At 37.4% G+C, this 72,089-nt stretch overlaps 2 long non-coding RNA genes across 2 annotated transcripts; both read right to left on the bottom strand.

Annotated features, from left to right (window-relative positions):
* Window positions 1-8,425: 8,425 nt before the first annotated feature.
* LOC113700938 (uncharacterized) lies at window positions 8,426-9,526 on the bottom strand. Its single transcript, XR_011815535.1, has 2 exons — window positions 9,431-9,526; window positions 8,426-8,880 (listed from the first exon to the last, which is right to left on the bottom strand). It is a non-coding gene; the product is annotated as an uncharacterized lncRNA (long non-coding RNA).
* A 30,161-nt stretch (window positions 9,527-39,687) lies between these two features.
* On the bottom strand, window positions 39,688-40,805 carry LOC140008133 (uncharacterized). Its single transcript, XR_011815534.1, has 2 exons — window positions 40,710-40,805; window positions 39,688-40,169 (listed from the first exon to the last, which is right to left on the bottom strand). It is a non-coding gene; the product is annotated as an uncharacterized lncRNA (long non-coding RNA).
* Window positions 40,806-72,089: the final 31,284 nt, after the last annotated feature.

Genomic DNA, 72,089 nt, shown 5'->3' with positions numbered 1-72,089 from the left:
GCATAGGAATAGCAATTGAACAAACACCAATATTTGACAATGGCTATTGCTCTATCTACCAAATTGCCAAGATACCAAGAAAATCATAAATCAAGCATCGGCGATAGAAATCAAAGAAACATCACCCCGGTTAGCATCTCAACCACAAATTCCTTCAATTCCACGTTAACTAATCTAAGAAGAAGGAATGGCGCACAACATTTATCAGCAAATGGTCCAAATATCAACCAAAATCTCCATATTAAATCCATAAATCGGCAAGCTGACCTCTGACACACACTAACACAACCTGCACTCTTTTTTTTTCTCACGTCTCCTACTATTTATTCTTTTTTTCTTTTGGTTATTTTTTTTTAGTAATAGCACAAAAGACTTAGTCTCTAGCCATTGAAACCTTTTGACGCGAACTCCGACATTTTTCAGATGAAGGGCCCCAGTTACTCAGCTCCTATCGCTATACGACCTCGTACTCATAGAAAGTATTACTTTTTGACGCGAGAATCGACACTTTTAGGTGCAGATCCCCGGTTACTCAGTAGTAACTAATAGCGGAGTACAGTCAAGTTTATTCACAGCCAAATGATACAATAATGCAAAATAACACCGTTAAAAATAAGAATAGGAGCAGCTAGCCTCATTATTGCCCAACATGGAGTATTAGAGTCAATATTGGACCAATTGACATGAAAATGCCAACAATCATTCCCTCTATCTAGAAAAGTTAACAAAGAAATTAAAAGAGTCAAGCAATCACCGATATTCACCAAAGAGATGTTTTGGGATTCCATCACATTAACTCGATACACTTTTATTATTAAAACTTGGCAAGAGTAGAATTAGAGTCAATAACCCAACATCAAACCTTGGTATTCACCTGAGAGCTAAGCACCAAAAAGAAAGAAAGAAAATGAACGAAAGATAGACAAATAACAAACTAGAAATAAAGGAAAAACACCTAAAAACTAAAAATTACTAAAAACTAGAACCACAACTGATCCCCCCCCACACCTAAACGATACATTGCCCCCAATGTAGCAAATAAACATCAAAAGTAAGAGAGAGGGCAACAAAACTCCCCTGAGATCAGATCAAAGTAGTGGGCGAGGCGGGACTTGGGTGGAAAACCTGTGTGCTGCATGAATGCCGCCAAATTTTTGTGCCATGGCAGCCACATTGTTGTCGATGTTAATCATCCAAGCCTCCAAATATTGATTCAATAATAAAAAAAAATCCAAATCTCCAAAGAAAGTCAACAGAGGACTAAATTACAGTGATTAAGGCAAGCAGAGGAACCCCAGGGGGGAATCCAGTCCACCGAAGTCAATAAACAACCCAGGAAATAAACAAGTCCGTAAATGAGGCAGTAATTTGCACAATTGAGTATACCACAATTACAGACAATGCCCCTCCAAATCAGCAATTCAACTCAATAGCTAGAATGTCCCCAACAAATCAACCGAATACTACCCATCTCAACAAGTAAATCAAGCGACCAGGTTGTCCAATGCAACAGGCAGTTGCAAAAGCAAATCACCCAAATTTCAATAAACAATTGTAGTGTTTCAGCCCACCCAAAATCTCAACAACATGGCTCCAGTTGGCCAGTTAATGTCCTAAGTTAAAACCAGCAATAGCAGTGTAGAAATTGGACAGTAACAACTCAATTACAAACTCTCAACTATCAGTCAGGCAACCAACCCAATAGAAGCAACAAAATCAGGGCAAATTACCCCAACCAGTACCACTGGTGTGCCACACAGCTGTTTCAAAATCTCAAACGGCCGATCCCAAATATGTCACAAATGCTCCAAAGAAATTAACAAGGCAAACAACAAGGCAAATGTGTCCCAACAGTTCAATTAATGGTGCAAATCAAGCAACAAGGCAGCAGGACAATTACCAATCGAGGGCAACTAAATCGATGGCAACAATCAACTTCACAATAATGCAACAAATGAAATTTAAGTAGCCCAACAAATAGTCCTTGTAAGTGATGCTCACTACCCAGGTAAGAGTTGAGGGGTGGAAATACCAAATGGGTATCTGAAGCACGATGATGGAGCAGCTAGCAACGGCAGCGATGTGATGTGCATGGTGAGCGAGCAATGACAGCAGGCTTGATGGCACGTGACAGAGAGGGAGAGCCGGAGAGAAAGGCATCGAGTGGCGGCGGCCGTCATTGTGCGTGGGCAGCAGTGGTCAACGGAGCTGGGTTGCGCGCTAGGTTGGAGATTGAGAGAGGAGAGAGAGAAAGAGAGCTGGTGGCTTGGGTGGAGTATGGATGGAGGAGGCGGTGGCCGCTGCTGGCGGCGAGCAGTCAAGGCTTCGGGTGACACAGAGGAGAACAGGGGAGAAGAAAGAAAGAAGAAGAAGGAAAAGAAAGAAAAAGAAAGAAAACGAAGAAAAAGAAAGAAAGAAAAGAAAAAAAAAGAAAAATAGTTTTTGTTGTTGTTGTTGTTTTTTTTTTTTTCTTGAAGACTTGCTTTTTTTTTCAACGGAAAGACTTTGTTTTGTTCTCTTTACTTTTTTTTTCGTTTTTTTTTTTGAAATATTTTTTTATTTTATCTTATTATTCTGGAAAAAAAATTTATTTCCGAAATTCAAAAGTAGAAATTAACAGAAAATCAATAACCGTTCTTGAGTTTTTTTTTTAATACTTACCTTTCCCGTGAACATGACGCAGGCACGTCAAGAAGGCAAGAACCCTTCTAACCATGAGTTCTTCTGACCGTGAGCGCTCCATACGACTTGACGCGGGTGCATCATGTCAGAGAGATACCTGTAAATCATCAAAAACGAAAATTCAAATAAAAAAATTGGTTAAATCCAAGGAAAAATATATTTAAACTAACGAACAAAAATGAACAAATAACTAAAAGAAATTGGGTTGCCTCCCAATGAGCGTCTTTCTTTAATGTCTTTGACTAGACATTATCATGTTTTGTTCATGGAGGATAAAATCTTGTGCCTCGTCTTAATGTTTCATCCTCTATATAATCCGGATAGCCCTCGTAAATAGAGTAATCCTTTGGCACACGAGTTATGGGCTTCCATGGACTAGTAAATGGCGCTAAACAAGTCAACAATAATTCGCATTCTCCATTCACTCCCCCCTCATGTGCATTTATTGGTCCAAGATATCTTGTCATCGCTACTCTTAATTTATTCCTGTCATGAAATTCAAAATTTTCTGGTATAATAAAGTCAATTTCATTAATAGGAATTAAAGAATAAGAATCAAGAGAATATTGATTAAGGACTAGAGGAGATGTCACCGCATTTGGAGATTGTTCATTGGATTTTTTCACCTGGACGAGTTGATACTGGGGCCTCATTTCTTGCACTTCAGCTCCCTTTTCAACTACATCTTTAGATCCGTTTCCTTGAAACTCTTGCAGTTCCATGTCATTTGGCCGGATAATTGCACTCTCATCTTTTTCAAGGTTGATATTGGTTTGTGAGGGCAATTCTTCAAGGTGAGAAGCTAATCGCATTATCCTGGATGTCAATAGATGTATTTGATCTGCCATCCCGAATATCAATAGTTGTACTTGATTCGTCATCGCTTGTGTCTCCTGCTGAGTTCGATATGTATTAGCAGCTAATAATTCAATCATTTTTTCAAGCGACATACCTGACACAGATGATGGTTATTGAGACTCTTGCTGTTGAAAATCCATTGGCTCGGTCGCATAATTAAAATTGAAATTATCCCACCATCCTTGATCATACCTGTTTGAATAAGGGTCATACCACGTTTGAAATCGAGGTGAAAAATCTCCAAAAGTATCTGTTGGAACACTTAGGTTATCTTGAAATACGAGGCATGTGTCGGTTGAATAACTTGAGGCAAAATAAGTTTCACAATTTGGTTCACAATTTGCAGCAGCTAATTGATCATTAGGAAAAACACGAGTCTCATAACCCCAATCAGGAATAAAGTCCAGTCTATCATCAAAATACGAAATGTTAGTAGCCATAAACTATATAAAAAAATAAGAGAAAAATAAATAAAAAATAAAAACAAGATGAACTCAAAAAGAAACAAATGAATCTGGTACCAGTCCCCGGCAACGGCGCCAAAAATTGACAAGTGTCGAGCCTGTGCAATAATAAAAACCTGCTCAAACTAAAGTTAATTTCTGTAGATAGTGGTAAGCAGGGTCGAATTCATAGGGATTGGGCGTAACTGTTTCTTTTCAAATTCACAGTAACAAAGGGGGAATTTTGTTGCAAAAGGTGACAATCAAAGAAATTCAAATAAAATCTAAGAAGCTACTAAAAACTAAATAACAAATTACTAAAATCAAATGGGTGATAATTAAGGATCTAGTTAAGAAATAACTTTAGCAATGATGCACCTAATCCATCATTAAAACAAAGACAATTCCAATTATTTATCAATAAATAGGTTATAACTACCAAACAAGCGATGGCAGTCAACCCCTCCTTACTGTGTCGGTGATTAAGGTACGCCCGTTAATCACTGCTCTAATTGAAAAATAATCATAGGTACGCCCATAAGATTTAATTTCCCAATTGCCTTACATATTAAAGGAGTCATATTCTAATCAAATAACACACTACCAGGGTTATTTCAGATTACCCGCGTATTCCCCTGACACAAATCTAATTATGCCAGTTGTCATTAAATCAAGGCAATTAAACAATTACGGATTTAATGCCCTAATTGACAATAGATTATCAAGTTAACTAATTATCCGGATCCAAGACAATCAATTAATTTAATAATCATAAGTACTGCAATCAAGGAATATGCAAATACCAATAAATAAAAGAAAAAGGTAAAATTAAATCGATCTCACAATTTTTAGGCGAATCAAAGCCTCCGTTATCCCTTGACTAGAGTGAGAAAATTAGTTTATGTTCGATGCAAAAAGCCCATGTAAAGCTGAAGCAATAGTCGCGGCCATCATGCGGCAGGAGGAATCCACCACAGACCACAAGGAAAAGTCAAAAGTAAAAAACTACAAGGAATCATTCAATTACTCTTATTTGCCTCTGACATACGAGAGGTAAGCTACTAAGAACCAAAAGAAAAGTCAAAGCTATAAACTAAAGGTAAAGGAGAGAAAACCCTTCACTATTTCTAATGCCTATCTAATTGCTATTTAAAAATCGCTCTCCCCTTGCGGCGGCTCCCAGGGGAACAGAACCCCCGCATCTTCGATTCAGCCGTTGCCAAAAGAAAGGGCCAAAGTTTTCTTCTTTTCCAAAACTGCCCCTCGGATAAGCACTGTTACTTGCATTCCTTTTCGGTCAAATTGGCACTTGTTATCATATTTTTATTCTACTCCCTGAAATAATTGTAAATTATGAAAAGTGAGTAGAATCGTCCACATCGAGTCAGGGGAACAGAACCCCCGCATCTTCGATTCAGCCGTTGCCAAAAGAAAGGGCCAAAGTTTTCTTCTTTTCCAAAACTGCCCCTCGGATAAGCACTGTTACTTGCATTCCTTTTCTGTCAAATTGGCACTTGTTATCATATTTTTATTCTACTCCCTGAAATAATTGTAAATTATGAAAAGTGAGTAGAATCCAACAATTAGTCCACATCGAGTCAGGTAATAGGAAAAATTAATAATAAAATAAACAATAAAATTGCAATCTATCACCAATTTTGAGCCTGTATATCTGGACAAAAAATTTTTTTTTTTTTTTAGTCTATATGGCGACATTTAATCCCGATTTGTCGCTCGATGACACTTGACCAGCTATATGACCTTTAGCAGATGAACGGACTTATAATTCCACTAATAACCAACAGCAACCATCTCTTCGATATGCCAAGACACATGCTTACAAAATTTCTACCCGAGTAATTTCAAGAAATGACAAGATTTATTTGTCCGTGTAAGTAACTGGAGAATCAATCAAGTCCAGCGTCAATTGATGGGGTCTCTTTCATTTGCTGGTGACTTGGTCATTGTCATTGGCCGCTCGTCCGTCCCAACTTGGGCAAATTCAACACGGATCAGCTTTACAGAGGTAGGTATGGCTTTGTAGTGGGATTTTTATTATTATTATTATTATTATTATTATTATTATTATTTTTAGAGTGCACATGTTTGATTTTTGACTCAGGGAGTAAGTCCAGAAAATCTTGAGTTGCACAAGCGCGATCAAGTCTTGCTTTAATTGTATTTGGAAATATCGACTATGGCACCATGTATAGTGGGCTTTGTAGTGGAATTTAATTTCTTTTCTTGTTCAGTCAAAAGACTCATTGGGATTTTGTTAATAACATTGACTTATGGCCACCCAAGCAGCAAGTACAACTCAAGAATATCCGTACAACATATGAATAAGTCAGCTATTGTTGTTTTCTCATTACACAAATACAGGATTGAATTCTTTACAAAATTAATTTAGATTTCACGTCATTGATTTTGGTGGAGATTAATTAATTTCATAAGTGTTCTTTTCATTAATTCATAGGTCAGCTATTGTCATTTTCAGGATTTTTTTTCCTTCATTGGATAGGATATGATATCAGCTTAGGTTCAAATGAGGAATTCAGCCTGGCCATAACAATTTCAATAATTTCATAAAGTCCCACATCTACACGGAATATCGGAATATATACGTGGAGAAGATTGAGGAGTAATACCCATTGTTTTCATTATATATATATATATATATATATATATATATATATATATGTGTGTGTGTGTGTGTGTATATAGAAAATGCAAAACCAATGAGTTTGTTTGGATAGTAGGTCATTTGAAATAATTACTGTAACACTTTTTGTGATGTAATGTATGTGAGATAAAAATGTGGTTGAAAATTGTGTTTATGATGTAAGTAGAAAAATTTTGAAATAGTTTTTTCAAATCTTCCTATCCAAACAAGTTATTAATAAGTTAGCTGGAAATCATACAACACAATTTATTTGACAATGTCAGGAGGAATTCCAAAGAGATTCAGTTAGATTGGTAGATTTAGCCTAGTTTGCTAAATTATGTGCAACCTTATTTGCTTATCTAGGAATCCATTGAACATCAATATGAATTTGTTCTAACAAAACCAATTGTACATCCTCAATGCTACCTATTGTTATGAGCTGATATTTACTTGTGATTAGCATATTTTTAGTGAGTATTCAGTATCAAAACTTTATGGGGTCAGTTAAGATGTTTCATCTTTTATTCCCAATATAGAAAATTTTTCCGACAGCATTTTATTGTTTTGGTATTCATGCTTCTTTTAGCCTACACTTGTTTGTATTAAATTTTGCAAAGTTGATCATAGAATGTAATTATAGAGAAAAAATAAGAATCAATTAAAGTTAACTCCTAGGTATATTCAAGATTTTGACCTTTTTGGTTTTTTTTTTTTTTTTAAAAAATCTAAAATCTAGATGTAGAAGAAAATGAGAACAGCCCCTATAACAAAGATAATATAATCTTCAGCAGCCTTCCTCCTTGTATTCTGTCATTTCTTCACTATTAATAAAATCACCGGGGGGACCCCTTTTGTTAAAAAAAATAAAGATAATATAATGTTTTAATTATAGAATAATTATACCTATTTATGGCTTTGATTAATTTTAATTTGTATTTCTTTAGCATGTGGCCGTATTTATTATTCCTTTACATTTTCACAAAATCCAATTTTAAAAAATTTTACACTTGGGTAACTTTAATAGTGGTGTGGTGGATTTAAAGTGGGGGCCCGAGCCCCACCAAAAACTCCTACAAACTCACTCTTGGAAAAATTTTGAATTTTTATAATGTGTTCAACTAGTTTTAAAATTACCTGTTGCCCTATTGATATCAAACAATGCAAAACAAATAAAGTACATGGTCTTCGGTTTTCTATTTACCTAAACTAAAGGAAGCTAAGCCAGAGTCAACGGAAACTTTTTAAAAAATAAAAAATAAAGAGGTAAATAAAATAGTAGTACAATAGTAAAATAATTGAGAAACTATTACTTTTATCCTCCCTCCATCCTTTTCTAGTGCCATGTTTTCACCTTTTGGATAATCCAAACAAATAATCACCTATGCAAAATCAACACAACTTCTTAAGCTGTTCCACTTTACCATTTGAAAAAAATTATTTTTTGCGTGCCATTAGACTCATAGAATTTAAATGTGAGGGCCATGTTTAAGGTTCACTCAAAATCATCACATTCAAATTTAATAATTACATTTTTTTTCTTAAAAAGTTGCTTTTCCAAAAACAAAAAATCTCGAATTATGGCACATAGGGAGTGCAAGATTTTCATGGCCAATTTTTATATTTCAATTACTGTTTATTTTTTGTTTGTCATCGAGAATATTGGTTGTCCTTATGACTTTTTTTTTCATCAGACTTGTTTTTCAGCATCCAATTCTTTAGATGATTTTTTTGGTGTTTATCAGAGTCCAAACATAATAATCACATGTACTCATAACAATTTGAAATCCCAGAATGGCCCTCATACTTCGACAGAGGTAGTCCATTTATATTTAAATGAATACAAGACAGATGGTAACAGACACACATGAATAGACTGATTAAATTATCACTGAGCAGTGATGTTTCAATGATAACACAGACATGACCGTACGTTATTGGCAACTGATGACATAGGAACAACAACTATTGGCGGCACATACGCAATTCTAGTGAATTGTTGGCCTTTATTTCATTACAAAGTACGGTGCAAATTGTAGCAAATAGTAGGCTTTCAACAATTGTAGACACAGTAGCAAGCATAATGACGTTGATGACCCTGGCCAGTCCAAATACATTCTCCGGAGTAAGCATGTTCTTTAGATTTGCAATAACTGTAGCACCGGTTAGGGTAACATGTCCCTGAATAGTGCTCGGCAGGCCTCTTGCAAAATTTAGCTTCAGCCATTGGCATCTCTGCATGAAACAAAGCAAAAGAGAAAGCAAAATATGTAGAGTTAGTCCAAATATATGATGGATCGAGCCAGTCCATATAGGGGATAAGTGTTTGTTAATATTATAGGGTATGGGGGCATGGTTTCTCTATGTTATTTTTTGTGTCAATGTCTATCTCATTTTCTATTTTTATGCCACATGTATTGTTACTTGCAACACTACACATGTATACTTGCAGTATATTCACATGTGACGAGAAATTAAAAAATGCGGGAGAAAATTCGAGAGTAGAATACAGGGCTAAACTTTGAGCAAAAACATTTATTGAAAAGCATATGGCGCATATGTAATACAAATTAATTGGCAAAATTTTGATTGTGAGTGTACATATGCATGATACATACGTATAACTATTCTAATTCATTGCCAGTGACAGCCATTTCTGTTTGAGAGGTAGAGACAAATAATTAAAACTTTGGGAATGTACAAATATACGCCAGTCTGTACATGTGTTCACCATTTAAAACTATAGAAGTGTAAACTCTCTCACTAAAGACTAGCTACAACTTACTATTTGGTACGAGGAGGAGGAAGCAGATGAGCAGGGCAAAGAAGGTTGCGCAGCTAAATTGAGATTTAGCCATCTCCGATATCTTATGTTAGCTATGCTTGTGACAAAACAAGTAAATGATGATAGCTATTTATAGCAAGAGATGGTGCAATTTTCCAAAACCTAATCGGTAGTTGTGTTGAAACTTCTTATCGCTGAATTGTTAAGAGAAAGCGACAAATATCAAAGAATTAAGACAAAGTCTAAGTCAGAATTAGCTTACAGAAGGAGTTTAAAAAAAGCATCAACACTATTACAAGATTTGAAATTTTTAAGTCCAGCAATTTCTAACTTCTTTTACTTGAAAAGGTAACGAGCATTAGCATAATGTCACGAAGCTAAAGTCTTTAGCAGCTATGCTATGTAGAAGTGTAGAACTATAAACTCATCTAGTTGCTGGATTGTTAGTTACATCATTTTCCATGTACAATCGACGGATGCAAAAGCTCACCATTATGTCACCTACAAAATCTGTGCCTTGAGGATTAATAGTAAAAAAAAAAAAAAAAAAACCTGTGCCTTGAGAAGAATAATGCATAAATGAAAGCTCATTGTCTACAAGAAAAATTTTTGTATGATGAATTTTCTGCTTCTTCTTCTTTTCCATTTTTCATTTCGGTACATCAACTTAGAATGTAGAAGCCACAAGGCAGAAAGGATGGCAGCAGTGGAATGCTGATAATCGAGGTATTGTATGCATGATACATATACACTTTGCATATATATATATATATATATATATATATATATACATGGTCCAAATTTTATGCTCAGGATTGATATACTGATACTTTAGCCCTATATCCCTCAAGTTTTCAATGCACATTCTTGTGCTTTATTTTCTGCCAACCAAGACTAGCTTGTAAAGGAAGATGGAGTACAAGTTTTTAGATTTTTCTTTTGAGTTCATCGAGTAATTGTTTACATCTCATAGCATTATTTTCTCATACCTATGATCTATTTACATCTCATATTTTCCTACTGTTTTAATGAGATATATTGATTTAGGATTATTATACGTTAATATGTGAAATCTTCTTGCAAGTGGGCTATGCACAAGCATAGGTTACCTCAAGTTGGAGTGAGGATGTTGATAAATCATTTTCTTCTTCAATTCATGCGTGAAAGAAATCAAGTTATCTCACCTAAAATATTTTACGTCTTGTAGAATGTCAGTTGAGTACAGAAACAAACATTCGTTTTTCTAAAAAACAGTTTGGATAATGGATATTCACTGGCAATTGATAAAAGGGGCTCAGGTGTTAGTTTTTTTGGAAAAGTATAGTTAGTTTGGGAAAGTATCGCAATTTTTTTCTTTTTTATCTGCAAAAATATCTAAAGAGACTTGTGTGGGAGTTACGTGCGTGAAGAATCAAATCAGACAAGTACACCTTGCACTTTCCGAATTTTTTAAAGACAAGAAATGCTATACTTCTTGTGTGATATAGTAAATAGAGTTTGAACTCCTGACCTAGTGCACAAGAGAGTTTTAAAGAGTCTTGTCCTAGCAATTGAAAAGTATCACAATTCAGAGGTGTAATAAATATGAGTGTATGTATTTACATAATAATTTAGGTATGATTTAAATGTTTTAACGAGTGCCTAATGAAAAATTCAATAATCAATTGCTCTGTTTGATGACACAAATATGAAATATTAATGCTGTAACATGAGAGAGTTTTCGAACATACAGCCAAACTTGAAAATAAAGTGGCTGGCTCTTAATTCCCATTAATTTGTCGAACCGAAGGACAACATGGAGCAGAACCAATTTTGGAGCCTTGAGTCTACATAGAGACATTAAATCTCAATTTGTCACTCAAAGACACTTGAGCAGCTATATGACCTTTTAACAGATGAAAGTACTCAAAATTCTACTAATAACCATCTCTTCGATATGCCAAGACACATCCTTACAAAATTTCTACTCGAGTAATTTCAAGAAATGAGAAGATTTATTTGTCCGTGAAATTAACTGGAGAATCAATCAAGTCCGGCATTAATTGATGCTGTCTCTTTCATTTGCTGGTGACTTGGTCATTGTCGTTGGCCGCTCGTCCATCCCAACGCGGGCGCGCAATTCCACACGGATCAGCTTTACAGAGGTAGGTACGGCTTTGTAGTGGGATTTAATTTCTTTTCTTGTTCAGTCAAAAGACCCTTTGGGATTTTGCTAATAACATTGTCATTTGGCCTCTAAAGCAACAAGTACTACTCAAGAATATTCGTACAACGCATGAATAAGTCAGCTATTGTTGCTTTCTCATTACACAAACACAGGATTGAATTCTTTACAAAAATTAATTTAGATTCCACGTCATTAATTTTGGTGGAGATTAATTAATTTCATAAGTGTTCTTTTCATTAGTGCATAAGTCAGCTATTGTCATTTTCAGGATTTTTTTTCCTTCATTGGATAGGATATGATGTCAGCTTAGGTTCAAATTAGGAATTCAAGCTCGCCATAACAATTTCAATAATTTCATAAAGACCCATATCTACACGAAATATATATGTGGGGAAGATTGCGTGTGTGTGTATATATATAGAAAATGGAAAACCAACATTATTAATAAGTTTCTCAAAAATCATACAGCACAATTTATTTGACAAAGTCAGGGGGAATCCCAAAATGATTCAGTTAGATTGGTAGATTTTGCGTAGTTGCTAAAGTATCCTTATTTGCTTCTCTAGGAATCCATTGAACATCAACATGAATTTGTTCTAATAAAACCAATCGCACGTCTTCAATGTTACCTATTGTTATGAGATGATATTCACTTGAGATAAGCATCTTTTTAGTGAGTAATTTAGAATCAAAACTTTATGGAGTCAGTTAGGATGTTCATCTTTTATTCCCAATATAGAAATTTTTTCCGATCGCATTTTATTTTTTTTGGTATTCATGCGTCTTTTAGCCTATTCTTGATTGTTGTAAATTTTGCAAAAACTGATTACAGAATGTAATCATAGAGAAATAAAATCAGAATCAATTACGTTATGTCCTAGGTATATTCTAGATTTTGACCTTTTTCAGTTTAAAAAAAAAATCTAAAATCTAGATGTAAAAGAAAATGAAAACAGTCCCTATAACCAAGATAATACAATCTTTTAATTATAGAATAATTATACCTATTTATGGCTTTGATTTATTTTAATTTTGTATTTGTTTAGCACGCAATCGTATTTATTATTCCCTTACATTTTCACAACTTCCAGTTTGAAAAAAAAATTTACACTTGGGAACCTTTAATGGTGGTGGATTTAAAGTGGGGGCCCGTGCCCCACCAAAAACTACTACAAACTCACTCTTTGAAAAAATTATGAATTTTATAATGTGGCCCACCCTATTGATGTCAATTAATGGAAAACAAATAAAGTACATGGTCTTTGGTTTTCTATTCAACTAAACTAAAGGAAGCAAAGCTAGAGTCAACGGAAACTTTTTAAAAAAATAAAAAGGAAAATAAAACAGTAAAATGGTAAAATAACCATCCTTTTTTAGTGTCATGTTTTCACCTTTTGGATTTTCCAAACAAAGGGTCATCTTTTCAAAATCAACACAACTTCATAAGCTGTTCCATTTTACCATTTGAAAAAATCACTTTTTCCGTGCCACTACACTCCATGTGAGGAGCATGTTTAAGGTTCATCCAAAATCACCACATTCAAACTTAATAATTACATTTTTTTCTTAAAAAGTTTGATTTTCGAAAAACAAAAAACCTCAAATTATGGCACATAGGGAGTGCGAGATTTTCAAGGCCAATTTTTATATTTCAATTAGTGTTTATTTTTTGTTTTTCATGGAGAATATTGGTTGTGCTTATGAATTTCTTTCATTTTTCATTAGACTTGTTTTTTAGCATCCAATTCTTTAGCAGATATTTATTCGTGTTTATCAGAGTCCAATTTGCTACAAAACATATTTCGCCACAAAATACCGTAGAACTAGACGGCCAACAGCAAATACTTACTGAAAAGTTCGTTTGCTACTTATTTTGGACGACCAAACACGTAATCCTGTGGTACTGTGGGAACAAAAATTCTCTAATTAATCACCATCATAATAGATACTTTAAGTTCTGCTCTCTTCAACAAAAGCTAAAGTTCATAATGCAACATGCAGAGAAGAACCAAGATTAACTAACTTAGAGACGCCATATGAATACAATTAATGTAGAAGAGATAAAAATAAAAGTGATTTAAGTGGAAATAGTATTTTTCTGGTTGGATATGGCATTTATCTAATACTGATATAGTCTTAGATGAATAAATGCTAATCAAAGTATCAAACACTTTTGTTTCATGCAGATCACCAATTTCACTTTTGCCCTTTTTGTGTTGAAATGAACTATTTATAACTAGAGTACTGTAGAATAAAAGGTCCTTTTTTTTTCCAACAGAAAAAACCGCTTTATTCAGTCATAGAAAACAATTACATCAACAAGTGTCGAGCTACAAGCACCTTCTCCGAAAGTTAGGGAAACCTAACCTATCCATCCGTATATCATCGCGCACCAAAGGGGGCAACGCTCCAAATGACTCAGACAAAGTATCATTTCCGCGATTCGCACCCATCTTAGCCAGCCTGTCTGAGGGTTTATTTGCCTCTCTATAGCAGTGCGTTACGGACTGGAATAGACTCTGAAACCGCGGCAGATCGTCTAGTTGCACCTGCAATCACCAGGGACACGCATGATCTCCTAATATCATCCGAACCAGGGTTAAGGAATCTAGCTCCAAGTGCAGCTCCATATACCCCCGATCGGCACACTGTTTCACCCCAAACACCAAGGCCTTAACTCCGCATCCAGGCTAGTGGTGACACCAAAGAAACATGAAAAGCCAAGGAGCACTGCCCCCTGGAAGTCACGCAATAGCCCTCCTCCTCCACTGACACTTGGGTTGCCAAGCGAACACCCATTAGTATTAAGATTATAACCTGCAGTCGGGGCCACCCATTTCACCGGCCAAACGCGCCTCTGTTGTGACCAAGCCGTCAAGGCCGTGTACAAGCTCTCCCAAGGGCCATGGGGCCATGAAGCAGAGGAAATTGTATATGCAAAAACTCCCTAATCCGAGTCAAGATTTGGGCCACCACCACTCCCCCCTCTGATCGTCCCACTTGCATTAATGCACGATTTCTCGCTCACGACAATTCCCAACATATTAGAGAGGGAAGGATACGAAAGACAAAGGCCAAATACAGATTCGAAGTAGCTCGCACCCACCACGAGAAAACCATATGACAAGCCGAGCTAATACGAGACGTCGTCGCCTCCTAAATTTCAAACGCCGTCCAAACCTGCAGGCAACTTCACCAGTGCAAAAGACATGATCCCATCATTCCTCCTGGGGAGCGGAGCAGCAGCAACATCTAGAAGGACCTTGTATTCCCAAATGTCGTAACTGCTCAAGTAAGGTTAACCTCTAAGAAAATAGGCGAAGCATGAAAAAAGAGATTGTTATTGGCAAGGCCCTGTGCCAAATACAAGCGACACCGAGCAACCCATTAGAATGAGTGCGAACAAGTGACAGAGCTGAGGTCACCGAGAACTCCCCATCATGGGTTGGCATCCAAACCATCCTGTCCTTCCCCTGGAGCGTCGGAGGCGATGTCTACAGCACCAGCCGCACCAGCTTCAGCTGCAAGACCTGCGAGAGCAATCGAACATCCCATTCCCCTCCAGTAACAACGTCCACCACCCGTTGGGTCTGGAAAATCTCCACTCGGTGACACAGTGGGTCAGACCGTAGCCAGTTATCATGCCAGAAATCCATTGACCCTGACCGAACAATCCAACCGATGTTGTCCTCCACGATACCCTGAACCGAACTCATCCGTCTCCAAGTGTAGGAACTCCCTGTCCTCTCCTCCACAAGGCAAGGGTTCCTCCCTCTACAATGCTTGGACGCCATAAAGGAAGCCCATAGAGAATGACCATATCTGAAATTCCACCATAGCTTTTTGGAAAATGCTTGAAAAACCTCAATTGGCCATCGGATGCCTAACCCCTCTTCGCAATATGGCCGACACAGGTCTGCTCATTTCATCCAATGAAACTGCGGTCCAAGGTCAGACGCATCCCATATAAAACCAGCCATAACTCTCTCCAACTCCCGCAAGACTCCCTTGAGAAGCGACACTGCCGCCAGCAAATGAATCGGCAACGAGGATAGAACATGCTTGAGCAGCACCACTCTTCCCCTAGACGATAGAATCCGCTGCTTGCACGATAAAATTTTGTTGACAATGCCCTTGCAAATATCCCCAAAGTATTCCTTTCTACGTCGGCCTATGAATAGCAGGCATCCCAGGTACCTGACCGGGAACTCCCTCCTTTAAAATCCCGTTAGTTGTCTGATAATCCTGCAACGATGCGGGGCGAGGCGGGGGTGCACCAGGAAACAGCTCTTTTACTCATTAACCTTCTGACCCGAGACTGCACAATACTCCTGTAGGACCCTCCCCAAGACGCGGAAAGTAGACTTCAACCCGCTAGTGAAAATGACCACATCATCTGTAAAAGCCATATGTGTGACAATTGGGCAACCAATCGAAACCTTATACGAGTGGAATTGGCACTGATGTATTAAGGCGTTCAAGTACCTAGAGAGGGCCTCAGCACCAATGACAAACAGGGCAGGAGACAATGGGTCACCCTGCTTCAAACCACATGTGGATCGGAAAAAACCTTTTGGCACCCCATTGATTAGGACCGAGAACCATATGTTGGAGACCAGCAGCCAAATGGCATCTATCCATGTCTCAAAAAACCCGAATCGCCGCAAAACATGTAAAAGAAAGCACCATGACACCCGGTCATAAGCTTTCATCATGTCTAGTTTGATCACAACATTTCCACCGCGATTCGGCTTCCCGATATCCAACACGAGTTTTTGCACCAACAAGAAGTTGTCTGAGATCTGTCGCCCTTTAACAAAGCCACTCTATTGGGCAGATATGAGCCTGGGTAAAATCTGCGCCAACCGATCCGAAAGAATGTATGAAATCACTTTATTAATAAAATTACATAGGCTTATTGGACGATATTGTGTGAAATCCTAGGGGCACTGAACGTTAGGAATCAAGACAATAGTGGTGGCAGTAATGCTGCGTGGCAACTTTGCCTCGCAGAAGAAACTTAAGACAGCCTTATACACATCCTCCGCAACCACCTCCCAAGCAAAAGTAAAGAATTTGCCTGTAAACCCATCTGGGCCCACGACACTCTCTCCATCCATCGAAAAAACCACATTCTTTACTTCAGCCATGGTGGGGGGCTCCATGAGCCGGGTATTATCATCAACCGTAACTAGCTTTGGAATAGTGTCCAAGAACTCAAAAGAGGAGGCGCACGGCTCAGTCGTAAACAACCTTTAGAAAAAGGAAATGGCCTCCCTACTGATGTGCTCCTCATCCTCTATCCAATTGCCACTGGAATCACGGATCCTGTGGATGATCACGTTGCTCCTCCTCTCAGCCACCACTGCATGGAAGTACTTTGAATTTCTATCTCCATCCTTCAACCACCTGCCCTGGCCTTTTGTCGCCAAAAACCCTCCTCAATAGCCAACGTACTCCTAAGCCACTCGCGACCTTCATTTAAATCATGTAAAATAGGGTCAGATGAGTCCTGCTCCTGGGCTACTTCCACCTCCAACATTGTCCGTTCCGCTTCTTTAACAGCCCGGAATATGTTGCCAAAAGACTCCTTAGACCAACCCTTCAGTACTTGCTTAATTGTACGAAGCTTGGCTTCCAAAACACATAAGGGTTGTCTGCTCACTGGACACGACCAGCTATCGCGTATGACATCCAGCAGCCCTGCTTTTGTGGTCCAAACATTTAAGAACCGGAAGGGCTTCGATTTATTGTCCAACCGAGTAGAGGTCGTCATCAAGAGCGGGGCATGGTCCGATGGATCTCTCGCCAAGTGCTGCACCAGAAAGTTAGAGCCCATCTTCAAAGCCTCCAAGTTTAGAAGCACTCTATCGAGGCGCTTTCATACTCGAGCCCACCCTTGCCTATTATTGCACCAAGTGTAATTTGAGACAGAGAAACCCGCGTCAGATACCCTGGCCTCCATCATGAACTGTAAAAATTCTAACCCTTCACTCAGGCAAAATGGCAATCCCCCACGCTTCTCCTCCTCATTAACAATCACATTAAAATCTCCAGCTAAACACCAAGGGAACCCAGACGGCCTGTCCAATAACAATTCTGCCCATAGCGTCTCCCGCTTTTGTATAGTGCACTTGGCATGAACAAAGGAGAGACAAACGGTAGTCGGGAGTGTGACACCCCCACTTCTTCCTAAGGTGAACCAAAGGGTATCTACGGGACGCCTGCCCAACTATTGCCAGGACTCAAGACAATTCAATTCAAACTTAACGATACATACTAAAATATACAACTCTAAAATGAAGAAAAGTCGCTTCCTTAACTGCATATCCAAATCTTACATCATGTTCTCAAAAGATACATCAAGTTCCAAAATACAACCATTAAAAGTCGACTAAACATTTACAACCCAGATGCCAATCAAAAGTATAACCTAGCCAGCTTTTCCAAAATCTTTCAAATCAGCTCCTATTAAGGAAAACAAATCTACGGGGTGAGCGATTGCTCGTGAGGCCAAGAACACACATGCAAGCACGTAGACCAAATAACAATCTCATTTAGCAAGTAAAATAGTAGTATTCAAGTAAACAACAATTTGAGTGAGAAAAATAAACAGAAACAATTCAAAGATATTGTAACTCTCAGGAGCTAAGTTCCACGTGCTTCGCCAGACCTCGATCAAATACTTTCCCGCGATGACACTCCGTCAACCGAGTCAGCATTTTAAGTCCATAGAACTCCACTTACTTCACAGTTCCGTCCACCATACACCGCACCGAGCCCGAACAGCAATAGAGGCGCTACTACACGAGTAGACCAAGCAAGATCTCTCAATAGATCAAGTTTACAGTTTATCTCATGACTCACCAAGGTTCCCGACCAGGCCCATGCCGGCTCGAGTCCAAGGTCGGCCAATGAGTTTGGGCGTCCCCCAATTCAGCTGTATGTCAAGAAAATTCATTCCAACGACATGTACACAGTTCAGTTATGGGTCGAGGAGATTCATTCCAATGACATATGCAACCATAACATATAATTTAGTTCAATTCTGTTCAGGTAATTCAATTCAATTCAGGCAATTCAATTCCAATTCATTTAAATGAGAATGAATGCGATAAAATACACACTCGACTCAGCAGTTATAAGCCATCCATTTCATAATGAACAAATCACATAATTTTCAACTAGTCATGCACTTGACACTCACCAATCAAAATTTATGAGTAGTGCTCAATCAAGTGTTTAGGCATCACCTATGATATCCTCTTGAATGTCCCCTTGAGTGCCTTAGCAAATAATAATTGACTATCACACACCATCGCTTAAAAATCCCTACTTAACAAGGGAGATTGTACACTTGTACAATCGAAAAAATATCATGAAAGAGAGACTTAATTACTCATAAATCGAGACTCAAAAGTGAGGTTTAATGATGTAAGGAAAAACTGTTTTCCTTCAAGAAATCAAGTCTAAAACAGTCTTTCAATATTGAAGGGTAGTGAAGAGTTTCTAAAAACTCAATTCCCTTCAAATTTAAATTTTTTAGTTTTAAGGAGCAATCTTTGAAAAATCATATCTTACACTCTGTAGGTCCAAAATTGGAAAACTTGGCACCGTTGGAAACTAGTTTCAAAGTACAAAGTTCCTAGAAGACACTTTTCCAAGATTCTAAATAAAAAACACTCAAATTTCAGTTTAAAGTGGCTTATTCACACTACAAGACAGTTTAAATCTTGGTTTTCGACAAACTTTGGAAATTCGGCAAAATTCATAGAAAGTGAATTAGCCTCTAAAATTCACGAAACTATTAGAGTTCCAATCAAAGTTTTAAACACAGGAAACGGAACTAGAATCAGAGTTTTGAGCGTCAAGATATAGCAACTCAAAGTTAGCTAAAAATGAGGACTAATTGAACATTTTTCAGATTTGGAAGAACAATTTTGGCACATCATTTGCATATCAAAATGATCTTAGAATGACACCACAATTGGTACAATAAAACTTCCATATAAGTGCTATTCATCTATAAAATTTCATTTGAAAATTCATACGGGAAGGTAGTTAACAAGACCACCAAATTTCAAGAAATTTCCAAGGCAAATCTGTCTCTTTGCTTCCTTTTCTTTTTTCAAACATTTTGACCCAAGAAATCAACTCCAATCTGACTCATTTGTGAAAGCAAGACCCAAGAAACATTTAATATATATTTGGTAGGTAATTGATACCAAAACTTTCAAAACAACATGTCCCAAATCAAGTTAGGCCATTCGGCTAGCCAAAATTAGGGTTTTCCAAATTTGCTACAGTTTGGGAATTGGACTATATCTCACTCAATACAACTTGAAATTGAGCATAGTTGGTGGTGTTGGAAACTACATTGAAAACGCTACATTTCATTAGAATAAATCATTTTAAAATTCAATTTTCAAATGAGAGAAAATAGAGCCACAAGTTACAGTTTCTAACTTCCTCTCGGTTGGACTGACAGAACAGGGTAACCGAATTTGATCAGTCACTACAGATGACTCACTTCAAATTAGAAGGTGCATGATATACCGTTAGAAAACTACGAATGTCTAGTTTCAAATGCCATAAATGGAACTTGATTTTGACGTCTGACCAGAGAGTTATGATCGTTCAAAGATGCTCTATCCAGAACACCTGGACACAGTTTTCCAAATTTCTACAATTTCGAAATTCCAACTTTTACTCAACCAATTCACATGATTTTTGGTGGAAACTTTCCACACGTCCTACACAACATATCTACATCAGATTCAAGGTCAATTGAGCATCAAAAATTTGAGCTAAAGGTACGGCAAGGACAGGGCAGATTTCAGTCAGTTCACTCCTCAACTTCCTTTGGTTTTCCTTTCAATTTTCCAACAAATATCATCTTGTTCATCACTTAACTAATACAAACAACACTTATTATCATCATATCAGTCCTATATCATCAAGGTGGGATTTCATAGAGTCCACTCCAACCATTTAAATCTAACAACAACAATAATAATGAAGCTACAAGCTTCCTAGAAAAGATCAACCTATTAAAGCCAAGATTAAATGGTTGGATGATTACCTCCTACTCCTTTGAGTGAAATCAGAAATTTTGCACCTCTAAAACCCAAGAAAACTGTGAGAAAGATGTCCTCCACCAAGCCAAGGTGAATCTCCAAGTTGTTAGAAGTTGGATGGTGCTTTTGGGTGCAAGATTGGAGCAAAAATGGTGCAAGGTGAAGTTGGATTTCTGCTTCCTCTTCCTTGAGGGTGTCCGGCTATGGAGTAAGGAGAGAGAGTGTGTAATGAGTTGTGTGGCTTCTTGAGGAAGATTGGAGGGAAAATAAAGTGAAAGCTATTCAAAGTTAACTAGGAATAGTGTTTCCCGCGCGCACGTTTCATGTTCGTTTCCTCTCGGGTTTATTTCACTTATGCACCAAACCTCCAAATGTAATTCCTTTAATACTATAATTATTCACTCTTAGTAGTCTAAAATAAATTTCTAAAGTCCTTCAATTAGTCACGTGCGTGAAAACGTGAACTCTCGACTCGCGCGCGATAAAGCGTAATTTCTAAGATATTCTTGTAACGATAATATAACTAACTAATACTAGGGTAATTAAGCATAAAAATAGCTATTTTAGAATAAACCAATAAATAAATCGATAAAATAAGCAATTAAAAATAAAATAAAAATAAAAATATGAGTCCTCACAGGGAGTATAGGGGATTCAACATAGAGCGAGACATGTTGACAGGACTCTCCAACAACAGAGCAAGAGAGAACCGATTTATAAAAAAAACCCAAATGGTACCCTACCGATTGGAGATACTAAAATCCATGCCCAATTTCAGACGCACACTATTAATGTTTCCTAAGGCCACTTTCGGCTCACAAATTGCTACCATTTGTAAAGAGTGTAACTGAACCAGTTTTTTTAACCTTCTCAAGTTGGGCATGCGAGTAACGCCCCTTATATTCAAAAATAGCAGTTTAATCATGGGATAGACTAGCAAAGGAATTAGATGAAGATGACTTACTGGAGCGCAAAGTACGATCGGACGGGAAACGAGCGCGGATGCCTCGTTGTTTCGACTGAGCCGTGCGCAGAGGTCCGTCGCCCGGAGATGAATGCAGCAATGCAACAGTCGTTTTGGCAACCGAATCCAAATGAAGTGTGCCGAAGATCGACGCACTATCCCTCTGGGCTTTGGATTCTGAAGTACCGCGAGGAGATAAACTTCCAAACCGCTCCTGAATATCACGTAGATCCACAATCAACTCCAAATCAGCCCCAGGACCAAGCTGCTGCTGCTGCTGCAAGTCCCTCGCAGTCACCCCGTTGGCACCGCCTGTGCCCTCGATAACCACCACCGCTGCGGGCAACGAGTGCATCAGCTGCCCCCCTTCCGCGTCGTCGACCACCAGCCCGCTACCGCTCCGATGCTCCTCCTCATTGCCCGCTACAGGCAGCGCTACGTTCCCAGCTTGCACTCCCCATGCACAAGTGTTTCCCTCTCTCCTAGCCCGCCAGCAGGTTGTTCCCCACCAACACCGTCCGCCTCTGCTGTCGCCCCCTGCTCAGCAATTGTTGAAGGCATCCCCTCTTGAGCCCCACTCAGAGGCTGCCAACTCTCCGCACCCTGCATCCCTGCTATCTCCAAAACTTGGCTCGCATCTTTAACCCGCTGATGGGGCTTCTCCGCCCTCGAAAGGCGAAGCTCTAGTTTCAGAACATGATAACCCTCAATGTCATCCCCCTGCCAATAACAGTGGAAAAAATATTTGGGAGTGTTCTCAGGTATAAAGCTCTGCCAGAAGCCTTCATACTTTCCATTACCAACCCACACCCGAGATGCCCTGGACTAGAGCAAGTCTATTTCAACACAAACTCTTGCAAGACATGGTCTGGGGGTAGTCAGTGTTGCAGCATCAACGAAAAGAGGAACACCTAGGACCGAAACAATCTGGAAGATTGCTTCTTTGTGGAAGTAATGTAGCGGCAACTTGGGTAGTTGGAACCAAACTGGAACAACAGAGGGTTCTTTGTCTATGTGAAAGGCTGGAGACCATTTGAAGATCCTTATTGGGAAACCCGCCACATACCAAATTCCACGAGCCCAGATGTGAAGGTACCTTTTAGAGGTATGCTCCCGCTATATTGCTATATAATATTTTCACTATTTTGCTATTCCGAAATTGAAGTAACTATTTTCCAATCCCAAAATAGGAGTCACTATTTTGAGATTCACACGTAACAAATCTATACAAATCTATATATTCTTACGTCCTATTTGTGTGCCCTTTTATATATATTGATTTTCTGCATAATATACATATCAACAGAATATTTATTTGTTGGAAAATATATATCGACAAAAATTCTGTGTATCTAATAAATATAACCAATTTTACTGCTTTGTATTAACTTACATTAATACAACTGATTATTTTAAAATTATAACATAATTTCCCTTTGTTTTAAAAATGTTACTTCGGTAATATTTCTTAATCACTGAATTATTAACTTTAAGCTTTTGCATTTTAAGATTGAGTAACATAACATAGATGCGGCGGAATACAAAGTGATCATCAACTTGATGTTTGTTTATAAATGAATAAAAATTCACTGTGCAACTAATAAATATAAACAAGTTCTACCAATTTCTATTAGCTCATGACTAACTGGTTTGAGAACAAAACAGAGTTTCCCTCTATTCAAAAATCTTTATTTATTGAATAATGTTTCTTAATCGCAGAATTACTAATATAGGACTTTTTCATTTTAAAATTAAACAATATGACATAAGTGTTATTGATATGAAGCGATCATAATATAAACATTCCCTTATAAATGAATCGATGTGATATTAGTTGACTTAAAAAAGAGTTGTTTGATCGATAAATAAGTATTTTAGTAGTGTATAACATTGAATTATTAAACATTATTAATTTATCTTATCAATGAACAAGCAAACTATCCAAGAGTATGTTATGTTTAAATCTTCAAATCTTGTTAATTTTAAAAAAAAATAATTCAAATATCATTAGTTTCAGTGACATTTGTTTATGAATGAATCAATCTAACATTTGTTGAATTAAAAGAGGATTACTCAATCAATAAATATACATTTTCCCAATCTATCAATGTTTTTTTTTGTTTAACTAAATAAAAATATTATTGATGCAACCAGTAAAAATACAAAGCTCAGGATCACCCCATCCCCAGGAGCACAAGCTCAAAAACATTGATCACCTCCAGCCAACCCCTACCGCCTGTATCTACGAAAACTTGGAAAACCAGACGCATCTAAGGTAATATCTCCCCTCACCAACCTAGGTAACGCATTATAGGCCTCATAAATTGTGGTACACCTAGCCTCCACCCCAACATTAGACAACCTGTCCGCCAGCTTGTTTGCCTCCAGAAAGCAATGCGACACGGCTTCAAAATACCGTCTATATTGCTGCAGCTCGAGTAACTCCCTCTGCAACCTCCACGGACACCTAACCGTCCCCTGAATAATACGGACCAAAACCAGTGAATTAGACTCCAGATGCAACTTACCTAAGCCACGGGATACCCCTAATCGAACCCCAAAAAAAAGGGCTTTCATCTCCGCTTGAAGGCTTGTAGCCTCCCCAAAATAACACGAAAACCCAAGCAGGAACCTCCCATCACAATCCCTGAACAATCCCCCACCTCCATTCCTCCCCGGATTACCTCTTGAGCACCCGTCAGCATTCAGTTTCACCAACGATTGAGTCAGGCATACCCAACAGACCTCCCTTATGATAACATTGCTTCGCAACCTAGCTATCGTTTCAAAAAAACCAATTCGTGAAGTACAAGGCAGTGATATCTCCCGAAACTGAACACAAAAGCATTCTCTCAACTCCAAGAAAATCCGATCACAAACATGCATCACCGAATCTAGTTTACCCTTGAAAATCCATCTATTTCGCATCTTCCATAAATTCCAGCAAATTAAGGACGGCAACGTGCAGAGAACAAAACCAAGGTATGAATTAATAGTAGGTTTAGCCCACCAACTCATCACCCTATGTCTCACCGTGAAAACCCCACTAAACCCGCCAATGAGATCCTCAAAGCAACCCCAAACCTGCCTTGCCACCTCCCCCCGTACAAAAAGTGTGGTTAATAGATTCTGGGAACGGGTTCAGACTACAACAAAAGCATCTAGAAGGGCCCAAAAACCCAATCTTGTGTAACACATCCATCAACGGCAACCTACCATACATCAATCACAACATAAAGAAGGAAATTTTTGATGACAAAGCCCGATGCCATAAGGAAATAAACATGTTGGAAACATTACCTTCGTTACGCACTATCTGATATGCCGACGAAATGGTAAACTCACCCGAATTAGTGGGAGCCCAAATCATTTCATCCGCCTTCGCCGTAGTAGGGGGAGCCACCCCCAAGTACCTGTTGCACCCATCCCGGCGATAATACCCTGCTTAGACTTTGCAAATCCCACCTGCCTTCCATGACAAAGTCTGCAACCGAATGCTCCTGAAAAGATTCCACCTGCCTACACAGAGGCCCCGTCCCCAACCAATTATCATGCCAAAAGCTTGAAGACCCACTGCCCAGTGACCAACATATGTGCTTCTCCGCTACCACTTGGGTGTGTACCATCCGCTTCCAAGTGTGTGAGTGCCCTGGCAAGAAATTCGAAAAGCAAGGATGCACCTCCGGGCAATACTTCAAGTGCATGAACTCAGCCCATAAAGATCGTCGCAGCCTAAAATTCCACCATAATTTCAAAGAAAAGGCATCAAACACATGTTGCAGAGACCGAATGCCCACACCTCCCTCCTCATAAGGCTTACATAGCTGACTCCACTTAATCCAGTGAAACTGCGGACCAACCTCAGAAGAACCCCACAAGAAATCAGCAAAAATTTGCTCCAACATGACAAATACCCCTCTAGGAGGGTTGGAAGCAGCAAGGATATGGATCGGCATGGATGCCAGGATGCTCCATACCAGCACCAACTTCCCACCCGATGACAAGAGTCTCTCCTTCCACGACAAAACCCTACTTGCCACTGATGTACAAATCGCCGAAAAATAACTCTTCCTCCGTCTTCCCGAATATAGCGGGCAACCTAAATACGTCACCGGGAAGGACTGGAAGCGAAACCCCGTGACTTGTGCTACAATACGCTTCCGCAAATCCGACAGGCTAGCATGGGATAGAAAACCACTCTTCTGATGGTTCACCTTTTGTCCCGAAATCGATGTATAGTTCTCCAATACCTGCATCACCAACTGAAGCGATTTCTTCATGCCGCTCGAAAAGATAATGATATCGTTTGCATAAGCCAAGTGCGTGATAATCGGGCACCCCATCGGGACCCTGAAAGGGATGAACCCCTGCCGCCCACTCAAGGAATTAAGATGACGGGAAAGAACCTCAGCACGCAAAACAAAAAGGCCTGGGGAAAGTGGATCCTCTTGACGAATCCCACGACTAGACTTGAAAAAACCTTGGGGTGCCCCATTAACAACAACTGAGAACCACACATTCGAAATCAGCCTCCAAATCATTTCAATCCAAACTTCACAAAAGCCAAACCGCCTCAGCACCTGAATCAAGAATGGCCATGAAACCCTGTCATGGGCTTTGGCCATGTCAATTTTCAACACCACATTACCCTCTCTACTAGCTTTTCGATTACCTGCTATGAGCTCCTGGGCCAACAACACATTATCAAAAATCTGTCTCCCTTGCACAAAGCCACTTTCCTGAGGTGATATAATGTTTGGTAACACCTTGGCCAAGCGATTCGCTAAAATTTTGGAGATCATTTTATTAAGAAAATTGCACAGGCTGATTGGTCTGAATTGACTAAACTCTTGAGGAGAGCTGACCTTGGGAATAAGTACCACCCATGTTGCCATGAAACTCTTGGGTAACTCCTGCCCACAGAAAAAACTAACCACTGCCTCACATACATCCTCCGCCACCACCTCCCATGCAAAGGTAAAAAATTTCCCAGTGAAATCATCTAGGCCCGCTGCACTCTCCCCATCCATCCCAAACACCACCTCTCTTATCTCCTCCATCTCTAGAACTCTCATTAGGTCCTCATTCTGTGTGTGAGAGATCATGTGGGGAATCACGTCCAATGTATCCCATGACCCTGAAGAAGGCTCAGCCGAAAATAAAGCTTTAAAATACTCAACTGCCTCAGATGCAATCCGATTATCCTCTGCTATCCAATCCCCAACTGCACCTTTGATCCGATGAATAACCGTCTTCGCCCTACGCTCCGCAACTAAAGAGTGGAAATATTTTGAATTCTTATCCCCCTCCCAAATCCATTTAACCCTTGCCTTTTGCCTCCAAAATCCTTCCTCTATCATTAGCGAATTCCTCAATCCCGTCCACGCCTCTTGAAGTGCAAGAAGATTTGGCTCCGAGGGATCCCTATCAAAAAGATCCTCCAGCCTTAGCACCTCTCCTCCCGCCTTCCTTACCCTCTCAAAAATATCCCCAAACGATTCTCTAGACCACAATTGTAACTGCCGTTTTACCTCCTGTAACTTGACAGCCAGTCTCTACAAGGGCGGGCCCAAAAATGAACCACCCCAACATCGTCGAATAACTCCCAATAACTCCGGTTTAGTCGTCCACACATTTAGGAAATGAAAGGACCTTGGCTTATTATCTAGCCTAGTCCTTGCCGTCAAGAGCAAGGGAGCGTGATCCGAGAGGTCCCGCCCCAAATGTTGCACCGTAAAATTGTAATCTAAAGAAGACGCATGCTGATTGTATAATAATCTATCTAGCCTCTTCCAAATACGCGCGCTTCCCCCTCTATTATTACACCATGTGAACTTTGAGCCCGAAAACCTAGCATCTCATATTCTAGCCGTCGCCATGAAGCAGATAAAATCCAAACCCCCCCAGGCGAAAAGACAAACCCTCCCCTCCCTCCCCGCTTTTCCTCCTCACTGACTATGACATTGAAGTCCCCAACCAGAAACCACGGTGCATCAACCAGATTATCAAGCAGGAGCAAAGACCAAAGCGATCTCCTTTCCTGCTCATTACACTTTGCGTGCACCAACGAAAAAACCATAGGGCCATCTACTAGTGGTGACTGTATTTTAAGTGACAAATGTTGACTCGACTCACCCAGGTGATCACATGAAAATGAATTTTGATAGAAAACCCAAATAGAGCCCTCACTATTGGTAATGCATTTATCCATCCTCAACTTTAATCGTATCCAATGAATTTCCCCCATAGACATCTTAGGTTCACATATAGCAACTAACTGAATTGAAGACTTAGCAATTAAACTTTTTAATCTACGAAAATTTGGGGCACGCGAGATACCCCGAATATTCCAAAAAAGGAAATTAATCATCAGACAATGCAGCAAAAGAGTTATTGGACAATTTCGCTTTAGAGCATAAAGATCGATCAGTAGGGAGTGATACACGCATACCTCTACGCTTGGAATGAGCAATCATTTTGCCTCCCTCCTCCCCTTGCACCTTTTCCTGAACTTGTTGTATAATAGGATCCAAGTTAAATATATCCACCACCAAGGATCCAACCTCCCTCGGCACAGCTCCCACGTCACCCCCTGGAGATAGATTTCCAGCGCTTTGTTCCGCAGTAGCAACCTCTTCCTCCCCCACTGCTGCACCAAGCCCCGCTGTGATTTCATACGCCTCTCCTCTGACCTCATGTGCAGCAGTCATGTCCTTCAAGGGAGAAGACGGCAAGCTGACCAATCCTGATGCGCAGCAGGCAGGAAGAGTGATGCCATCAGCGCCATACCCCTGCTGCAACTCCTGACTACGCAGGCCAGCCATTGTAGCAGCAGACCCTGACGACTCCCCTAGAGTTGCACCCAAGCTCTGCCCTGAAAGCCTAGCTGCCTCCTCACTTCCCTGCTTCACCATTGAAGTCATCAATTCCTCACCCACGGCTGCGCCTGTGCATCAGTAAGCTCCATAGCAGGAGCATGCCCTTGCACTTCAGCAGGCACGTCCTTCATCCTAGGCCCTTGCGCTTCAGTAGTCTCCTTCAGTTGCCCCTTATCTGGCCGAGACACTGGGTGGAGCAAACGACAATCCCCCTGATCATGGCCTTGTCGAAAGCAATGGGAACAATACCTGGGGATATTTTCTGGAACTAACAGTTGCCAAAAACCCCCATAATCCCCATTGCCAATCCATATTCTACCCGGAAATGACTTAAGCAAATCAACCTCCACACAAACTGATTCTCAACCTAATTTTGCATCCTATCAACTTTAAAAAATTAATATATATTCCTTTAATTTAAATAATATTTACTTATCACTAAATTATAATAAAAAAAAGACAAATTTTTTTGAAACCAATATTATCCGTTAAATCTTTAGATCATATTAATTTTGAAAAACACAATACAAATCACATCAATTTTACTATATCTATTTATAAATAAATCAATCCAATATATTACTCCTCTATGCACTATTGCAGCAAATCACATCAATTTTACTATGTCTATTTATAAATAAATCAATCCAATATATCGGTCATCTATCCACTATTCCAACTCCATTATCATACAAAGCACTCTAAGCCTACATTATTAAATAAATCTTAAATTACCCTAAAATAGTCAATAATGGACATCCCACGGAAACCGCAGGCACCAAGCCTAGTAGATCAAAAGCCAACATATTTTCCTACTGTTTTAATAAGATATATTGATTTATTTGAGGATTACTGAATATGTGAAATCTTCTAGCAAGTGGGCTATACACGAGCATAGGTTACCTCAAGTTGTAGTGACGATGTTGATAAATCATTTTCTTCTTCAATTCATGCGTGAAAGAAACCAAATAATCTCACCTAAAATATTTTGCGTCTAGTAGAATGTCCATTGAGTGTAGAAACAAATAGTTGTTTTTAACAGTTTGGCTAATGGATACCATTGGCAATCTTTAAGAAGGGTTCAGGCATTCTTTTTTTTCGAAAAAATATAGTTAATTTGAAAAAGTATCACCATTCTTCTTTTTTTTTTTTATCCGCAAAATTATTTAACCTACTTCTACTCCTGCTCTATTAGGGGGAGCATAAAGAGATTTATGTGGGGGTTGGAAGGGTGAAACACTAGACCAAACAAGTGCACTATTGCACTCTCTGAATTTTTTAAGAACAAGAATCACTATACTTCTTATGTGACGTCCTAGACGGGGTTTGAGCTTCCGATGTAGTGCACGAGAGAATTTTAAAGAGGCTTTCCCTGACAATTGAAAAGTATCACAATTCAGAGGTACAATAACAATGAGTGTATGCATTGACATAAAAACTTAAGTGTGATTTAAATGTTTTAATTATTGCCTAATGAAAATTCAATAATCAATTATTCTGTTTGATGACACAAATATGAGATATTAATGTTGTAACATGAGACAGAGTTCTAGAACCTACAGCCAAACTTGAAAATAAAGTGGCTGACTCTTTATTCTCATCAATTTTCTCGAACTGAAGGACAATATTCGCTGAACCAAATGACAGGTGTCGAGCTTGTGCAATAATAAAAACCTGCTCAAACTAAAGTTAATTTCTGTAGATAGTGGTAAGCAGGGTCGAATCCACAGAGACTGGGTGTAACTATTTCTTTTCAAATTCACAGTATCAAAGGAGGTATTTTTGTGTAGAAGGTGACATTCAAAGAAATTCAAATAAAATCTAAGAAGCTACTAAAAATTAAATAACAAATTACTAAAATCAAATGGGTGATAATTAAGGATCTAGTCAAGAAATAATTTTAGCAATGGTGCACCTAATCGATCATTAAAACAAAGACAATTCCAATTATTTATCAATAAATAGGTTATAACTACCAAACAAGCGATGGCAGTCAACCCCTCCTTACTGTGTCGGTGATTAAGGTACGCCCGTTAATCACTGCTCTAATTGAAAAATAATCCTAGGTACGCCCGTAAGATTTAATTTCTCAATTGCCTTACGTATTAAAGGAGTCATATTCTAATCAAATAACACACTACCAGGGTTATTTCAGATTAGCCCGCGTATCCTCCTGACACAAATCTAATTATGCCAGTTGTCACTAAATCAAGACAATTAAACAATTACGGATTTAATGCCCTAATTGACAATAGATTATCAAGTTAACTAATTATCCGGATCCAAGACAATCAATTAATTTAATAATCATAAGTACTGCAATCAAGGAATATGTGAATACTAATAAATAAAAGAAAAAGGTAAAATTAAATCGATCTCACAATTTTTAGGCGAATCAAAGCCTCCGTTATCCCTTGACTAGAGTGAGAAAATTAGTTCATGTTCGATGCAAAAAACCCATGTAAAGCTGAAGCAATAGTCGCGGCCATCATGCGGCAGGAGGAATCCACCACAGACCACAAGGAAAAGTCAAAAGTAAAAAACTACAAGAAATCATTCAATTGCTCTTATTTGCCTCTGACATACGAGAGGTAAGCTACTAAGAATCAAAAGAAAAGTCAAAGCTATAAACTAAAGGTAAAGGAGAGAAAACCCTTCGCTATTTCTAATGCCTATCTAATTGCTATTTAAAAATTGCTCTCCCCTTGCGGCAGCTCCCAGGGGAACAAAACACCCGCATCTTCGGTTCAGCCGTTGCTAAAAGACAGGGCCAAAGTTTTCTTCTTTCCAAAACTGCCCCTCGGATAAGCACTGCTATTTGCATTCCTTTTCTATCAAATTAGCACTTGTTATCATATTTTTATTCTACTCCCTGAAATAATTGTAAATTACGAAAAGTGAGTAGAATCCAACAATTAGTCCACATCGAGTCAGGTAATAGGAAAAATTAATAATAAAATAAACAATAAAATTGCAACCTATCAATTCCCCCCACATCTAAACCATGCTTGCCCTCAAGCATAGGAATAGCAATTGAACAAACACCAATATTTGACAATGGCTATTGTTCTATCTACCAAATTGCCAAGATACCAAGAAAATCATAAATCAAGAATCGGTGATAGAAATCAGAGAAACATCACCCCGGTTAGCATCTCAACCACAAATTCCTTCAATTCCACGTTAACTAATCTAAGAAGAAGGAATGGTGCACAACATTTATCAGCAAATGGTCCAAATATCAACCAAAATCTCCATATTAAATCCATAAATCGGCAAGCTGACCTCTGACACACACTAACACAACCTGCACTCTTTTTTTTTTCTCACGTCTCCTACTATTTATTCTTTTTTTCTTTTGGTTCTTTTTTTAGTAATAGCACAAAAGACTTAGTCTCTAGCCATTGAAACCTTTTGACGCGAACTCCGACATTTTTCAGATGAAGGACCCCGGTTACTCAGCTCCTATCGCTATACGACCACGTACTTATAGAAAGTACTACTTTTTGACACGAGAATCGACACTTTTAGATGCAGATCCCCGGTTACTCAGTAGTAACTAAAAGCGGAGTACAGTCAAGTTTATTCACAGCCAAATGACACAATAATGCAAAATAACACCGTTAAAAATAAGAATAGGAGCAGCTAGCCTCATTATTGCCCAACATGGAGTATTAGAGTCAATATTGGACCAATTGACATAAAAATGCCAACAATCATTCCCTCTGTCTAGAAAAGTTAACAAAGAAATTAAAAGAGTCAAACAATCACCGATATTCACCAAAGAGATGTTTGGGATTCCACCACATTAACTCGATACACTTTTATTATTAAAACTTGGCAAGAGTAGAATTAGAGTCAATAACCCAACATCAAACCTTGGTATTCACATGAGAGCTAAGCACCAAAAAGAAAGAAAGAAAATGAACGAAAGATAGATAAATAACAAACTAGAAATAAAGGAAAAACACCTAAAAACTAAAAACTACTAAAAACTAGAACCACAACTGATCCCCCCCCCACACCTAAACGATATATTGCCCCCAATGTAGCAAATAAACACCAAAAGTAAGAGAGAGGGCAACAAAACTCCCCTGAGATCAGATCAAAGTGGTGGGCGAGGCGGGACTTGGGTGGAAAACCTGTGTGCTGCATGAATGCCACCAAATTTGTGTGCCATGGCAGCCACATTGTTGTCGATGTTAATCATCCAAGCCTCCAAATATTGATTCAATAATAAAAAAAATCCAAATCTTCAAAGAAAGTCAACAGAGGACTAAATTACAGTGATTAAGGCAAGCAGAGAAACCCCAGGGGGGAATCCAGCCCACCGAAGTCAATAAACAACCCAAGAAATAAACAAGTCTGTAAATGAGGCAGTAATTTGCACAATTGAATATACCACAATTACAGACAATGCCCCTCCAAATCAGCAATTCAACTCAATAGCTAGAATGTCCCCAACAAATCAACCGAATACTACCCATCTCAACAAGTAAATCAAGCGACCAGGTTGTCCAATGCAACAGGCAGTTGCAAAAGCAAATCACCCAAATTTCAATAAACAATTGTAGTATTTCAGCCCACCCAAAATCTCAACAACATGGCTCCAGTTGGGCAGTTAATGTCCTAAGTTAAAACCAGCAATAGCAGTGTAGAAATTGGACAGTAACAACACAATTACAAACTCTCAACTATCAGTCAGGCAACCAACCCAATAGAAGCAACAAAATCAGGGCAAATTACCCCAACCAGTACCACTGGTGTGCCACATAGGTGTTTCAAAATCTCAAACGGCCGATCCCATATACGTCACAAATGCTCCAAAGAAATTAACAAGGCAAACAACAAGGCAAATGTGTCCCAACAGTTCAATTAATGGTGCAAATCAAGCAACAAGGCAGTAGGACAATTACCTATCGAGGGCAACTAAATCGATGGCAACAATCAACTTCACAATAATGCAACAGATGAAACTTAAGTAGCCCAACAAATAGTCCTTGTAAGGGATGCTCACTACCCAGGTAAGAGTTGAGGGGTGGAAATACCAAATGGGTATCTGAAGCACGATGATGGAGCAGCTAGCAGCGGCAGCGATGTGATGTGCATGGTGAGCGAGCAGCGACAGCAGGCTTGATGGCACGCGACAGAGAGGAAGAGCCGGAGAGAAAGGCATCGAGTGGCGGCGGCCGTCATTGCGCGTGGGCAGCGGTGGTCAACGGAGCTGGGTTGCGCGCTAGGTTGGAGATCGAGAGAGGAGAGAGAGAGAGAGCTAGTGGCTTGGGTGGAGTATGGATGGAGGAGGCGGTGGCCGCTGCTGGCGGCGAGCAGTCAAGGCTTCGGGTGACACAGAGGAGAACAGGGGAGAAGAAAGAAAGAAGAAGAAGGAAAGAAAGAAAAAGAAAGAAAACGAAGAAAAAGAAAGAAAGAAAAGAAAGAAAAGAAAAATTGTTTTTGTTGTTGTTGTTGTTGTTTTTTTTTTCTTGAAGACTTGCTTTTTTTTTTCAACGGAAAGACTTTGTTTTGTTCTCTTTACTTTTTTTTCCTTTTTTTTGAAATATTTTTTATTTTATCTTATTATTCTGGAAAAAAAAATTTTATTTCCGAAATTCAAAAGTAGAAATTAACAAAAAATCAATAACCGTTCTTGAGTTTTTTTTTTAATACTTACCTTTCCTGTGAACATGACGCAGGCACGTCAAGAAGGCAAGAACCCTTCTAACCATGAGCTCTTCTGATCGTGAGCGCTCTATACGACTTGACGCGGGCGCATCATGTCAGAGAGATACCTGTAAATCATCAAAAATGAAAATTCAACTAAAAAAATTGGTTAAATCCAAGGAAAAATATATTTAAACTAACGAACAAAAATGAACAAATAACTAAAAGAAATTGGGTTGCCTCCCAATGAGCGTCTTTCTTTAATGTCTTTGGCTAGACATTATCATATTTTGTTTATGGAGGATAAAATCTTGTGCCTCGTCTTAATGCTTCATCCTCTATATAGTCCGGATAGCCCTCGTAAATAGAGTAATTTTTTGGCACACGAGTTATGGGCTTCCATGGACTAGTAAATGGCGCTAAACAAGTCAACAATAATTCGCATTCTCCATTCACTCCCCCCTCATGTGCATTTATTGGTCCAAGATATCTTGTCATCGCTACTCTTAATTTATTCCTGTCATGAAATTCAAAATTTTCTGGTATAATAAAGTCAATTTCATTAATAGGAATTACAGAATAAGAATCAAGAGAATATTGATTAAGGACTAGAGGAGATGTCACCGCATTTGGAGATTGTTCATTGGATTTTTTCACCTGGACGAGTTGATACTGGGGCCTCATTTCTTGCACTTCAGCTCCCTTTTCAACTACATCTTTAAATCCATTTCCTTGAAACTCTTGCAGTTCCATGTCATTTGGCCGGATAATTGCACTCTCATCTTTTTCAAGGTTGATATTGGTTTGTGAGGGCAATTCTTCAAGGTGAGAAGCTAATCGCATTATCCTGGATGTCAATAGATGTATTTGATCTGCCATCCCGAATATCAATAGTTGCACTTGATCCGCCATCGCTTGTGTCTCCTACTGAGTTCTATATGTATTAGCAGCTAGTAATTCAATCATTTTTTCAAGAGACATACCTGACACAGATGATGGTTATTGAGACTCTTGCTGTTGAAAATCCATTGGCTCGGTCGCATAATTAAAATTGAAATTATCCCACCATCCTTGATCATACCTGTTTGAATAAGGGTCATACCACGTTTGAAATCGAGATGAAATATCTCCAAAAGTATCTGTTGGAATACTTAGGTTATCTTGAATACGAGGCATGTGTCGGTTGAATAACCTGAGGCAAAATAAGTTTCACAATTTGGTTCACAATTTGCAGCAGCTAATTGATCATTAGGAAAAACACGAGTCTCATAACCCCAATCAGGAATAAAGTCTAGTCTATCATCAAAATACGGAATGTTAGCAGCCATAAACTATATAAAAAAATAAGAGCAAAATAAATAAAAAATAAAAACAAGATAAACTCAAAAAGAAACAAATGAATCTGGCACTAGTCCCCGGCAACGGCTCCAAAAATTGACAAGTGTCGAGCTTGTACAATAACAAAAACCTGCTCAAACTAAAGTTAATTTCTATAGATAGTGGTAAGCAGTGTCGAATCCACAGAGACTGGGCGTAACTGTTTCTTTTCAAATTCACAGTAACAAAGGGGGAATTTTGTTGCAAAAGGTGACAATCAAAGAAATTCAAATAAAATCTAAGAAGCTACTAAAAACTAAATAACAAATTACTAAAATCAAATGGGTGATAATTAAGGATCTAGTCAAGAAATAATTTTAGCAATGGTGCACCTAATCGATCATTAAAACAAAGACAATTCCAATTATTTATCAATAAATAGGTTATAACTACCAAATAAGCGATGGCAGTCAACCCCTCCTTACTGTGTCGGTGATTAAGGTACGCCCGTTAATCACTGCTCTAATTGAAAAATAATCCTAGGTACGCCCGTAAGATTTAATTTCTCAATTGCCTTACGTATTAAAGGAGCCATATTCTAATCAAATAACACACTACCAGGGTTATTTCAGATTAGCCCGCGTATTCTCCTGACACAAATCTAATTATGCCAGTTGTCACTAAATCAAGACAATTAAACAATTACGGATTTAATGCCCTAATTGACAATAGATTATCAAGTTAACTAATTATCCGGATCCAAGACAATCAATTAATTTAATAATCATAAGTACTGCAATCAAGGAATATGCGAATACTAATAAATAAAAGAAAAAGGTAAAATTAAATCGATCTCACAATTTTTAGGCGAATCAAAGCCTCCGTTATCCCTTGACTAGAGTGAGAAAATTAGTTCATGTTCGATGCAAAAAACCCATGTAAAACTGAAGCAATAGTCGCGGCCATCCTGCGGCAGGAGGAATCCACCACAGACTACAAGGAAAAGTCAAAAGTAAAAAAGTACAAGGAATCATTCAATTACTCTTATTTGCCTCTGACATACGAGAGGTAAGCTACTAAGAACCAAAAGAAAAGTCAAAGCTATAAACTAAAGGTAAAGGAGAGAAAACCCTTCGCTATTTCTAATGCCTATCTAATTGCTATTTAAAAATCGCTCTCCCCTTGCGGCGGCTCCCAGGGAAACAGAACCCCCGCATCTTCGATTCAGTCGTTGCCAAAAGAAAGGGCCAAAGTTTTCTTCTTTTCCAAAACTGCCCCTCGGATAAGCACTGTTACTTGCATTCATTTTCTGTCAAATTGGCACTTGTTATCATATTTTTATTTCACTCCCTGAAATAATTGTAAATTATGAAAGTGAGTAGAATCCAACAATTAGTCCACATCGAGTCAGGTAATAGGAAAAATTAATAATAAAATAAACAATAAAATTGCAATCTATCACCAATTTTGAGCCTGTATATTTGGACAAATTTTTTTTTTTTTTTGAGTCTATATGGCGACATTTAATCCTGATTTGTCGCTCGATGACGCTTGACCAGCTATATGACCTTTAACAGATGAACGGACTTGTAATTCCACTAATAACCAACAGCAACCATCTCTTTGATATGCCAGGACACATGCTTACAAAATTTCTACTCGAGTAATTTCAAGAAATGACAAGATTTATTTGTCCGTGTAAGTAACTGGAGAATCAATCAAGTCCAGCGTCAATTGATGGGGTCTCTTTCATTTGCTGGTGACTTGGTCATTGTCATTGGCCGCTCGTCCGTCCCAACTTGGGCAAATTCAACACGGATCAGCTTTACAGAGGTAGGTACGGCTTTGTAGTGGGATTTTTATTATTATTATTATTATTTTTAGAGTGCACATGTTTGATTTTTGACTCAGGGAATAAGTCCAAAAAATCTTGAGTTGCACCAGCGCGATCAAGTCTTGCTTTAATTGTATTTGAAAATATCCGACTATGGCACCATGTATAGTGGGCTTTGTAGTGGAATTTAATTTCTTTTCTTGTTCAGTCAAAAGACTCATTGGGATTTTGTTAATAACATTGACTTATGGCCACCCAAGCAGCAAGTACAACTCAAGAATATCCGTACAACATATGAATAAGTCAGCTATTGTTGTTTTCTCATTACACAAACACAGGATTGAATTCTTTACAAAATTAATTTAGATTTCACGTCATTGATTTTGGTGGAGATTAATTAATTTCATAAGTGTTCTTTTCATTAATTCATAAGTCAGCTATTGTCATTTTCAGGATTTTTTTTCCTTCATTGGATAGGATATGATATCAGCTTAGGTTCAAATGAGGAATTCAGCCTGGCCATAGCAATTTCAATAATTTCATAAAGTCCCACATCTACACGGAATATCGGAATATATATGTGGAGAAGATTGAGGAGTAATACCCATTGTTTTCATTATATATATATATATATATATATATATATGTATATAGAAAATGCAAAACCAATGAGTTTGTTTGGATAGGAGGTTATTTGAAATAATTACTGTAACACTTTTTGTGATGTAATGTATGTGAGATAAAATGTGGTTGAAAATTGTGTTTATGATGTAAGTAGAAAAAATTTTGAAATAGTTTTTTCAAATCTTCCTATCCAAACAAGTTATTAATAAGCTAAGTTATTAATAAGTTAGCTGGAAATCATACAACACAATTTATTTGACAATGTCAGGAGGAATTCCAAAGAGATTCAGTTAGATTGGTAGATTTAGCCTAGTTTGCTAAATTATGTGCAACCTTATTTGCTTATCTAGGAATCCATTGAACATCAATATGAATTTGTTCTAACAAAACCAATTGTACATCCTCAATGCTACCTATTGTTATGAGCTGATATTTACTTGTGATTAGCATATTTTTAGTGAGTATTCAGTATCAAAACTTTATGGGGTCAGTTAAGATGTTTCATCTTTTATTCCCAATATAGAAAATTTTTCCGACAGCATTTTATTGTTTTGGTATTCATGCTTCTTTTAGCCTACACTTGTTTGTATTAAATTTTGCAAAGTTGATCATAGAATGTAATTATAGAGAAAAAATAAGAATCAATTAAAGTTAACTCCTAGGTATATTCAAGATTTTGACCTTTTTGGGTTTTTTTTTTTAAAAAAAATCTAAAATCTAGATGTAGAAGAAAATGAGAACAGCCCCTATAACAAAGATAATATAATATTCAGCAGCCTTCCTCCTTGTATTCTGTCATTTCTTCACTATTAATAAAATCACCGGGGGGACCCCTTTTGTTAAAAAAAATAAAGATAATATAATGTTTTAATTATAGAATAATTATACCTATTTATGGCTTTGATTAATTTTAATTTGTATTTCTTTAGCATGTGGCCGTATTTATTATTCCTTTACATTTTCACAAAATCCAATTTTAAAAAATTTTACACTTGGGTAACTTTAATAGTGGTGTGGTGGATTTAAAGTGGGGGCCCGAGCCCCACCAAAAACTCCTACAAACTCACTCTTGGAAAAATTTTGAATTTTTATAATGTGTTCAACTAGTTTTAAAATTACCTGTTGCCCTATTGATATCAAACAATGCAAAACAAATAAAGTACATGGTCTTCGGTTTTCTATTTACCTAAACTAAAGGAAGCTAAGCCAGAGTCAACGGAAACTTTTTAAAAAATAAAAAATAAAGAGGTAAATAACATAGTAGTACAATAGTAAAATAATTGAGCAACTATTACTTTTATCCTCCCTCCATCCTTTTCTAGTGCCATGTTTTCACCTTTTGGATAATCCAAACAAATAATCATCTATGCAAAATCAACACAACTTCTTAAGCTGTTCCACTTTACCATTTGAAAAAAATTATTTTTTGCGTGCCATTAGACTCATAGAATTTAAATGTGAGGGCCATGTTTAAGGTTCACCCAAAATCATCACATTCAAATTTAATAATTACATTTTTTTTCTTAAAAAGTTGGTTTTCCAAAAACAAAAAATCTTGAATTATGGCACATAGGGAGTGCAAGATTTTCATGGCCAATTTTTATATTTCAATTACTGTTTATTTTTTGTTTGTCATCGAGAATATTGGTTGTCCTTATGACTTTTTTTTTCATCAGACTTGTTTTTCAGCATCCAATTCTTTAGATGATTTTTTTGGTGTTTATCAGAGTCCAAACATAATAATCACATGTACTCATAACAATTTGAAATCCCAGAATGGCCCTCATACTTCGACAGAGGTAGTCCATTTATATTTAAATGAATACAAGACAGATGGTAACAGACACACATGAATAGACTGATTAAATTATCACTGAGCAGTGATGTTTCAATGATAACACAGACATGACCGTACGTTATTGGCAACTGATGACATAGGAACAACAACTATTGGCGGCACATACGCAATTCTAGTGAATTGTTGGCCTTTATTTCATTACAAAGTACGGTGCAAATTGTAGCAAATAGTAGGCTTTCAACAATTGTAGACACAGTAGCAAGCATAATGACGTTGATGACCCTGGCCAGTCCAAATACATTCTCCGGAGTAAGCATGTTCTTTAGATTTGCAATAACTGTAGCACCGGTTAGGGTAACATGTCCCTGAATAGTGCTCGGCAGGCCTCTTGCAAAATTTAGCTTCAGCCATTGGCATCTCTGCATGAAATAAATCAAAAGAGAGAGCAAAATATGTAGAGTTAGTCCAAATATATGATGGATCGAGCCCGTCCATAGAGGGGATAAGTGTTTGTTAATATTATAGGATATGGTTCCTATGTCATTTTTTATGTCAATCTCTATCTCGTTTTCTATTTTTATGCCACATGTATTGTTACTTGCAACACTACACATGTACACTTGCAGTATATTCACATGTGATGAGAAATTAAAAAATGGGAGAGAAAATTCAGGAGTAGAATATAGGGTTAAACTTTGAGCAAAAACATTTATTGAAAAGCATATGGCGCATATGTAATACAAATTAATTGGTAAAATTTTGATTGTGAGCGTACATATGCATGATACATACGTATAACTAGTCTAATTCATTGCTAGTGACAGCCATTTCTATTTGAGAGGTAGAGACAAATAATTAAAACTTTGGGAATGTAAAAATATACGCCATTCTGTGCATGTGTTCACCATTTAAGACTATAGAAGTGTAAACTCTCTCACTAAAGACTAGCTACAACTTACTATTTGGTACGAGGAGGAGGAAGCAGACGAGCAGGGCAAAGAAGGTTGCGCAGCTAAATTGAGATTTAGCCATCTCCGATATCTTATGTTAGCTATGCTTGTGACAAAACAAGTAAATGATGATAGCTATTTATAGCAAGAGATGGTGCAATTTTCCAAAACCTAATCGGTAGTTGTGTTGAAACTTCTTATCGCTGAATTGTTAAGAGAAAGCGACAAATATCAAAGAATTAAGACGAAGTCTAAGTCAGAATTAGCTTACAGAAGGAGTTTAAAAAAAGCATCAACACCATTACAAGATTTGAAATTTTTATGTCCAGCAATTTCTAACTTCTTTTAGTAGAAAAGGTAATGAGCATTAGCATAATGTCACGAAGCTAAAGTCTTTAGCAGCTATGCTATGAAGAAGTGTAGAACTATAAACTCATCTAGTTGCTGGATTGTTAGTTACATCATTTTTCATGTACAATCGACGGATGCAAAAGCTCACCATTATGTCACCTACAAAATCTGTGCCTCGAGGATTAATAGTTACAAAAAAAAAACCTGTGCCTTGAGAAGAATAATGCATAAATGAAAGCTCATTGTCTACAAGAAAAAGTTTTGTATGATGAATTTTCTGCTTCTTCTTCTTTTCCATTTTTCATTTCGGTACATCAACTTAGAATGTAGAAGCCACGAGGCAGAAAGGATGGCAGCAATGGAATGCTGATAATCGAGGTGTTGTATGCATGATACATATACACTTTGCATATATATATATATATATATATATACACATGGTCCAAATTTTATGCTCAGGATTGATACTGATACTTTAGCCCTATATCCCTCAAGTTTTCAATGCACATTCTGGTGCTTTATTTTCTGCCAACCAAGACTAGCTTGTAAAGGAAGATGGAGTACAAGTTTTTAGATTTTTTTTTTTTTGAGTTCATCCAGTAATTGTTTACATCTCATAGCATTATTTTCTCATACCTATGATCTATTTCTGTTTCCTGGACTATTTACATCATCAGAAGCAAGACATATTTAATTCACTACAGACTGCTTTTCGACTCAGACAGTTGTTGCCAAAAGGAGGAAGCCAAGGAGGATGGCAAAGAAAGTTGTGTAGCTAAATTGAGATTTTACCACGTCCAATATTTGTATTTCACAAACTTGTGGAATTTAAAAAAAAAAAGCCAACGATAACCATTTATAGCAGAAGATATATAGCGAGCTGTTCAAATAATTTGAACCATTCTTGTCGTGGAAGATCAAAGAAGGGGAATTATACGAATAAAATAAGATGCTAGATAAGAAGTTTGGTAAGCATCACTTATCCACGGACACAATTAATAACATTAGCACCAGTACAAAATTTGAATAGATCAAAAGCCAGCATATTTTCCTACTGTTTTAATAAGATATATTGATTTAGGATTGTTATACGTTAATACGTGAAATCTTGTTGCAAGTGGGCTATACAGTGGCATAGGTTACCCCAAATTGTAGTGAGGATGTTGATAAATCATTTTCTTCTTCGATTCATGCATGAAGAAACCAAGTTATCTCACCTAAAATATTTTATGTCTTGTAGAATGTCAGTTGAGTACAGAAACAAACATTCGTTTGTGTAAAGTAAATAAAAAATAGTTTGGATAATGGATACCCATTGGCAATTGATAAAAGCGGGCTCAGGTGCTAGTTTATTGGAAAAGTATAGTTAATTTGGAAAAGCATCACAATTTTTTTCTTGTTATTATCTGCAAAAATATCTAACCTACTCCTACTCCTATTCTATTAAGAGGAGTTTAAAGAGGTTTGTGTAGGAGTTAGGAGCGTGAAAAACCAAACTAGACAAGCACACTGTTACACTTTTTCAATTTTTTGAAAACAAGAAGTACTATACTTCTTGTGTGATACACTAAATGGGGTTTGAGCTCCTAACCTAGTGCATAGGAGACTTTTAAAGGATCTTTTCCTGACAATCGGAAAGTATCCCAATTCAGAGGTATAATAAATATGATGTATGCATTTACTTAATAACTTAGGTATGATTTGAATGTTTTAACAAGTGCCTAATGAAAATTCAATAATCAATTGCTCTGTTGGATGGCACAATTATGAAATATTAAGGCTGTAACATGAGAGAGTTTTTGAACCTACACCCAAACTTGAAAATAAAGTGGCTGACTCTTAATTCTCATAAATTTATCGAACCGAAGGACAACATTGGGCTGAACCAATTTTGGAGCCTTGAGTCTATATAGAGACAATACATCCCAATTTGTCACTCAAAGACACTTGAGCAGCTATATGACCTTTAACGGATGAAAGTACTTAAAGTACTACTAATGACCAACAGCAACCATCTCTTCGACATGCCAAGACACATACTTACCAAATTTCTACTTGAATATTCAAAGAAATGACAAGATTTATTTGTTCAGTCAAAAGACTCTTTGGGATTTCGCTAATAACATTGACATTTGGCCACTCAAGCAACAAGTACTACTCAAGAATATCCGTACAACATATGAATAAGTCAGCTATTGTTGCTTTCTCATTACACAAACACGGGATTGAATTCTTTACAAAAATTAATTTAGATTCCACGTCATTAATTTTGGTGGAGATTAATTAATTTCTTAAGTGTTCTTTTCATTAATTCATAAGTCAGCTATTGTCATTTCAGGACTTTTTTTTTTCCTTCATTGGATAGAATATGATATCAGCTTAGGTTGAAATTAGGAATTCAGCCTGGCCATAACAATTTCAATAATTTCATAAAGACCCATATCTACACGGAATATAAATGTGGGGAAGATTGCGTGTGTGTGTGTCTATATATATATATATATATATATATATATATATAGAAAATGCAAAACCAACGTTATTAAGAAGTTAGCCGGAAATCATACAGCACAATTTATTTGACAAAGTCAGGGGAGAATTCCAAAAAGATTCAGTTAGATTGGTAGATTTAGCGTAGTTTGCTAAAGTATGTGTAATCTTACAAAATTTCTACTTGAGTATTCAAAGAAATGACAAGATTTATTTGTCCGTGAAATTAACTGGAGAATCAAGGCGTCTCTTTCATTTGTTGGTGACTTGGTCATTGTCATTGGCACCTTGTCCATCCCAAGTTGGGCCATTCAACGTAGATCAGCTTTACAGTGGTAGGTACGGCTTTGTAGTGGGATTTAATTTGTTTTCTTGTTCAGTCAAAAGACTCATTGGGATTTTGTTAATAACATTGAGTTGTGGCCACTGAAGCAACAAGTACTGCTCCAGAATATCCGTACAACATATGAAAGTCAGCAATTGTTGTTTTCTCATTACACAGACACAGGATTGAATTCTTTACAAAAAATAGTTTAGATTTCACATCATTAATTTTGGTGGAGATTCATTAATTTCATAAGTGTTATTTTCATTAATTCATAAGTTACCTATTGTCATTTTCAGGATTTTTCTTTCCTTCATTGGATAGGATATGATATCAGTTTAGGTTCAAATTAGGAATTCAGCCTGGCCATAACAATTTCAATAATTTCATAAAGTCCCACGTCTTGACGTAATATATATGTGGGGAAGATTGAGCAGTAATATCCATTGTTTTCATTATATATATATACGTGGGACTTGATGAAATTATTGAAATTGTTATGGCCAGACTGAATTCATATATATATATATATATATATATGTACATGTATATGTATTTGTATATAGAAAAAGTAAAACCAATGAGTTTGTTTGGATAGGAGGTTCTTTGATATGTTTATTTGAAATAATTACTGTAACACTTTTTCTGATATAATATATGTGACAGCCTCACCTCACCCTAAAGCGAACCAAAGGGTTCGGCGGACCGCCTGTCCAACTCTCGTCGGAACTCAGTCGTTCACTTTAGATCTCAATCAAAACCGGAATAAAATCACAAGAATTTGTATAACAAAATCCAAAATTTAAAACAAAACTTATCTACATTTCTATCTCAAAAGGGAGTTCAACCATTGAATATACAAAGGTTCTCAATTCTTCATACATCCAGCCCATGCCAAGCGCTAGGGCGAGAACCATTACAAAAGAAATGAAAGAACTAGACCAAGCTAGTCTACACCGAGCTCTCGTCCTTGCTCGCCTTCCTCTGTTAAGGAAAACAAAACTAAAGGGATGAGCTAAAAGCTCAGTGAGGTTCCGAACATATAATCAAGCGATAAGTTCAATGTAGTTACCATAAACAATCAATAACTTAAGAAACATTGCAATGGAAAGCGATAAGAACACATTCATTAAAAGGATACGTGCTCACAAGGAACCATTCATTCATTCCTTCATTTATTCTCCTGTCATTTCCCCTTATTCCTCCAATCATTTGAAAATATATTTTGATAAGTAAAACCCCTCATTTGCGTTGACATTCGTTCATTCATTTCATTCACCCCCTTCCCGGACATTGGTCAGGTTCCACCAGACTTCAAGGTAATACTCGAGTATACCAAACATTCATTCAGGGTCACTAAATCGTCCGACCGAGTCCACTTCTGGCTCGAGTCGATCAGTAACGAAGGGTAGGGCCCAATTCAGCCAAGAGGCTTACATTCATGCCCAACTAGCATTTAATCACTTAAATATTGAAAATTTCACATTTCATTTAGGTCGAGTGCGATAAAGTACACACTCGCCTAACAAACTCATTTTAAGCGATCATTGAAAACATTTAACATGTTATCATTCGTTCATAACAAGTCATATAAGCAAGAACAAGCCACATAGGCAATGAAAATATAACAAACAAGGGATACTCACCTATTTACGCAAAATAACGTCCAAAGTTTCCTTCCGGATACACTCTCAATCACCAAGGTATCCTAATATAATCAAATGAACACATTATGCTTCAACCATCAAAGATATAAGTGAGTCAAAGAAAAGTCGCATATGTACCAGTACAAAGTATAAATATGGTTTTGGTAGTGAAAAGAGTACATTGAAACCAAATGACATAAGTAAAATATTTATAAAACTTAGACTCACATGTAAAACTTTAAAATCGCTATTTGAGTCGAAGTGGCAAAGAAAACGTAAATACCCTAGATGGTTCACGTGGTATTCGCTCTCAAGCCTTACTCAAGTCATAAGTATATCAACCTAGTTTTCCAGCGTAAATTTGGGCAGCACGCCCTTTGTATTTACCTATTTTCCAGCCATTTATGGCTTCATTCTTTTCTTCAATCAAACCCAAAGTCATATACAGAATCATCTCGTTTCACTAGCCATTTCATAGGCTCCAAGTCATACAAGTACAAAATCAAGCTAGGAGCATGTGCGGAAATGAAGTTTAAGTCAAGAAACAAAAGACAGATTTGATGTTGTTTTGCGTAACGGACACAACTGAGGCTACGCTTATCGGATTGAGGTGTAATTTATACCTTTTCGAATCTAAAACAAATACCTCAACTTTGATGAAGACTGCTCAGTCCATTTTGCAGTGTATCTAAGTCAAAATGTCAAATTACAGAACCAGAATCTCACACTCGGGCTAGTTAACCGCACTATACGTAAACAACCATAACTCAGGCACCCAAGTCTAAATGAGGTGATTCCAGGGGTGTTGGAAAGCTAGGACATAGCACTACAACTTTAATGTTTTGGCTAAATGCTAGTTCAGTATGTATAAAGGTGAAAAGACACGATTAGATTGATGAAATGTCAAAACTGTCCATTGGACTAAACCTATGGTAGTCAGGGGTATTTTGGTCCTTTCACAGGATACATTGCTCCGATTGAGCTGAAATTTTTCAGGCAACTATAAAACATCACTCTCTACAACTTTCATGTTTTGTGATAATCCTAATTCAGCCTCTAACATATGGAAATAGAACCAGGCAGAACTGAAGCTTCAATTTCCAGAAATCTGGAATTTTGCTACGTCAAGTTATAATTCACATTTTTACCTTAAAACCACCGCTACTTTCTCCTTTACAAGATTATATACCATATATACACACCATATAATAACTAACCAACAAGAATTATAAGTGAATAAATCAAAACCCTATCTCAAAATTCATCCCTCCAATCATCAAAACCATTTCAAACAAGCATCACAAGCACAATTCTAACATTAATACCCAACTTAATCATGATTAATGGAAAAGAAAGGGTGATCAGCCATTATATCTCAAGACAAGGCCTTGCAAGAGTGATCCTCCACTACTCCTTGAAATTTTTTGTTCCTTCAACTTCCCAAGCTCTCAAACTATTGATTAATTGGTTTAGATTTCTTGTTTTCTCACTTAAGTGGATCAAACTCAAGATGGATTATGGTTTCTTTCTCTTGGCTTTTCCCTCTCTTTCTCACGGTTCATATGGCAGAAATGGAGGCTGAAATAAAGTGCAATTGAAGCTTCAAGAAGGTTAAAAGGATAGGAATTGATTTGGGTCAAAGTGGACAAATGTCACCCTTGGATTGGAAGTCAATTTTTTTCCTTTTCTCCCTTATTTTGGTCCACAATTTCGGCTGACTTGAGCTGGTTTAAGGGCTGATATTTGGCACTAATATCAAGGCAATTTTATGATAAGAAAGTGGTAGTCAAGTGGGGTGTTCAATCGGTAGTAAACGGTACCCGTCGGTTCAACCCATTTTTCCTTAAATCGCATATACTAGGGTTTTAACTTATAATTCACTAACTTATTATTACCACTTCTAATCACACACTTAATATCATCTAAAACTCACTCTTAATCACCAAATTTGATCCACACTCCGTACCGGATAGTCACACCACGGATAGGCATAAAACCCCTAATTCGCACTAACTTGAAAATGAAAAGGAAAAACCCTTAATTCTATATTCATTTGCACTTATTGTGGGGTGATTGGGTAGTAGAGCCATTATAAAGTAATAATTTTCAAATAAAAGGGTATTTGTAAGAAAAATATAAGGAATTTTACGGGTCCTCACATCGATAATGCGTTTCAAATTTAACGTACACTAACTCATACTAGGAAAATGAATTTAAAACTATACTTGCTTGTAAAAATGCATAGAAAGTTTAATATTTCCAAGGAAAGTATAAAATGTAGGCAAAGGAATAAAATAATGCTGAGAAAATGTGAAAATTTTTGGGTTCTCACAATATATGTTAGATAACAAGGTGGTTGGAAATTGTGTTCATGATGTAAGGAGAAAAAAATTTGAACTTTTTTTTGCAAATATTCCTATCCAAACAAGTTATTAATAAGTTAGCTGGAAATCATACAACACAATTTATTTGACAAAGTCGGGAGGAATTCCAAAGAGATTCAGTTAGATTGGAACATTTAGCGTAGTTTGCTAAATTATGTGCAACCTTATTTGCTTATCTAGGTATCCATTGAACATCAATATGAATTTTTCTACCAAAACCAATCGGACATCTTCAAAGCTACCTATTGTTATGAGCTGAAATTCACTTGTGATTAGCATTTTTTTTTTTGGCAATCCCCAGAGCTGGGGTTAGGATGCCAGCCCCAATTTTATTACTTTAAATCAGTTCCTGAGGGGGCCAAAAACCTGACCTCATCCATACAAGCCGAAAATAAGAAACTTATTTAATGCGACGTCTTCGAATAGATGGGTAAGCCAATTTATCCAACCGATATTCGCCCCTAGCTATCCCTGGGAGGCTACTTAGATGTTCATAGAGACAGATCGACTCAGACAAGGTACACTCGACAATGGCCAGAATGTCTGCCACCTTATTGGCTTGTCGGTAACAATGCTTGAATTGTATACTCCCCTTAGAAAGTGTGAAGCACTGCTCGACCCCACCACTAATTGACCACATGCATTGGGAATTATTCATAAGAATCTGTATTAACAACCTTGAATCCGATTCAACAACCGCTCCCTTACCATCGTCCTCTAGACACACAGTTGCAACCCAAGTAATAACGCTTTGGCTTCAGCTTGCAAGCTAGTCCCATAGCCAAAGCATCCTGCGAAGGCAAAGATAAAGGATCCCGAAACATCCCTAAGGATCCCCCCTCCACCACTCAGATTCGGATTTCCTTTAGAACACCCATCTATATTAAGCTTAAACGTTCCCAAGACTGGAGATTGCCAATGTACTAGAGGAATCCTAAACACTTCTGCTCGCCGCTCCACCAATGCCAAGAACTTAGGCCAAGTCGTGAGCTGATTAAATTCACCAAATTGCAACCAGTTGGCATCCTTCAAGTTTTGAAAAGCTGCTCCACAGATAGATCAGGCATCCTTGGTAATTCCTTCAAACACTGCTGAATTCCTTGCCTTCCACAAATTCCAACACACAAAAATGGGCAAGAGTCGAAAGACAAACTTTAACCTCTCAAACTTAGTAGGTTTGTACCACCAATTCGCCAAATACACTCTTAAGTGGTCATGACCAAATGTAATACCACAGAGAGATCCGAAAAACTTCCAAATCGCCCTTGCTACCTCACCATCCATGAACACATGCTGTAGGGTTTCAACACTAGACTCCACACAGCAAAAACATTTGGATGGTAAGTGAAGAAAAAGCTTAGTTAAAATATCATCCAACGGTAACCGTCCTCGCAACAACCGCATCATAACGAAGGAAATTTTTTGAGGGAGGTGCGGATGCCAAACCTGCCTATACATGAAAGAGGATGGCTTGGCCTCCCTCAACTCTTGGAAGGCCGAGGATATTGAGAAACGTCCAGACGACGAAGCCATCCAAACCATTCTACCCACCGATGAAGAATAAGGGACTGGCACCTTCATCACAGCCTAGACTATATCAAATGGTAAAACTTGAGCCAACAACCGCCTATTCCATGCACCATTAGCTACAAAATTTTGAAAGGACAAATGTTCATGCATCTGCACTCTAAGGTAGAAGGCACCTGAGCCCATCCAGTTATCATACCAGAAATGACAATTGCCATTATAAGGTCTCCACGTTATGAATAGCTCCGCAAATCCCCTAATATCCAACATGCGACGCCACGTTGCAGAACTAGTAGAGACCATGGACACTTGACAAGGATGAGAAAAGTGACAGTATTTGGCCCGCAAGAATAAAGCCCATAACGAGATACCATTCCTAAAGTTCCATCACAGTTTGCATGAAAAGGCCCGATAAGTGTCATAAATTGACCGAAATCTAACACCACCCTTATCTGGAGGATAGCATAAATCTCTCCACCTAATCCAGTGAAACTTATTTGAGTCTTTAGTCGCTCCCCACAAGAAATTAGCACAGACTCGTTCTATCATGCGGAAGGAGCTTTTTGGAAGTATCACTGACGCCAACAAATGAAGGGGAATGCTCAACAGCACGTGCTTGATCAAAATGATCTTACCACTAGATGATAAAAGGCGGTTCTTCCAGGAGAGCACCTTAGCAACAATTTTCTAGCACAAATCCGCAAAATACACTCCCTTGCACCGACCAGTAAACAATGGAGAACCCAAATAACGGACTGGAAATTCTCTTTTAGAAAAATAGTAATCCGTTCAATGACGTTTTTTCGAGCCAGTGACACGCTGGGATGAATCAAAAAACCACTCTTACTAGTATTCACCAATTGGCCAGATGCACATTAATACAATTCTAGCACTCGCATAATTTTCCTTAGCGAAGAAGCTGACCCATTGGCAAACACTATAACGTCATCTGCAAAAGCCAAGTGAGAAACAGCAGGGCAGTGTTGGGGCACTTTGTATCCCACAAATTTTGATTGCGAGGAAAGCAAATTCAATCCTCTAGACAAAACTTTAGCTCCAATGATAAAAAGCGCCGGTGATAGAGGATCTCCCTGCCGAAGTCCCCGGAAGGACTTAAAAAAACCATGTGAAACACCATTAACAATCACCAAAAACCAACCGTTTGATAGCAATCGCCACACCATATCAATAAATCTTTCCCCAAATCCAAATTGGTGCAATATCTTAAGAACAAACACCCAGGACATCCTGTCATATGCCTTGGCCATGTCAAGTTTAAGCACCACATTCCGACCCCTGCATTTCTTCCCGATGTCTGATATCAACTCCTGAGCTAGGAGATAATTATCGGACATACTTTGACCCGGCACAAACCCACTTTGCTGAGAAGAGATAATACGGGGCAGAATCGGAGTTAACCGTGATACCAAAACTCGAGAAATAACTTTATTCAAAAAGTTACATACACTAATAGGACGATATTGAGAGAAAGAGTGGGGATTCAGGACCTTTGGAATAAGAACAATTGAGGTGGACGTAATAAATCGAGGAAGTTCTGCTCCACAAAAGAAACTTAGAATCGCTTGATAGAGATCAAGACCTATCACCTCCCAGGCAAAAGTAAAATATTTTCCAGTGAAACCATCCGGTCTTGCTGTGCTATCACCATCAATAGAAAAGATCACACTCTTAACCTCGTATAGAGACGGGGCCTCTTCTAGACAAATATTATCAATTTCGGAGCTCAATTTGGGAATAACATGGATCAATCGGGGATCCGAACTAGAATCCTCCGCGAGCAACTCTTCAAAATACCTCACTGCTTCCAGTCCGATGGAGTCATCATCTGTAAGCCAAGTTCCATGCGAATCTCAAATCTTGTGAATAGCTACATGATACCTCCGCTACTTCACCATCGAGTGAAAGAACTTAGAATTTTTATCCCCCTGCTGAAGCCACTTAACCCTGGCCTTTTGTTGCCAAAATTGCTCCTCAAGAGTTAGTACCCTCCTCAACTCGGCTCTTACCCATTGCAATTCGACAACATTCTCATCCGAGCTATCTGATTGCAGCTGAAGCTCGGCATGAGCCACCGCTGCCTCAGCCCTCCTTACGGCGAGAAACACATCACCAAATGTTTCCTTGTTCCAAAGTTGAATGGCTCGGGAGACCCTGCGCAATTTGATCCATACCCGATAAAAAGGCGAGCCACTATCTTCGACTTGCCAAGCCACCTTAATCACATCCAGTAGGCTTGCGTTAGATGTCCACATATTGAGAAATCTAAAGGTGCAAGGTTTATTGTCCAACCGGGTAGAGAAGGACATGAGGAATTGGGCATGATCAGAAGGCTCTCGGACCAAGTGGGAAACAGTCAACGAGGCCGAAGCATTTAAGCAGGCCATGTTAATTAATACCCGATCTAGACGCTTCCAGATTCGTGCTCGCTCAGATCTATTATTACACCAAGTGAAACTGGACCCAAAAAAGCCTGCATCAAACACACCAGCCTCATCCATGAAATGGGATAGCTCCAATCCCTGAGATGGCTGGAAAGGCCGGCCACCCCTTTTCTCATTCGCAGACAGAATAAGATTGAAATCTCCCACAATATACCACGGCTCTTGACAAGGCTTGTTGCTAAACAGAGCATGCCATAATCACCTCCTTTCCACAATAGTACACTTAGCATGAACGAAGGAGACAGTAAAAGGACACGAGCATTGTGGATGACCAAACGAAATGGATAAGTGTTGATCCAAATCCCCAACGGCCACAGAAGAGAAAGGTAAGCTAAAGAAGATCCACATATCTCCTGATGGGTTAGACACCACATGATCAAAATTCAAACGAATACGAATTGAGTCAATGTCATGTGTCGAAAGTTTAGGCTCACAGATTCCAACCACCGACAGCTTATGCATCACAATTAATTTTCTCAATCTTCGAAAATTTGGGGATTTAGAAATCCCACGAATGTTTCAGAAAAGTGCATTAATCATTAGACAAGCAGTGAAAAGAATTTTGAGATTTTTGTTTTACCGACCTGAGCTCTCTATCCGAAGGGAACTTAGCCCGTATAGCACGACTCCTAGTTGGTTGAATATCCTGCTCAAGCACTGCTAATTGATCAATATTCATAGGCTCAAGCAAAGATTTGGAGCAACTAGGTACACCCACGTGTGACCCTGGGATCCGAGGAGAGAGACAACCTGCACTACTGGGTAAGTCGGCCGCAATATCATGATCTTCACCTTCCGACTCATCATCCCCCTCTTCTGTTGATGAAGATTCTTCCTCTACTACCAGACTAGCTAAGTCGTGAATGATACCAGTAGCCACCGCCTGAATACCATCATCAACCAACAAAGGCAAGCTCATAGGCACAAGAAGCACTACCTCCTAGCTCGCAACCCGGTTAGTAACAACCACAGTTGTATCAGTAGTGATCGCTGGTTCTACAAGCGGCTGCGTTCTCAACCCCTTACTCATAAAGGCAGCAGATGAAGTTGCAACAGTAGCCATAGAAGTACCAGCTTTAGCCTCGGACGAAATCAAATCAGGGCCTGCCAAGACCTGCTCCTGACCTGGAGGCCTTGATAAGGAAGCCAACAACTCCGAAGAACTAGCTAACGCAACCTCTGCAGCAGTCGCGCCTGTGGGTTTCGCAACGGTCACCATCTTCGCAACCTGTTGCACTTGTCCAGCAGCCGATGGCGAAGCGGAGACCATGGAGCCAACCCCGCATTGATCCTCCAAAGGATTAGAAGCCAGCACAGGCCCTGTTGCAGTAATGACAGGCGCAGCCTCCTGGTCAGCAAGAGCCAAGCCTCGCACCCCACACTGATCTAACTTAATCAATTCCTTCCGTTGCACTCGTGCCATAACCTGTGGCAGAACCTTGGGCCAAAGGTCAGGGTGCTTAACGTCACATTCATCTTCCCCATGTCCTTGGTGATAGCAATGGCAGCAGTACTTCGTAACTGCTCATGATTCAGTGGCTGCGAGAAGCCCACTCCCTCGCCTATTTGTAACCAAATTCGAGACGGCAAGGCCTTCAACAAGTCAACCTCTACACACACTCTAGCAACGCTTGGTCAGGAGAGGTTAGCCGTCGCAGAGTCGACGAATAGAGGATGACCCAAACAAGAAACAATTTGGAACAAACATTGCTTCTCAAAAAGATGAACGAGTAGCTTATTAAGATTCAACCAAACTGGAACTAAGGAGGATTCCCTGTCAACGTGAAAGTTTGTGGACCATTTAAAGACACGCATAGGACACCCTACCACATACCAGAATCAAAACTTTATGGGGTCATTTAAGATGTTTCATCTTTTATTCCCAATATCGAAATTTTTCCTGACCGATTTTATTGCTTTGGTATTCATGCTTCTTTTAGCCTATACTTGTTTGCATTAAATTTTGCAAAAGTTAATCATTGAATGTCATTATAGAGAAAAAATCAGAATCAATTAAAGTTAACTCCTAGGTATATTCACGATTTTGACCTTTTTGGTTTTAAAAAAAAATCTAAAATCGAGATGTAAAAGAAAATGCATAGTTATTAAACTCGGCCCGGAGAGGAGACCGGCGAAGGAGGTGGGTCAACGGGTCACTGGTTCAATCGGTGGGTGAGTGGTTGAACCAGTGGGTCACTACATATATTTAAATATTATATTTTATAAATTTGATATAGGATATATGAGATAAATTGTAATAAATAATGTCATAACAAATATTCATTTAATTTAATTTGCTATAGAATATTTAATTCATATAAGAATCAGCAAAACATAAATTTAATTAGTAATCCACCAAACTTCAAGTGTAGATGTTTACTGTAATTATCTAGATTATTTACAAATTTTAAATGCAAAAAAATATTTAAAAAATAATATTTGTCTTTAAAATAAATTATGTAATATGTTATTTTTGAAATCTATTTTATAATTTATAGAATATAAGGGTCATAAGTTTTATTAAAAGATTCCAAATACATTTGTTTTGGAGAGAGTTTAAAAAAAAATAAAGATGAAATTAAAAAAACATTCATATAGCATAAGAATGGCCATTAATGAACAAATGACAAAGTGGTCTGGTGGTGAGCTACGCACAAACAAAGTTGAAGGTCGGAAGTTCGAATCCAAGCAAAGGCTTGGACAAACATTTTTTTCTCAAACTCGGTCTGCCCACAAAACCGGCCGGGTTTCCGGTTTAATCCGGTTGAACCGCCGGTCCGTTGAAAAGTCAACGGTTCATATGCAGAAACGATCCAATTGAAGAACCGGCCCGGTTTAGTGGCCGGTTCGCCGAGTTGACCGGTCGAACCGCCGGGCCGGGCCGGGTTTAATAACTATGAGAAAATGAGAACAGCCCCTATAACAAAGTTAATATAACCTTTTAATTATAGAATAATAATACCTATTTATGGCTTTGATTAATTTTAATTTGTATTTCTTTAGCATGTGGTCGTATTTATTATTCCTTTACATTTTCACAATTTCCAATTTTAAAAAATTTTATGCTTGGGAAACTTTAATAGTGGTGTGGTGGATTTAAAGTGGGGGCCCGTGCCCCCCTCCCCCAAAAAATTCCTACAAACTCACTCTTTGAAAAATTATGAATTTTTATAATGTGTTCCACTAGTTTTAAAATTACTTGTTGCCTTATTGATATCAAACAATGGAAAACAAATAAAGTACATGGTCTTCGATTTTCTATTTAACTAAACAAAAGGAAGCTTTTTGAAAAATATACAATAAAAAGGTAAATAAAATAGTAAAATAACTTAGCAACTATTACTTTTATCCTCCCTCCATCCTTTTCTAGTGTCATGTTTTCACCTTTTGGATAATCCAAACAAAGAATCATCTTTTCAAAATCAACACAACTTCTTAAGCTATTCCATTTTACCATTTGAAAAAAATTACTTTTTGCGTGCCACTAGACTCATAGAATTTAAATGTGAGGGCCATGTTTAAGGTTCATCCAAAATCATCACATTGAAACTTAATAATTACATTTTTTTTCTTAAAAAGTTTGAATTCCAAAAAACAAAAAATCCCATATTATGGCACGTAGGGAGTGCAAGATTTTCATAGTCAATTTTTATATTTCAATTACTATTTATTTTTTGTTTGTCATCGAGAATATTGGTTGTCCTTATGGCTTTCTTTTTTTTTTCATCAGACTTGTTTTTTAGCATCCAAATCTTTAGCAGATTGTCAGTTACATCATTTTCCATGTACAATCGACAGATGCAAAAGCTCACCATTATGTCACCTACAAAATCTGTGCCTCGAGGATTAATAGTTAAAAAAAAAACTGTGCCTTGACAAGAATAATGCAAAAATGAAAGTTCATTGCCTATAAGAAAAAATTTTTTATGATTAATTTTCTTCTTCTTCTTCTTTTCCATTTTTCATTTTGGTACATCAACTTAGAATGTATAAGCCACAAGGCAGAAAGGATGGCAGCAATGGAATGCTGATAATCGAGGTATTGTATGCATGATATATATACACTTTGCATATATATATATATATATATATATATATGTATATATACACACGATGGTGTTTTGGAGAGGGTTTAGTAGATTTCTGGGTTGACAGATGGTTACAGGATGATCCTTTGTGTCAACTTTATTGTCGGCAGGACTCTCCTCAATTCCTTGTGGCTGAATTCTTTACTGGGGACAAATGGAATAAGGCAAAACTTAGGCTTTGGTTACCGGAACCTATAATGTTGCAAGTTTTGTAGGTACAGTTTGATCCATCTAAGAAGGACTCCATGGTATGGTCTTCTTCTGCTTATGGGCTTTTTTCCATTTCCACTGCTTGGGAGACTGTCAGGAAAAGGAAAAATATCTCTCTGGTCTCCGGGTTGATTTGGAACGCCATTGTCCCTATTAAATTGTCTTTCTTTGTGTGGAGGTTGCTTCATAATCTTTTGCCTTTGGAGGAAAATTGACAGCAGAAGGGATTCATGTTAGTATCCAGGTGTGTATGCTGTCAATCAAGTACTGAATCGGCACTTCACGTCTTCCTTGATGGCCCTGTAGCCGTTGCTATTTAGGACCATTTTTTCAACATTTTTGGTCTGAAAAAACTGAAATTCTCTTTTGTTTCAGCTTTGTTGCTTCACTGGTTTCTTTCGTTGCCCAAGCTTAACAGGAATCACATACGAGTTGCTCTTCTGATTGTAATTCTTTGGTTTATTTGGAAAGGATGCTATGCAGCGAGGTTTTAAGGGGTAAATCACTTAGCTGCTCAAGTCATCTGGGAGGTGGAGGTTTTCTTAAATTGACTTGGTACAACAAAGGTATTCAAAAATTCTTCTTTCCAAGGAGATACAGACGTTATATGGCCATCTTTAGCTCCTTCATCTACAATTTTGCATCGGCATGTTGCCGTATCTTGGGGTAGACCATCTCCGGATTCTCTAAAGCTTAATATAGATGCAAGTGTCGTGCAAAACGTGGCCGCTGGGGGTGGGCTGGTTAGGAATTGTCAGGGGGAGGTAGTTTTTGCTTTTTACAAGGAATTTGGTGACGTGGACGTCTTGGCAGCAGAGAGCCTTTCCCTTTTATTTGGTTTGATTTTGTGTGTACAAAAGGCATGTTTGGTTTTGCTGTGGAAGTCGATTCGGCGGTGTTGGTGAAGTTGATTCTATCGAATTCTCTGGCCAAATGGCCACTATGCAATACACTGCGTCATATCAGGAAAATAATATCTCAGGCTTCAGTTGGGATTTCGCATGTCTTCAAAGAGGCGAATGGTGCAGCGGATAAATTAGCTAGCTTGAAATTGAGGTCACAACAACGAATTTTTAACTCAACACAAGTGATAAGTGCATAGTTTACATGTTTTTAGTATCTTTTGTTAGTTAGTTTTGGTGTGTTTTATTTAGTTTTATAACTAATTAACTAAGATTCTAGTGAAAATATGCATTTTATGGTTTAAAATGTGAAAATTGCATTTCTATGGATTTTAATTATAAATACTTCATGTTTTTGTAGTTTTATGATTCAATCATCAAATGGAGTGATTTGAGAAGATATTTGGATGATTGATGATGGTTTAAAATGATAAAAAGAGAATATGAAGTGCAAGAGAAGAAATGCAATCAAGAATAAAAGGAAGCAAGTTTTTACAGCTTTGACATATTTTCGTATTTCGGCTATATCTTGAGCTACAATAATCAGATTGAGGAAATTCTTATATCATTTTGAAGCTAAGAGATAGATCCACATTTGGTATGAAAACATCAAAATCCAGTTCAGTCATTTTCATTGTCAAAATGTCGAAATACAGAAGTACATTTTCATGGTCAAAAGCTGAAACAGAGCCCTGACTAGTCGAGGGTATTTTGGTCATTTTTCTATACACAGAGCTCCAAATCGGATGATTCTTGATGTATTGGAACGCTAACTCAAAGAACTACAACTTTCATGTTTTGCAGAAGAGCTAGTTCAGCTTCTAACATCGAGAAAATATCAGTTGAACTTGGACAAAAAATAGAGCAAGTAAATCCGAGTTCGGATCTGTACTAGATCCGACCTCGGATAAACTTCTGTAATCAAAGGCTACATCCGAGGGGAGGACCGAGCTCGGATCTCTATGTTACTGGCCTCGGATCCTAATGTGCAGTGAAGATAAAAAGAAGAAAAATGAGATCCGAGAGGTATTTTGAGCGATCCGACCTCGGATCTGGCCCTCGGATTCACTACGAGAGTAGGTTTCATATACATTAGGAAATTATACCATAACTAGCCAAGATAATAGCATTCACTTAACCGATAACTTCATCTGCAAGAGTAGTAAGGAATTCCATACCTCTAGGAGCTTTTTAGTGTTATTTTCATTACTTTTATGTTGATGGTAGTTTAGCTAATAAAGGAGTTCGAAAAACGTCGGTAATTGCAATCTTCCCTGTAGGATCGACCCTTAATACCTTATACTCACTCACGATTCATATACTTACGATAAATCGTGTGTGGGGTATTTAGAAATTTATAAATGTAAAAATTAATTGTTAACGAACGAACTGCATATGTATACCCCGCGCACGTCAACAAGAACTTCCATCTTCAGTTAAAGCCATTGCAGCTTTAGACTCAATGTCGTTTTTCAATTTTAGGACACAAGTTGTAAGGGAGTAAGTACTCCTTATTTAATATTCATCATTTGCTTCTAGAGGTAAGGTTTGGTCCCTCTCTAGAATATTGTATTTTTCTCTTCCTTTTTTAATAAAATTGGGGATGGTTTTTGTGGAAAAAAAAAAATATATATATATATACACACATGGTCCAAATTTTATGCTCAGGATTGATACTGATACTTTAGCCCTATATCCCTCAAGTTTTCAATGCACGTTCTTGTGCTTTATTTTCTGCCATCCAAGACTAGCTTGTAAAGGAAGATGGAGTACAATTTTTTAGATTTTTTTTTTGAGTTCATCGACTAATTGTTTACATCTCATACCATTATTTTCTCATACCTATGATCTATTTCAGTTTCCTTGACTATTTACATCATCAGAAGCAAGACATATTTAATTCACTACAGACTGCGTTTCGGTTCAGACAGTTGTTGCCAAAACGAGGAAGCCAAGGAGGCTCGCAAATAAAGCTGTGTAGCTAAATTGAGATTTTACCACGTCCAATATTTGTATTTCATAAACTTCTGGAATTTTTTTTTTTTTTTTAAAAAAAAAAGCCAACCATAACCTGATACGTTGACATTTGAATCATTCTGCGGCATTTGTTTACTAATTCTTTCATCGGCTAACCTATTGCGTACACTCTACGAATCTGATCCTAAGCAATTGAAGATAAAAAATTGATAATATAGCTCTGTTTTATTGACTCTTGAGAAGCATATCTGTCGATTCTGTCTTTCTCCAAAAATAAAAGATTCTTTCTTTCTTTCTTTCTTACTTTAAAACACATCATAAAATTTCATGAATGAAATTTGTATTAATTGATAAATTTATATCAGACATAACAATCTGAAAACCAAGAGACACTTGAAAAATTAATGAAATTTTCACTGTAAAATTTCAAGAATATCTATGAATATCTCCATCCGCTGGAATGCTATTCTTTTTTTTTTTTCCCGCTGGAATGCTATTCATATGTACCAATTCTTGGATGGAGTAAATTGTTCTGAGAAGTTTGTAATTTCCTAACTTGGGCCATTCAACATAGATCAGCTTTACAGAGGTGGTCCATTCAACATAGATCTTTTCTTGTTCAGTCAAATGACTCTAGGGGATTTTGTTAATAACATTGACTTATGGCCGCTCAAGCAACGAGTACTACTCAAGAATATCCGTACAACAACTGAATAAGCCAGCTATTGTTGTTTTCTCATTACACAAACACAGGGTTGAATTCTTTACAAAAATTAATTTAGATTTCACGTCATTAATTTTGGTGGAGATTAATTAATTTCATAAGTGTTCTTATCATTAATTCATAAGTCAGCTATTGTCATTTTCAGGATTTTTTTTCCTTCATTGGATAGGATATGATATCAGCTTAGGTTGAAATTAGGAATTCAGCCTGGCCATAACAATTTCAATAATTTCATAAAGTCCCACATCTACACGGAATATATATGTGGGAAAGATTGCGTGTGTGTATATATATATAATGCAAAACCAACATTATTAATAAGTTAGATGGAAATCATACAACACAATTTATTTGACCAAGTCCAGGGGTAATTCCAAAAAGATTCAGTTAGATTGGTAGATTTAGCGCAGTTTGCTAAAGTATGTGTAACCTTATTTGCTTCTCTAGGAATCCATTGAACATCAACACGAATTTCTTCTAATAAAACCAATCGCACATCTTCAATGTTACCTATTGTTACGAGCTGATATTCACTTGAGATAAGCATATTTTTAGTGAGTAATTTAGAATCAAAACTTTATGGAGTCAGTTAAGATGTTTCATCTTTTATTCCCAATATTGAATTTTTTTCCGATCGCATTTTATTTGTTTGGTATTCATGCTTCTTTTAGCCAATTCTTGTTTGTTGTAAATTTTGCAAAGTTGATCATAGAATGTAATTATAGAGAAAAAATAAGAATCAATTAAAGTTAAGTACTAGGTATATTCTAGATTTTGACCTTTTTGGGTTTTTTTTTAAAAAAAAAATCTAAAATCTAGATGTAGAAGAAAATGAGAACAGCCCCTATAACAAAGATAATATAATATTCAGCAGCCTTCCTCCTTGTATTCTGTCATTTCTTCACTATTAATAAAATCACCGGGGGGACCCCTTTTGTTAAAAAAAATAAAGATAATACAATCTTTTAATTACAGAATAATTATAGTCGTATTTATCATTCCTTTACATTTTCACAACTTCCAGTTTAAAAAAAAATTACACTTGGGAACCTTTAATAGTGGTGGATTTAAAGTGGGGGCCCGTGCCCCACCAAAAACTCCTACAAACTCACTCTTTGAAAAAATTATGAATTTTTATAATGTGTTCCACTAGTTTTAAAATTACTTGTTGCCCTATTGTTGTCAAACAATGGAAAACTAATAAAGTACATGGTCTTCGGTTTTCTATTTAACTAAACTAAAGGAAGCTAAGCCAGAGTCAATTTAAACTTTTAAAAAAATAGAAAGGAAAATAAAACGGTAAAATAGCAAAATAACTGAGCAACTATTACTTTTATCCACCCTCCATCCTTTTTTAGTGTCATGTTTTCACTTTTGAATATTCCAAAGAAAGAGTCATCTTTTCAAAATCAACACAACTTCATAAGCTAGCTATTCCATTTTACCATTTGAGAAAATTACTTTTTTTTTTTGCGTGCCACTAGACTCAAAGAATTGAAATGTGATGGCCCAATTTAAGGTTCATCCAAAATCACCACATTCAAACTTAGTAATTACATTTTTTTTCTTAAAAAGTTGGATTTCTAAAAACAAAAATTCTCAAATTATGGCACAGAGGGTGTGCAAGATTTTGATAGCCAATTTTTATATTTCAATTACTGTTTATTTTTTTGTTTGTCATCGAGAATATTGGTTGTCCTTATGACTTTCTTTTTTTTTTTCATCAGACTTGTTTTTTAGCATCCAATTCTTTAGCAGATTTTTTTGGTGTTTATCAGAGTCCAAACATAATAATCACATGTACTCATAACAATTTGAAATCCCAGAATGGCCCTCATACTTCGACAGAGGTAGTCCATTTATATTTAAATGAATACAAGACAGATGGTAACAGAAACACATGAATACTGATTAAATTATCACTGAGCAGTGATGTTTCAATGATAACACAGACATGACCGTACGTTATTGGCAACTGACTGACATAGGAACAACAACTATTGGCGGCACATATGCAATTGTAGTGAATTGTTGGCCTTTATTTCATTACAAAGTACGGTGCAAATTGTAGCAAATAGTAGGCTTTCAACAATTGTAGACACAGTAGCAAGCATAATGACGTTGATGACCCTGGCCAGTCCAAATACATTCTCCGGAGTAAGCATGTTCTTTAGATTTGCAATAACTGTAGCACCGGTTAGGGTAACATGTCCCTGAATAGTGCTCGGCAGGCCTCTTGCAAAATTTAGCTTCAGCCATTGGCATCTCTGCATCAAACAAAGCAAAATAGAGAGCAAAATATGTAGAGTTAGTCCAAATACATGATGGATCGAGCCCGTCCATATAGGGGATAAGTGTTTGTTAATATTATAGGGTATGGTATCTCTATGTCATTTTTTGTGTCAACCACTATCTCATTTTCTATTTTTATGCCACATGTATTGTTACTTGCAACACTACACATGTATACTTGCAGTATATTCACATGTGACGAGAAATTAAAAAATGCGGGAGAAAATTCAAGAGTAGAATACAGGGCTAAACTTTGAGCAAAAACATTTATTGAAAAGCATATGGCGCATATGTAATACAAATTAATTGGTAAAATTTTGATTGTGAGTGTACATATGCATGATACATACGTATAACTATTCTAATTCATTGCTAGTGACAGCCATTTCTGTTTGAGAGGTAGAGACAAATAATTAAAACTTTGGGAATGTACAAATATACGCCATTCTGGGCATGTGTTCACCATTTAAGACTATAGAAGTGTAAACTCTTTCACTAAAGACTAGCTACAACTTACTATTTGGTACGAGGAGGAGGAAGCAGATGAGCAGGGCAAAGTAGATTGCGCAGCTAAATTGAGATTTAGCCATCTCCGATATCTTATGTTAGCTATGCTTGTGAAAAAACAAGTAAATGATGATAGCTATTTATAGCAAGAGATGGTGCAATTTTCCATAACCTAATCGGTAGTTGTGTTGAAACTTCTTATCGCTGAATTGTTAAGAGAAAGCGACAAGTATCAAAGAATTAAGACAAAGTCTAAGTCAGGATTAGCTTACAGAAGGAGTTTAAAAAAAGCATCAACACCATTACAAGATTTGAAATTTTTAAGTCCAGCAATTTCTAACTTCTTTTAGTAGAAAAGGTAACGAGCATTAGCATAATGTCACGAAGCTAAAGTCTTTAGCAGCTATGCTATGTAGAAGTGTAGTACTATAAACTCATCTAGTTGCTGGATTGTTAGTTACATCATTTTCCATGTACAATCCACGGATGCAAAAGCTCACCATTATGTCACCTACAAAATCTGTGCCTCGAGGATTAATAGTAAAAAAAAAAAACCTGTGCCTTGAGAAGAATAATGCATAAATGAAAGCTCATTGTCTACAAGAAAAAGTTTTCACTACAACAAAAATTGCCTTTCCTGACACAACTATAGGGACATTTGCTGGTTCCTGTCATTATAGCACTTCTATCATCACACTTATTATCAACTCAATAATATATACTTAAAATTTTTTTATTTTATCTGATATAAAAATAATAATGTGTCTTTAGATCCCTTATCATGACACTTAATAAAATGTGAGATACACCAAAAATATTAAAACATAAAACCATGTCGTTTTGGCGGAAGATTTTGGTTTTGGCGGAAGATTCCTATGCCAAAACACTTAGTGAAATCTCAAAACTTTCATTTTGCCGGCCAATGAAATTTTGGTTCCTCTTATCTCTCTCACAAACTCTCTCTCTCTGCAAGCTATCTCTCAAAACTCTCGGCCAAAATCTTCCTTTCTCCACAAAGTTTTTTCTACTAAATCTCTCTGCAATCAAACTACCCTTGCTTTCCTATTGAAGGTATGTACGGTCTCTCATGGTTTTTTTTGTTTGTTTTGAAGTTGCGGTGGTCTACAGTCTGGGGCAACCTCTGGTGATACAAGATGTTTTAGTGGATCCCCCAAAGAAAATGGAGGTCCGTATCCAGATCCTCTGCACTTCAATTTGCCACACCGATCTTGGCGCTTGGCTAGGCACGGTATGAGACAAACCATCCTATAACGACAACTTCGCTTCGCTGAATTGATTCACAGATAGATTTGTGATTGCTTAAATGGTAAATTGAATTGAATTGAATTGACTCTTGGGTATTGGCCGCCATCTGATCTGACATGTACGTTTCCATCGTCAATCCTGGGAATCAAAAAAGAATGAAGCTCAAAGAGTGTATAGTCGAATTCTGGGACATAAAGCTTCAGGGTAAGGTCAAAATTTCCCCTGTTAAATTACTTTGCTCTTTTTGTCCTTCTTCCTGCTACTGTAAATATTGCTGATATAAGGTCGTCATCCTCCAAGCCAAGGTAATAATACACACAGCTACGCGATTTTTCTCGTCTTTCGTACGTGTTCAGCTTTATGGATTTGTTGTCCATAACCTGTTCGATAAAATGTCAACCTTCTTTCCTTTGGTACTGATATTAATTTACTCAATAATATATACACTAATAGAAATTTAGCGAAAAGAAACTCATTTTCTAGTATTGATACTACACTAATTTGTAGCTTTGACAATAACACAAGAAGTAAATCCCTATTTAGAAGCCAGTATTCTCATTCTACTGGCTACTTTGGCGTGGAGATCATTTTGATTTTGTGCAACAATGAATGTTTACTGCTATGTTCTACTGTAGCTTGAAATAACTCATATACTCGTCAATTTAATCAATCTAGGATGAGTAAACGAATTGTGTCAATATATATACTCACATAAGACTCTGTTGCTGATAAGTGTATGGTTCCTTGTTAACTCGAAGGTGATAAGTTGAGCTGAACTTGTAATTTTTTTTAATGTGCAAGTATTATGATCATTGCTTTATAAGTTGGTAGATACACATGTTCCGTTGTTTTTGACTGTATTTCAAATTTTGTTATCTTCTGATTAATCTATGAAAAAATGCAGTCTCCTTGTTGGAATATGATTATGGTTATGTTGTTGGTTTAGTGACAGAACAAGTGAAGGACTTAGATTAAGTTGTTCTGTCCTAGAAATATCTCATCTTAGTTTCTTGAACATTTTGGGTTTAACTATTTTGTCTTTACACCAAAATAGAAAGCTGTAATTCTGTTTGAATACCTTAGTTAATGAGACAGAAGAAGTGCACTTTCTCCACAATGAAATATCTTTTCTAGTGTTTTATTAGTATGAATTCCTTGCAAGTAGTGCCTAATCAGTCTAACCTATATCCAATCTGGGAAAATAAGGAGCTTTAGTTTGGGACGTAAATGCTGAAGTCTCATTATAGTGATGGAATGGAAAGTACGAGTAATAGCTTCATATGTGACTACATTAGTAGCCAGTTTAATAAGACCTTAACACTTGTCAGTTAGGCTTTTATCCTGACGATCAGCTGATTTCAAAAGTAGACTGCCAAAGCAGCAATTTGACCTTCTACTTAAGCAAGGGGACAAACTTTTGAACTCTGGACTGACGTGAAAGACTTCCACAAATTCTCATGTCTCACATTGAAAAGAGAAAGCCATCCACGTGCTTTTCTGAACATAATGAATCTATTATCTTCTTTATACGTTAACTAAACTCTTCTGTGATAGCTGCAGGAAGATAAAAGAAGAATAGCTGAGAGTTCATTGCTGACAACATGGGAAAAAAAATGGCAATGCCACTCTTATTCACTCTTTTTGTGAGCTATAGATTATTTATCTCTGAAAGCAACCTTAAAATCACTTGATCGCAGAAATATTTTGCTTGGATATGGTTCATAGGTTACGTCATAGTATAAGGACATTTCAGAATTGCCTTTTCTGTATTAGAAGTATTCCAGCTGAGAAATAAAAGGTGGGTAGAAAATTTCTATTTACCTCCTTGTTTTATGTGATGTATCTCAGTACCAAAGATAGCATAAAGAGGCAAGAATCCTTATCTTACCCTTGAAGGAGGCCCTGCTGAATCTTCGTACAGTATCTACTTGTCAAATCAACCTTCATTTTTTTTAGGTCCTTTCTAATCTAGACAATCATTTATTTTAGGTCCCTTCTAATCTAGACAATTCCTGGATCTATCCCTGATGCATGGGATGTTAGGTTCCCTCTATTTATTCCGGGCTGGAAAATTCTGCACTTTTTATCACATTCCTAGCTGACAGACAAGTAGAACTTGTAAGTACTTGATTACTGCAATAAGTCCAAGTGAGCAATTGATTAGACCGTATGATTTGCAACAAACAATTCAAGATGCACTTGGTGCACCAATTGCTTGGCCTTGTCATTTGGTAATATATGCACTTACTTATAATGTGGCTTTTCTGGAATTTTATTGCTAGCTACGATGATCTAATGATCTCAACAAACTTTGTACATAGGTGGAACCAATTGAAGATTGATGGGGTATTCGTGGTTATGCCAGAAGGCTCTCATTTCATTGGAAAGTTTGGAAGCTACTGCAAGTTCTTTCTACTTGTTAGGGATGAGAATCTTTTAATTTGTGCACAAGAGAATCTTTCAAGTTTGTATTTGTTAGGGATTTGCTATGTTAGTACTTGTTACTGGCTTTTAATTCAATAAATTATATTTAACTATTGACTTTTGCTTTTAAATTACTATATGCATTCTATTCTTTGGGATAATTTTACAAGTCCTTTGGGTTTCTGATTGACGGAATGTATTGCAAGGAGTACAACCTGTAGGTTGCTTCTATATCAAAAAAAAAAAAAAAAAAAACTCTTGGCAGTTAAAAGTGTCAGCATAGTTTAGTTTAAAAAACTCCTACTTGTTACTGATTACGGTTATCCTGACACTTTCGATTATCAGAAAAGCAATTTTTGTTGGCAAATGGGATGCTATAACAGCATAATTTTCCTGACACATTTGAATAGTACGAACCTATCCCCACATTGGAAGGGACGACACTTGTCCGAGGTGTGAGGAAAGGTAAAATGTCGGGTTAGATTATCTATACTGACACTTTTAAATGCCGTTAAAGGTCATTTTTGTTATAGTGTTTGTATGATGAATTTTCTGCTTGATCTTCTTTTCCATTTTTCATTTCGGTACATCAACTTAGAATGTAGAAGCCACGAGGCAGAAAGGATGGCAGCAATGGAATGCTGACAATCGAGGTATTGTATGCATGATACATATACACTTTGCATATATATATATATATATACACACACACATGGTCGAAATTTTATGCTCAGGATTGATACTGATACTTTAGCCCTATATCCCTCAAGTTTTCAATGCACATTCTTGTGCTTTATTTTCTGCCAACCAAGACTAGCTTGTAAAGGAAGATGGAGTACAAGTTTTTAGATTTTTTTTTGAGTTCATCGAGTAATTGTTTACATCTCATAGCATTATTTTCTCATACCTATGATCTATTTCAGTTTCCTGGACTATTTACATCATCAGAAGCAAGACATATTTAATTCACTACAGACTGTTTTTCGACTCAGACAGTTGTTGCCAAAAGGAGAAAGCCAAGGAGGATGGCAAAGAAAGTTGTGTAGCTAAATTGAGATTTTACCACGTCCAATATTTGTATTTCACAAACTTGTGGAATTAAAAAAAAAGCCAACGATAACCATTTATAGCAGAAGATATATAGCGAGCTGTTCAAATAATTTGAACCATTCTTGTCGTGGAAGATCAAAGAAGGGGAAATATACGAATAGAATAAGATGCTAGATAAGAAGTTTAGTAAGCATCACTTATCCACGGACACAATTAAAAACATTAGCACCAGTACAAAATTTGAATAGATCAAAAGCCAGCATATTTTCCTACTGTTTTAATAAGATATATTGATTTAGGATTATTATACGTTAATATGTGAAATCTTGTTGCAAGTTGGCTATACAGTGGCATAGGTTACCTCAAATTGTAGTGAGGATGTTGATAAATCATTTTCTTCTTCGATTCATGCATGAAAGAAACCAAGTTATCTCACCTAAAATATTTTATGTCTTGTAGAATGTCAGTTGAGTACAGAAACAAACATTCGTTTGTGTAAAGTAAATAAAAAATAGTTTGGATAATGGATACCCATTGGCAATTGATAAAAGCGGGCTCAGGTGCTAGTTTATTGGAAAAGTATAGTTAATTTGGAAAAGAATCACAATTTTTTCCTTTTTTTTTATCTGCAAAAATATCTAACCTACTCCTACTCCTACTCTATTGTGAGGAGTTTAAAGAGATTTGTGTAGGAGTTAGGAGCGTGAAGAACCAAACTAGACAAGTACACTGTTGCACTTTCTGAATTTTTTGAAAACAAGAAGTACTATACTTCTTGTGTGATATACTAAACGGGGTTTGAGCTCCTGACCTAGTGCATAGGAGACTTTTAAAGGGTCTTTTCCTGACAATCGGAAAGTCTCCCAATTCAGAGGTATAATAAATATGATGTATGCATTTACTTAATAACTTAGGTATGATTTGAATGTTTTAACGAGTGCCAAATGAAAAATTCAATAATCAATTGCTCTGTTGGATGGCACAATTATGAAATATTAAGGCTGTAACATGAGAGAGTTTTCGAACCTACACCCAATCTTGAAAATAAAGTGGTTGACTCTTAAATCTCATAAATTTATCGAACCGAAGGACAACATTGGGCTGAACCAATTTTGGAGCCTTGAGTCTATATAGAGACATTAAATCCCAATTTGCCACTCAAAGACACTTGAGCAGCTATATGACCTTTAACGGATGAAAGTACTTAAAGTTCTACTAATAACCAACAGCAACCATCTCTTCGACATGCCAAGACACATACTTACAAACTTTCTACTTGAATATTCAAAGAAATGACAAGATTTATTTGTTCAGTCAAAAGACTCTTTGGGATTTCGCTAATAACATTGACATTTGGCCACCCAAGCAACAAGTACTACTCAAGAATATCCGTACAACATATGAATAAGTCAGCTATTGTTGCTTTCTCATTACACAAACACGGGATTGAATTCTTTACAAAAATTAATTTAGATTCCACGTCATTAATTTTGTTGGAGATTAATTAATTTCTTAAGTGTTCTTTTCATTAATTCATAAGTCAGCTATTGTCATTTCAGGACTTTTTTTTTTCCTTCATTGGATAGGATATGATATCAGCTTAGGTTGAAATTAGGAATTCAGCCTGGCCATAACAATTTCAATAATTTCATAAAGACCCATATCTACACGGAATATAAATGTGGGGAAGATGGCGTGTGTGTGTGTGTATATATATATATATATATATATAAAGAAAATGTGCAAAACGGAAATCATACAGCACAATTTATTTGACAAAGTCAGGGGAGAATTCCAAAAAGATTCAGTTAGATTGGTAGATTTGGGGTAGTTTGCTAAAGTATGTGTAATCTTACAAAATTTCTACTCGAGTATTCAAAGAAATGACAAGATTTATTTGTCCGTGAAATTAACTGGAGAAACAATCAAGTCTGGCATTAATTGATGGCGTCTCTTTCATTTGTTGGTGACTTGGTCATTGTCATTGGCAGCTTGTCCATCCCAAGTTGGGCCATTCAACGTAGATCAGCTTTACAGAGATAGGTACGGCTTTGTAGTGGGATTTAATTTCTTTTCTTGTTCAGTCAAAAGGACTCGTTGGGATTTTGTTAATAACATTGAGTTGAGGGATCCGTTGTGGCCACTGAAGCAACAAGTACTACTCCAGAATATCCGTACAACATATGAAAGTCAGCAATTGTTGTTTTCTCATTACACAGACACAGGATTAAATTCTTTACAAAAATTAGTTTAGATTTCACATCATTAATTTTGGCGGAGATTAATTAATTTCATAAGCGTTATTTTCATTAATTCATAAGTCACCTATTGTCATTTTCAGGATTTTTCTTTCCTTCATTGGATAGGATATGATATCAGCTTAGGTTCAAATTAGGAATTCAGCCTGGCCATAACAATTTCAATAATTTCATAAAGTCCCACGTATATATATAATGAAAACAATGGATACTACTGCTCAATCTTCCCCACATATATATTACGTCAAGATGTGGGACTTTATGAAATTATTGAAATTGTTATGGCCAGGCTGAATTCATATATATATATATATATATATATATATATATGTGTGTGTGTATATGTATTTGTATATAGAAAACGTGAAACCAATGAGTTTGTTTGAATAGGAGGTTCTTTGATATATTTATTTGAAATAATTACTGTAACACTTTTTTTGATATAATATATGTTAAATAAAAAAGGTGGTTGGAAATTGTGTTCATGATGTAAGTAGAAAAAAATTTGAAATTTTTTTTGCAAATATTCCTATCCAAACAAGTTATTAATAAGTTAGCTGGAAATCATACAATACAATTTAATTTATTTGACAAAGTCGGGAGGAATTCCAAAGAGATTTAGTTGGATTGGTAAATTTAGCGTAGTTTGCTAAATTATGTGCAACCTTATTTGCTTATCTAGGTATCCATTGAACATCAATATGAATTTTTTCTAACAAAACCAATCGGACATCTTCAAAGCTACCTATTGTTATGAGCTGAAATTCACTTGTGATTAGCATATTTTTAGTGAGTAATTTTAGGATCAAAACTTTATGGGGTCATTTAAGATGTTTCATCTTTTATTCCCAATATAGAAATTTTTCCTGACCGCTTTTACTGTTTTGGTATTCATGCTTCTTTTAGCCTATACTTGTTTGCATTAAATTTTGCAAAAGTTAATCATTGAATGTCATTATAGAGAAAAAGTCAGAATCAATTAAAGTTAACTCATAGGTATATTCACGATTTTGACCTTTTGTTTTTAAAAAAAAATCTAAAATCTAGATGTAATATGTTTTTTTTTTGAAAAACTTATTCTTTTTTATTCAAACAGAAAGACGATTACATGGACTAACGGGCAAACAGCCTACGCACATCCTACCCTAACACGCCTAACCGAAGGCACCCCCAATCTATTTAAACGACATTCGCCCTGGGCCACCGAGGGAAGAGTCTGTTCAGCAGAGTAAACTCGAAGCTGCTCTTGTGGATGAGAGACCCCTACATTGGATAATATATCAGCAACCTTATTCGCCTCTCTGTAACAATGCTCAAACTGAACCCCCTCCACCAGGTGCCAGATTTGCTCCACCTCTCTCCTAACAGACCAAGGACAAAGGCATCGCCGCTGGAGTATGTCAATTAACAACTTCGAATCCGATTGCACTATCCTGGGAAGAAGCCCCTTACCTAAACACACTTGAACACCCTTGAACATGGCCAACACTTCAGCATGAAGACTAGTAGCCTCCCCCAGGTACGCCGAGAAAGCAACCAATAACTGCCCAGCGGAGTCTCTAAGTAAGCCACCTCCACCACTCGCACCCGGGTTTCCCTTAGAACACCCATCCGTATTGAGCACCATATCTGCTTGACCCCCTGCCCTCCATCGAACAACTCTAAACTCATACCGCGCAGTCGATTGAGCTACCTTTTCGTAAAACAGTGAGAAATCACTCACATGGACGGCCAAACTAAACTGAACCTCAAATGCCAATTTGACATCCTGGAATACCGCTTCACATAGCTCCTTTACACGTACTCTAGCCCCCTCAAAAACCGCTCTACACCTTGCCTTCCAAATGTTCCAGCAGATAAAAACTGGAACAATGTCAAATACGAATCTCTGCTTGGCCCTTGGAGTAGGAAACATCCACCACTCAAATAAATGTGCTCGGAGACTGTCGTACGACCTACCAATACCACATATGTTCTGAAAATACGCCCAAACCTCCATTGCAAACTGTCCCGCAGAAAACACATGCTCCAGTGTCTCTCCAGTAGCAAGCGCACAACAACAGCACTTTGATGCCAACTGGAACCCATCTCCCTCAAGACGTCATCCAAAGGCAGCCGCCTCATGAGCAAGCGCAGCATGAACAAGGACACTCTCAAAGGTATCCGAGGATGCCATATGCGAGAGAACACTAGCGACCTGTTGCGACCTTGGCGGACCTCCTGGAAGGCTGCCGCCAAAGTGAAGAGCCCTGACTGCGTCGACCTCCAGATCACTTGATCTGTCCCCCTTCCACTCAGTGCCGGTGTCTGCATCACCTCATCCACAATGGATGGCGGCAGAATCTGTGACAGCCGACAATTATCCCAGGTGCCATTGACCAATACATCGGAGAACGAAAGGCCTGGAACCACCAAGGCTCGAAGAAAAAGAGGCCCACTCCCCAACCAATTATCATACCAAAAATCACAAGTCCCATCATTGAGCAACCAGACCATGCATAATTCC

This window comes from Coffea arabica, chromosome 6c (assembly GCF_036785885.1).
Source record: "Coffea arabica cultivar ET-39 chromosome 6c, Coffea Arabica ET-39 HiFi, whole genome shotgun sequence".
NCBI lineage: Eukaryota > Viridiplantae > Streptophyta > Magnoliopsida > Gentianales > Rubiaceae > Coffea > Coffea arabica.
The sequence above is the reverse complement of the archived record's forward strand: the minus strand, read 5'-3'. Positions and strand labels throughout refer to the sequence as shown.